At 36.8% G+C, this 72,089-nt stretch overlaps 3 protein-coding genes across 7 annotated transcripts; 2 read left to right on the top strand and 1 right to left on the bottom strand.

The window, feature by feature from the left end:
- The first annotated feature begins 806 nt into the window (after positions 1–806).
- Positions 807–4,001, top strand: LOC114317908 (transmembrane 9 superfamily member 12). The gene is made up of 2 exons (XM_028264714.2): positions 807–1,036; positions 1,638–4,001. Exon 2 carries the CDS (start codon positions 1,723–1,725, stop codon positions 3,697–3,699), a length of 1,977 nt encoding a protein of 658 aa, XP_028120515.2. The 5' UTR covers positions 807–1,036; positions 1,638–1,722; the 3' UTR covers positions 3,700–4,001.
- Positions 4,002–39,096: 35,095 nt separating this feature from the next.
- Positions 39,097–51,776, top strand: LOC114299328 (portal protein). 3 transcript variants are annotated; one of them, XM_082884052.1, is made up of 22 exons: positions 39,097–39,307; positions 39,505–40,083; positions 40,217–40,479; positions 40,584–40,673; positions 41,146–41,280; positions 41,406–41,527; positions 41,922–42,086; positions 42,482–42,584; positions 43,121–43,226; positions 43,315–43,425; positions 43,726–43,889; positions 43,990–44,107; positions 48,259–48,483; positions 48,671–48,861; positions 49,024–49,191; positions 49,276–49,381; positions 49,504–49,641; positions 49,742–49,900; positions 50,219–50,425; positions 50,975–51,169; positions 51,252–51,323; positions 51,449–51,776. In XM_082884052.1, exons 1-22 carry the CDS (start codon positions 39,260–39,262, stop codon positions 51,578–51,580), a joined length of 3,597 nt encoding a protein of 1,198 aa, XP_082740178.1. In that variant the 5' UTR covers positions 39,097–39,259; the 3' UTR covers positions 51,581–51,776. The 3 variants fall into 3 exon arrangements, with proteins under 3 accessions (XP_082740178.1, XP_028099851.2, XP_082740179.1); XM_028244050.2 differs by having other exon boundaries at positions 51,422–51,776; XM_082884053.1 differs by lacking the exons at positions 50,975–51,169; positions 51,252–51,323; positions 51,449–51,776 and adding an exon at positions 50,499–50,671.
- A 126-nt stretch (positions 51,777–51,902) lies between these two features.
- LOC114299402 (flowering time control protein FPA) lies at positions 51,903–65,659 on the bottom strand. Of its 3 annotated transcripts, none has more exons than XM_028244134.2 (4): positions 65,341–65,659; positions 64,446–64,752; positions 53,910–55,153; positions 51,903–53,408 (listed from the first exon to the last, which is right to left on the bottom strand). In XM_028244134.2, exons 2-4 carry the CDS (start codon positions 64,707–64,709, stop codon positions 52,253–52,255), a joined length of 2,664 nt encoding a protein of 887 aa, XP_028099935.2. In that variant the 5' UTR covers positions 64,710–64,752; positions 65,341–65,659; the 3' UTR covers positions 51,903–52,252. The 3 variants fall into 3 exon arrangements, with proteins under 3 accessions (XP_028099935.2, XP_028099928.2, XP_028099943.2); XM_028244127.2 differs by having other exon boundaries at positions 64,446–64,757; positions 65,341–65,617; XM_028244142.2 differs by lacking the exon at positions 64,446–64,752 and having other exon boundaries at positions 65,341–65,599.
- Between the last annotated feature and the right edge of the window lie 6,430 nt (positions 65,660–72,089).

The raw sequence follows: 72,089 nt of genomic DNA, 5'->3' as shown, positions 1-72,089 counted from the left end.
GTGATGGGTTGCATTAATGGTGATGTGCAGTGGCAATAACTTTGTAGATCTTTGTCTGCTGATGTGGCTCGCCCTTCACCTGCCATGTGTCTGAATGTCATTGGCTCTTTATGCCATGTTGGATTTCAGCTGTCTTGGACCTTACCAGCTGAGTTATGTATTGGGCTCCAAGTGATGGGCTGGGGTTATTCATAGTGATTCATGGCCTTTATGGGCTTATACACGTCAAAAGCTAATAATCAAAAAGCAGAAATCAAAAGTATCTTTTCCTTAGCTTTTAAATAATTAGTTTTTCTCAATTTATTTAAAATATTTCTGCCTAAAAAGCTGTAAGCAGAAACTACACCAAACAGTCTAATACAGATTCTCAAATTAAAATAAACTATAATCACTCCCTATAATCCACACCAAACACTCCCATTGTAATCAACTTGTTTGGTTTTAATTTCCAAAAAAACACTTTTTAGAAAATTTTATTTTTTATTTTCAATAATTTTTTTAATATTTTAAGATTTTTTTAATTTTTAGACAATTAACATAAATATACTTAAAAAATATAATATTTGTGAAAGAAATCTTTAAAAAATTTATTAAATAACAAAAATACAAAAATTTAAAAAATAAAAATTCAATATATTTTTTATATTTTTATATATTTATTAATTTTTTAAAATATTTTTTCACTAGTATTTTATTATTTAAACACATCTAAATATGCATCTAAAATAAAATTTTATTTAAAATTTTAAAAATATTTATTAAAAATAAAAAAATACAAAAAATAAAAAACTTTAAAAACTGAAACCATGAAATCTAAATCGAGTTATTGGAGCATAGATATTTAGGGCTAATATAGTAACACCAAGAAAGGTCAATTAAATCAATGAGATCTAAATCGAGTTATTGGAGCACACATATATAGGGCTAATATCAAACCCAGAAAATTGAATATCTGTATCGATTCTACAACTCTTGATCTTAGGCGAACAGAGTCGAATCGAACAAGACTGTTGCTGAGTTACGCAATCTGGCGCTGGTTCGTCTTCAATCTCTCTCTCGCTCTCTTGCCGTCTATAGATCTATGAGGAACACAGTGTTCACTTCACGTTTCTCTTCAACACTAACTTTATCACGTTTGTTCTTCGCTTTGTTTATAGAGTTTGTGGAATTGTGTTTAGTTCTCTGATCTGGCTTTCAATTTTCTCTGCCCTTGATTTGAAGTGCTGGCTGTTGAATTTTCCTAGTTTGAAGCTTGCTTTTTTATATTTTTGGGTTAGTTGATGGATCTGTAGATGAACAAATAATATTTTGTGTATTAAATCTTTATGTATATATTCCTATATACATCCTCAGTGATAAGTGTTTATATTTGTGCTTGTATATGTAATTACATAATAGTGTATTTTGGGGTAGGACTATTTGATACTTATTTATCTGAAATAGGCTGTAGCTATTTGTATTCTATTGGTCAAACAATCGATCTGTACTTTGCTAGTTGAAAATAGTGATTTTTCTTTTCTTACATGATTCCAATTTTACCTTCTCTCTGGGAAGGGATGGTTGGAGATCCTCTTAATTGTTATATCCATTAGGTGAGATCAATTTGAAAGACTGATACAAAAATTTCACTTCTGCAGATTTGATGTGGAATAAACCTGCTAGCGTAAGCTTAGATTAAGAATAGTTTTGAGGGATCTGCTTTGTGTTCCTTTTTCAAACTCAATGGCTTCTTTGTTGATCCCAAAAAGGGCATATTGGGTAGCTTTCATTTATGCCGTTCTTGTTTCACACGCCTGCAATGGTTTTTACCTCCCGGGAAGCTACATGCATACATATTCAACAGGTCATGAAATATTTGCCAAAGTTAATTCATTGACCTCTATTGAAACTGAGCTTCCCTTCGGTTATTACACTCTCCCGTACTGCAAACCCCCTGAGGGAATAAAGAAAAGTGCTGAGAATCTTGGAGAACTCCTTATGGGAGATCAGATTGACAGCTCTCCGTACCGTTTTCGAATGAACATCAATGAATCTGTATTCCTCTGCATTACAAGTCCATTAAGTGAGCACGAGGTAAAGTTATTGAAACAGAGGACTCGTGATCTGTATCAAGTAAATATGATTTTGGATAATTTGCCTGCCATGAGGTTTGCTCAACAAAACGGAAATAAGATTCAATGGACTGGGTTTCCTGTTGGGTATACACCGCCAGATAGTAATGAAGACTATGTGATCAATCACCTCAAGTTCAGGGTTTTGGTTCATGAGTATGAAGGGGCAGGGGTGCAGATAATTGGTACTGGGGAAGAGGGTATGGGTGTAATTTCGCAAGCTGATAAGAAGAAGGCTTCTGGATATGAGATAGTCGGTTTTGAGGTTGTCCCTTGCAGTGTTAAACATGACCCCGATGTGATGTCAAAACTCCATATGTATGACAATATCTCTGTAAACTGCCCGTTGGAACTTGACAAATCTCAGATAATAAGGGAGCGAGAGAGAGTATCATTCACTTATGAAGTTGAATTTGTTAGGAGTGATATTAGATGGCCATCTCGATGGGATGCTTACCTGAAAATGGAAGGTGCTCGAGTCCACTGGTTTTCCATCCTGAATTCACTAATGGTGATCCTTTTCTTAGCTGGTATTGTTTTTGTTATATTTTTACGAACAGTCAGAAGGGATTTGGCAAGGTACGAGGAATTGGACAAAGAAGCTCAAGCACAGATGAATGAGGAGCTTTCAGGCTGGAAGCTTGTCGTTGGCGATGTGTTCAGAGAACCAAATCACTCAAAGCTACTCTGTGTGATGATTGGAGATGGGGTTCAGATCAGCGGGATGGCTATTGTTACTATTGTATTTGCTGCCTTTGGTTTCATTTCACCAGCTTCTCGAGGAATGTTGTTGACAGGTATGATAATTCTTTATCTTTTCCTGGGGACTTTTGCTGGTTATGCTGGTGTACGTTTATGGAGAACGATCAAGGGGACTTCAGATGGTTGGAGGTCAGTTGCCTGGTTGGTTGCATGCTTCTTCCCAGGAATTTGTTTTGTTATCCTCACTCTGCTGAATTTTATTCTCTGGGGTAACAAAAGCACCGGTGCTATTCCCATTTCCCTGTATTTTATTCTCCTATCTCTCTGGTTCTGCATTTCAGTGCCGCTAACCCTTTTGGGAGGTTTCTTAGGAACACGAGCTGAGCCTATTCAATACCCTGTACGAACTAACCAAATCCCAAGAGAGATCCCTGCACGCAAATATCCATCATGGCTTCTTGTTCTTGGGGCTGGGACCCTTCCATTTGGAACCCTATTCATTGAACTTCTCTTCATCCTCACTAGCATCTGGCTCGGGAGGTTCTATTATGTCTTTGGATTCCTGCTTGTTGTCTTCTTTTTGTTGGTTGTCGTTTGTGCAGAAGTATCTGTGGTCCTTACCTACATGCATCTCTGTGTTGAGGATTGGCAGTGGTGGTGGAAAGCATTCTATGCTTCAGGTTCCGTTGCTCTTTATGTGTTCTTGTACTCGATCAATTACCTGGTTTTTTATCTCAAGAGCTTGAGTGGACCTGTGTCAGCTATACTTTATATTGGTTATTCACTGATCATGGCCATTGCGGTCATGATGTGTACGGGGACTATTGGCTTCCTCACATCGTTCTATTTTGTCCATTACCTTTTTTCATCGGTGAAGATTGATTGAAAAGGTATATTTGCTAATCCTCATGGGCTGGTTGAAGTCTCCTGGTGAGTGGGATCAATCCAACATTTTGCTTTTGCCAAATATGTCTTGATACACATCATGTCGCACCGCATTGAGAGGTTATTATATTTTCTCTGCTTCCTTAGGTTTACAGATTTTTATACTATTAAAGTTGTGTTTTAGCTGTCTCATTCTCATTGCGTTCTGTGATGCAGTGGAAACTAGATGTAATCAATTGAACTTTATATCCTTGTATACTCTTTTGATTTTATGGTGAAAAAAAAGGTAGGTTATATTGCTAATTGTGATTGTATGATGCAGCCCTGTGTCTCCCTTGACTGCTCCTGGCATGGATTCAGTAATGTGGTTTTTTATTTCAAAATAAAAATCCAACATTATAATTTTAAAATCATCACGGTTATATTATTTTGGGTGAGATTTATATGAATTATAGATTGTATACGCCTGGATAATTTTTTTTTTTTTTTTAATGTATCATTATTTTATATCTTATACTTGTTTGAATCTTATATTTTCGCAAGGAAAATGAAAAGGAACTGAAATTACTTGAACTGACTTATTTTTGGGTTTATTATACTTTCTACCCCTAAACTATTATGAAATTGTCTATTTAGTCCCTGAGCTATCAATTAAATCTATTTAGTACTTAAAGTATATAAATCAAAGTCGATTTAGTCCCTAAACTATCAATTGAATCTATTAAGTTTCTAAAATATTTAATTCAAATCTATTTAATCCCTAAAAAGATTACAAAAATAAAATATATGCCCATATGTATTATAAATTAGAAAAAAATCATCTCCAATTAAGATTTTATTACAGAAAAATCTTTTAAATTTTTATTTTGTTTTTAAAAAATATTTTATTTCATTGTGTGTTTAAATTAGATATATTCATATCACATGACCTTAATGCCCTAAAGTAACTCTCTCTCTCTCTCTCTCTCTCTCTCTCTAAAATCTCCACTCCAGGTCTCGCTTTGGCCAGCTAGCCAGTTGCTGCCATTGACTATGGCAGTCGGCTGGCCCAGTTTCCTCTTGTGTTTTTTGCTTGGTTTTTCCTTCATTCAAACTTGAAACCGTCATAGTTTTTCCCTACCCAGTTCCGTTTGTTTTGTTGCTATTGCTGTTGATTTTTTTTTTTTTTTTTGGGGGTGTTTTTGTGAACGTTATGGATGTTCACTGAGTCGGCAAAGAGGACGATTCAGATTTGGCTAGGATGTTCATTAAGGCGCTTCTTTGCGAGTGGAAGTTTGAGGGGTGTTCTCCGTTCAGATCTATGGAGGTGTTTCGGTGCTTTGTTCGGGGGGAAGCATAAGTGTCGAAGATGATCCAGATTTGTGTAGGATTTCATTCGAGCGCTCCTATGCGTATGGGAGTTTGAGGGGTGAACTCCGTCCAGATGTGTGGTAGTGTCTCAGCGGTTGTTTTGATTAAGAGGAGGTTGGCGTTGGGTCAACAATATAGGAGCGGTGGATTACTTTCAACGGTGGGTGTGTTTTCTGTGTTTGGGTTGAAAAAGAAGCCGTTTTGACCATAGAAGTGGAGGTGATAGTAGATTTTGTTCAGCTGTGGCAGTGGGTCTTATTTCCATGGGTGTCTGGCTTTGGCCAAGGTAGCTTTGGCCATGGGAGTTTTCGGATTGAGTTATTACAGGCACAACTACCAGCACAAGGATATGATGGATTTTACTTCAATAGCTTTCCTGACAAAGGCCAATGAAAGGAGGACCAACATTGAAGTCCGGCAGAGGGTGTGTTTCCACCTTGGGTGAGTCGATAGTGGGTGAAGTTCGGCGGAGGGGTCAAGCGTGGGTGAAGTCCGGCGGAGGGACTGGGCGTGGGAGACACAGAGTTGTGCCTTGGGAGTAGCGGGGCTGTGCCTTGGGAGTTCAGGAGTGTGCGTATGGGTGCTACAGTGCCTGTTAGTGTGTGTGCGCTTTTGACTTTGGGGGTTTAAGTTTTTTGGTTTTTTTTAGTTAAGTCCTTAACCTTTTATTTATTGTTTTGGTCTTATTTTGTTTTCTTTTGTTAAAAAATATAAATAAAAATAAAAAAATAAAATAAAATTCACGAGGCCAAGAGGTTGGTTGTATGTTTGTAAGTAGCAATAATAGGGGTATTTTGTACCGTCTGAATCTCTCTTGATGCATTGCATCTTCCTGTACTTGTAATTTTATGTTTTTAATGAAATTTTCACTTTGTTGATTAAAAAAAAATATATATTGGAGAGGTAGAATTAAATAGTTTAAATAATAACACTTCTACACAAATAATAATAGAACAAAATAATACATTAATTAAGTAATAAAAATAACTTAGCGAAAAACTTATAAATAATCAATTAGAAATTATAAACGAAATCCAAAATATAATACTAGATATTAAAGCAAGTATGTATCTGTTGTAAAAGATAAGTAAAAAAATACTATAGATAATTATCCTTATTCTTATGAAGAAAATTCAATATATGAATTGGCGCCTACTTTTTAAAGACAGAATAAAAAATTAATTTTTTTTTGAATATATATATTTTAATATTTTTTATAAGTAGGTGTTCAGGTCAGCTTACGCACACTTTGATAATGACCGAAAAATCTCCAGTAGCTCCAAAGTTTGGGATATTTGGCGTTCGTGGGTTTTGAACTTGAACACCTTGATAATAGAATGTTTTACTAATTTATAATATTTATGAGTTTATATATTTTATTTTTATAATCTTTTTAGGGACTAAATAAGTTTTAATTAAATATTTTAGGAACTTAATGGATTCAATCGATAGTTTAGAGACTAAATAGACAATTTAATGATAGTTTAAGGTACAAAATGTAATAAACCCTTTATTTTTTATGGATAGTTTAATAAAAAATGTTTATTAGAAAAATGTTTGTAAGCAACAAATAGTCTCCTCACATTGTATATTGTATATAGATATATATATAAACATTTTAATATTTTTTTTATAATCAAGTGTTCAGGTCAGTTTACGCACATCTTGACAAGGATAAAAAAATCTCCAATGGCTCCAAAGTTTGGAATGTTTGATTTTCGTGAGTTTTGAACCCGTAACTTTTTGGGTGGTAAGCCTTTTGATTATCCTTTTTTCATCTACTAATCCAAATCCCATGGAGTTTATTTTGTGTGAATATTTATATATATATATATATATATATTCGAACAAGTCATCCTGCAACCACTTTTTGAGTATGTTTGGTTTGTCTCTTAAAACATATGTTTTGGAGAAAAAATTTAAAAAAACATGTTTGGTTGAACTTTTTTAAAAAAAAGAAATATGATCATTTTTGTCTCTATTATATATCAATCAATTACTTTTCTTTCTTCTACTTAATTATTTTTTCTCTTACACCTATCTATTCAACTATAAAAAAAAATATTAAATCATCCAAAATTTCAAAATTATTTTTAAAATATATAACAAAACAAATTTTCTAATTTTCTAAACTTTCTCTAAAAAATTATTTAAAATAATATCTCAAAACACAAATTAAACAAATATTATTATTATTATTATTATTATTGGCAAATGCCACTTTGACAAAATTGATTTTACAAGAATATATACTACTTTAGTTCAAATATATATATATATATATATATATATATATACTACGCAAATTGCAAGGGCAACAATCAGTCTTTGAATTTATTACAAACCTCAACCTAAGGCTATGAATGAACTGAAAAATCATACTATATGTCATCTTTAGGGTTGGTTTGAAAAGTAGGTTGGCTTTGACTTTTTAATTATTTAGTTTGAGGTTAAAAAGTTTCGTTTGGGAATGATTTTTTGACTTTTTTTGAGAGAAAGAATGAAATGATTATGAATTAGATGTGATATTTTATCTTATTAGATTAAAAAACTTATTTTATTTTTTCGTGACTAAAATAGTCTCAAACCCATCCCAACTCATCTTCCCAAACAGAGGTTAAAGGAATAACATATCAATTAGGAAAAATCAACTATACACACCCCGTAAAAGAAGTATATTATATGTATTTTTAATTATATATATATATATATATATATATATTTTAAAATTATGACAATATTTTAGTTATGAATTAGATCTTTGATTATGTAATATTTGGTTATGATTTTTTATTTATTTATTTATTTTTTATAATTATAACTCAAAAAGTATAAAATTTTATCATTTTCTTCTTAAATTATAAAATATATATGATACACACCTTTTAAAAAGCGTCTATTTATTTGCGAGAGGAAATATTCTTCCATGATATTGATCAAAAGCTACAGAAGCTATTAGTCTAGGATAAAATCAAACAAACAGAGGAGCAATGTAATGAAAGTTTCAAAATACGAAAATTGAAGATATTATGTAATTGAGAGAGCATTAAATAAAGAATAAATATTAAATCCCAAGGGTGGTTTCAATTTAATTCAATCCGTTCAAATAACCTATATTCTCTCCCTAAACACAACACACAATGCACTTGATACCATATGTCTTAAGATAATAACAGTATTTGAAACATGAAATGAAAAGCAAACAACCGATAAATGCATTTTGTGAGTGATTGCAAGTATTTGGGGTTTATTATACAAGTATTTCGAAAACACACGGTCTTCGTCTTCATCAAACGAAGACACAAAAGTAACAGTAACAGACAAGAAGTTGATGCATATTTCATGGCTGGAAAACAAGTTCATCAATGCCATCCATGATGAAAGGGGTAGTAAAACATGTTTAAATACAAAGGAAGCAGCTAGTCATGATCTTGCCTTTTCCATGGAAACTCCCCAACAGTTCCATCGTGGTTGTCAGCGACATCCAAATTCAGATAGGTCGATGCAGGGTCCTCCTCTGAATCCATCAACCTTGGCCCGAGTTCAGGTGCTGAATAACGATATTCATCCAAAACAAAACTCGGCGTTTGCCCAAGCGAAACCAGGTAGTTGTCAATGGAAGAATAATCAGCAAACTTGTGTGGCTGAAAAGAACCTGGAATCACTCCTCCTCTTCTATGTCCAGCATACTCTTTGATCGCCTCGTTCCTGATAGGTGTGATGTATGAAACTGCATGGTGGTGGTGGTTGATGGTGGTGGTGGGTGGTGGTGGTGGCGGCGGATTGTTGAGGCCTTCATGATTGGCAAACAGCACAGATGCCCTATCTGATGCCATTTTAAGGTAACTGTCATGTGAAAGATGACAACACTCCACCCTGTCCTTCTCATGCTGTGAAAAGAATAATTTGTGAGAGATAAGACATTGGGGAATAGAGGATAAGAATGAATTTTCTTTTTGTGAGTTTTTTTTTGTTTCCTAGGCGTTACTGGTTTTTGTTGTTGTGAAACAAATTCAAGTGTCATCAACTAACTTTGGATCTTGTGTCTAAAAAAAAATCTATTTACGTTGTGTTTGGTTGGGGATTTGGGGAGGGATTTAAAAAGGAAAAGGAAAAAGGTGTGTGAAACTAGGTGAAATGGAAGTATATTTTATTCATATTTCACTTACCTTTTCCATTTCCCTTTCTAAATCCCTTCTCAAATCCTCCAACCAAACACAGCATTAATGTGACATATTTCTAATTAAAAATTAATTTAAAAAACTTTAGTCATGTTTGACAAAATATATATATATATATATATATTTTAGAAATAGAAGATCTCAATCATAATCTAGGTACATTAAATGGTGTTAAAAGCAGTGGGAATTCACTACCACTTCTCAAATAATTTACACACTGAAATTAAATCTAAAAATAGAGAATTTACCTCAATTCTGAAACTCGGTTGGTTTTGATGTCCTATATATGATCCTTGGGGATTTCTGTCAACAATTCGTTTGCCCCAAAAAATAAAAAATAAAATAATAATAATAATAATAATAATAATAATAATAATAATAAAAGAGAATGAAAAAGAGGTTGGAGCCTTTAGCATATTAATGTTATTATCATCACCATAGAGAAAATGAAATTAAAGAGTTGATAATCTCACTGGTTCACATGAGGAGATGGTGGCACAAAGCTTGAAGAACCAGATGGTCCTTCCAAAATGGGTGCAGATGACTTTGATCTTTTACGGTGACGGTCACTTGAGACAATATAAGTGTCTGAAATTATAAGTAGTTCTATTATTAAATGTTATGATTGAATTTTGAATTTAAGAAGAAAAAAAATATTTAAAAAAAAATGAATAAAAATAGAAGTCAAATTTTTTTTTTTTTCACTGATCCATTCACAAATTCAAAATACAAATACAATTGAAAGCTATAACCCAATACAGTTTATTCACATGAATGTAACACTCATGAAAAGATGGGATCCACTTCATGTGATCATTATATTTTATTCTGTGATCGATTTTTGTATTTTTACACTTTTTCCAACCCAAATATATAGAGATGAAAAGGAAATGAAGCTTCTTATGACATCATTTGGTGATGGATGTATTTATGTAGCTTATGCAATCATTGTGTTTGGATCTTTGAATGAATCTATCATTTTTTTTCTTATTGTCTCGTCAGTCCTTCCTAAACAATCTTATTTTTTCATTGCATTTACCCAATCTCTCTCTCTCTCCACACACACATATATATATATACACATATATAATAGCTGACCATACCAATACTTCTTTTTTCAGTTTAACTAATTGATTTTTCACTTAAAAAAAGAAAAATAAATATGTTGAGCAACTGAAACTATCATGAAGAAAAGAGGGTTTTAAGCCAAAATCCTACCTTCTTTGTGCAGCTTTGAGTTACGAAGTCTGTATTTCTGTGACAAAGCCAATAAAATTCATGAAACAAATCATTAAAACTCATCTTCACATATAACTTTGAACTCTTAATTAAATAAAATAAAAAACTGAATTTAAATAACACAGCCAAACAGCTCACTAACAAACCTGTAGGTGACTCTTCAACTGGTAAAGAGTCAGTTCATCTATGTCCATCACATTCATGATATTTTTTGGTGTTGCCTCTGCAATACATTGTAAAATGTGAGATATATATGCCTTTTTTTTCCCTTTTTTTTTTTTTTTGGGATCAGCAAAAAGTAATTTTATTAAGTTGAAATGTAGAAATACATTGTTGTATTGTATATATATAATCAAAACACTTTGAAAAAGTCATAAATCAAAATTGAATTGCAAAGCAAAAACCTAATGAATAAGTGGTTATACAAGACAAGAGTTGAAACAAACCCTAATGGATAACTAGTCTAATGAGAAAACACCATAGCATAAAAGATATGAAAATTGTGACCGTAGTCTGTTTTTTGAAAAAAAGAATTCAAAAATTAGTTGGTGAAAAAAAATAAAAAAACACTATTTTCAAATGATTTTTTCTTTTTTGGAGTGGAAATAATTTTTTTAAATAAAATAAAATAAAAAATTGAAAACTCAATCAACCCAAGCCTTGATTTTTGGAGACACCAAATACTAAAAAGAGAATGCAAGCCTTGCACGTGTAGAAACAAACACACGCAAAAGGTTTGGGAAGGAGAAAAGGTGCACACATAATCTGATATGTACAACATATAACATCCACATTCGTCAAAAAAAACAAATCTCCCTCAATATATTACTCAATTAAGTCCATGGTTACACGCCAAACGTCATAAAAGAACTAGTTCAAATCCAACAAGCGTCATAAAAGAATTAATTCAAACCCAATAAATTAAAAAAAGACAAGTGATAACGTTACATCCAAACTAAAAAAACTACAAATTATAAGCAATAGAAAAAGCAGGATCCAAGTTATGTAGCTAGACAAAGACCAATTGATCCAATAAAATTCATTCAAAATTATGAAAATAAGCCACACGTTTGAAAAGTGAGTAAAAAGCTAAAATTAGCAACCATAAAAAATAAGTTTTGAGATACCATCGACTTAGAAATACAAGAATATGCTAGACGTCAAAAGAAGAAGTGTGAGGAATGATACATTGATAATTTGTAGCCTCAAATTAATGAAAATAATAAAATACTAGCTCAAGATGCATTCTAACTACTACTAAGGTAAGGGCACGTGTCTATTGAGAAAGTCGCTCCCAATCGGACCCTTCCCTTTCATTTCTAATAGCCATTGACCATGTTCCCATAAAAAGATATACTTTCATCTTTCCTCCCCTATTGGGAGCATCTCTTTGTACTGTCAACATTCATCAAAAGAAACAAATATCCCACAATATTACACAATTAAGTCCATGGTTACACAAGCCAAACCTCATAAAAGAAGTTGTTTCAAACCTGACGAATTAGAGAATCGACAACTCACAAGTGATACAGGATCATGAACGTTACATCAAAAATAAAGAAACTATAAATTAAAAGCGACAAGCATAGCATACATAATTCAAGTTTTCCAGCTAAACAAAGATCAATTTGGCTATCAATGAAGTTCATTTAGGATTGTAAAATTAAACCACACTTTGAAAGTGAGTAAAAAGCTAATATAAGCAACCATAAAAATTAAAAATAAAAACAAGTTTTAAGATACCATAGACTCAAAACTACAAGAATATGCTAGATGTCAAAAAGATAAGCGTGATTAATGATACATCGATAATTTGTAAACCCCATATAAATGAAAATAATAAAATACCATCATCCACAGTAAAATTGAAGTAATGAAGAAAAAAACTTATATGATCCAATGGGAATTGAATATGTCAAACAAATAGATAACGAGCATATAAAATGATTTAGGAAAACAAGGAAAAATTACTTTTAATTAATAAAAATTGTTATAATGCTTGACAGCCTATACCTTATCCAACAATAATTCAGAGCACTAACTTTGGTGCTCTAATGGAGCACTAATAATATGACAAAAGAAAAAAAAAAAAAAAAAAAAACTAAGATCAAAATATCACATCACAGTGGGTGAGGCTCATTGCCAGCTCATTAGAACTGGTTATAGAGCTCAAAAATTAGAGTTCCAAAATACTTTTCATACCTTACCAATGGTTAATTTGAGATCATTAAATGAGATGTAAATAATACAATCGATACAACTCACTGTCACCGTTCACCCCATTCGAGCAAGATAGAATAAAAGGAAAATGAAAGAAGGGGATGAACTACCAAGTTAAAATACCTTTCAAAATAAACACTACTAATGGATCTGTTAGGGAACTTCAACATGTACCCAAAACTCTAAGAGGATGTGGGTTCAAGAATTCAATGAGTAAAAATTTTGTGGTAAGAAACCTAGAAATGCACTGCAATTCTTAGGCCGATGGATAATATTAAACAAAAAATTTGATCTAGCTTACCAAATTGTTCTGGAAAAATATGTTTCTGCAATTGCAAATCCTCTAAAAAAATAAAGAAAATTTACTCAAACTCAACTCATACAAATTCCCAAATATTAAAACGGAAGAGAAAACAAAAACTCTAGATAATTGAATTAAATACTCAAGTCATGCTCTTCTCTCTCTCTCTCTCTCTCTCTCTCTCTCTCTCTCTCTCTCTTATCATTTATATATATATATATATATATATGTGTATATTTACATATATATTGACACACACATTGAATTATATACCAAAGACAACAGCAGCAAGATCTCACAGACATATTGAAACATACCCTTAAAGACACATGATATATATAACCAAAGAACTAAGAGTAAAACCAACAAGAACATAAGAAAATACTAAAAATGATCAAGAAGATAAAAGGGTGACTGACCAAATGGCCCTCCCAGTTGATTCACAGCATCGACAAAACGTGCATGTAGCTCCGGTGTCCATCGAAGCCTGGGTTTAGGGTCATTAGTCATGCTTATGAGAGGATGACAAGGCTTCTGATCTTGAACCTGAACTTGAACTTGAGCTTGAGCTTGAGCGTGGTGATGATACAAAGGATAATTTGGCTGGTGATGATTCATGATCATCCCTTGCTGATCCATCACCGTCCTTTGAAGCAGCTGATGATGTGATGATTGATAAGGCATGAACACCCCTTCATCATGGTAATGGTAGGGATGGGAGGGAAGGGCTGCTGGTATTAGTCCTTCCGAATACATGTTTCTTCCTCTTCTTCTCATTTCTCTCACAATGGACCCAAAACAAACACAATGGCATATATACACCCCCTCACTCTATGTATACATAAAAACAAAATCTACAGATATATATATATATATATATATTTATCAACAAATCTACGTGTATATATATAATACATCTTTGATACATCTTTTCTCAAACTAAAAGTTAATAATTAAAAGTAAAATCTAAAATCATCACTTTCAATTTTTAAATAATCAATTTTTTTCAACTTACGTAAGTTAGTTTGCTTTGGAAGTTACGCTCAATAAAATCTACATATATACCGTGGCAGAGCTACATGGGGCTTAAGGGTCACGTGCCCCCTCAATTTTTTTTTTTCTTACATATGTATATAAATAAAATTTTAAATAAAAATAATATTTAGAATAAAATGTCAAGGATATTTTTATATTTATGAAACAATAGTGATTATTTTATTGAAAATGAAGTGACTACAACAAATTATATTTTTATGTATGAAAATTTTATGAAGAAATCTCAATATAAATGTAATATCCATAATTATTAATATGCAAATATAATTAATCTCACTATATATATAAAAATTTCTAAGAGTGTTAGTTATATTTGCATGTGGGGTTCACCTTTGCTTTATTATATTGGTTGTGATATCATATGTCAATAATAACATAATATCACTATTATATGAAATTTTTATTTAAATTTGATGAAACTTTGATTTATCTTACCATTATATAATTTATTTTAAGACTTAAATATATGACTGTTTTTACATTGTCCATGATACACTAGTTACACGCAATACTTTCTTTTTTATTTTATTCGAAATTAATTATAAAATTTTATGTAAAATACTTTTGTAATAATTTATTTCAGTTTTTGTACTTAATATTATTTCAAAAATTATTATTATCTTCTTATTATTGGTTATGGAAAAAAAAAAATTAAAGTTGTAATCAAAATATGCACCTTCTGATTTAGTTTTCTGATTCCGCCATTGCATATATATATATGACCTCTGTACTACATATTTTCTCAAACTAAAAATTATTTATTAAATAGTATAAGTCAAAATTATCTTTCATCTAATTTTTAAATAATCAATTTTTCAAAAGATGCACTAAACAAAGCATACAAGCATATCTATATAGTGTGTTTAGTGTGTCCTTTTTCCAGTTAAAAATTAATAATTAGAAAGTGAAAATCAAAATCATCCCTCACCCAACTTTCACTTAACCGATTTTTTCCCTAACTAATTTAACTTGTTTTGTTTGCTAAACAAAATTTACATTCAAACATATCTACATGGCCTATTTAGTGCATTTTCCCTAAGTAATTTAACTTGTTTTGTTTACTAAACAAAATTTACATTCAAACATATCTACATGGCCTATTGATGTGATCCGTTTATTGATAATCAACAAAGTTATTTCCTTTTGCTTATCAAAAAAAAAAAAAAAAAATTAACTTGTTTTGTTTCCTAAACAAAATTTACATTCAAACATACCTACATGGCCTATTTAGTGCATCTTTCTTCAAGCAGAAAATTAATAATACAGAGACATAAGCGAAAATCATTCTTCAGAGCATCTTCAACAGTGCATTAAACTTTTTTTTATCAAATTTGAGTAAAATTTAAGTAAAAGTTTCATTTAATATCAAATGCTCCAACGGAGGTTTTTGAAGCTTCGTCAGAACACCGGTTGACCGGGCAGACGACTAGGCGGATGTCTGTCTGGTTGACCTGTCACGACCCAAACCCGGCCCTATGGGTTTAGCACTGTAACCGGCCAGTAATCTGAGATTACCGAAGGCCTGCTTAACAGTAATACAGTGAAACAGAGTACAGGGCCTGGCGGAAGCCAATACAGTAAATAAATAGTGTCCATTGAGCTGTGACAGTCTGTATGCAAAAAGGCTTTTCATACATTATACAAAAACAGTACAGAACAGTATACACAATATTCACATCCACTTAACTAGGGACTCAACCCCACATAACAGTACAGAAAACATTCCGTCTGTACAACACAGTATACAAAATTAACAGTCACACAGTACAGGGACCTAATCCCTGTATAACAGTACAGTAAACAGTCAGTCTATACAAAACAGTGAAACAGTACAAAAAGGGGGAAATTCTAAAACACCCCTAAGCCTTAACAGTAGGCTCGGAACCTCGCAGTGAGGCACAAAGGCTGGCTTGACAAAACTGGAGTAACCCTGACGCCTCTAGCTGCGGTCTGGTGCCTGTACACCTACATATATATATGAGCAGTGAGCTAAAGCCCAGTGAATAACATAAAGCGTAAAGGGGTTTAGAATGAATGTCCTTACAGTATGAAAACAGTTCATTTCAATCAGTCATTCAGTTGTTCAGTACAGTAAACAGTCATATGTGGTACATCCATTAGCATAACAGTAACAGTAGGTCTTAAAAGACCGAACAGTAATGATGGCCATCAGTCAGTAAACAGTAGTGGTTCCACAAGGAAACCGACAGAGATCTCTGTGACAGTAACAGTAACAGTAAACCGTAGATACTAAGGATGCCACAGTACAGTTCAGAAATAAAGGACATACATTCATTCAGTAAATAATACCAGTTCAGTAAACAGTTCAGTTCAGTATTCAGAAGATAATCAGTTGAACATATCTTTACACAATTGTTACTCACAGAGTTCTGGGCTACAGTATGCTAGAGCGTGTCTCCCCAGTTGCCAACCCTACACAGTTCACAGGTTGAACACACTAAGCTACACAGTTGGGAAAACTCATAACTTAATCCCTAATTTGCCTTGGTGTGTTCTACAATGATATCCTCATCAAGGTGCCTTAAACTAGGCCTAAGAATGCCTAGGATGGGATGAGGATGCAAAAATACACTTAGAAAACATTTCGCAAAGTTTGCTGAAAATAGTAGCCTCGCTCGAGCGAGACTTTCTACGCTCGAGCGTAAGTCCAAAATCAAAGGCTTCGCTCGAGCGAGGAATCCTTCGCTCGAGCGGTCTGCAAAACAGTAAAAGTACTGAATGCTGAAATTTTACGCGCGATGGTCGCTCGATGGTCGCTCGAGCGGAGCCCTGGACAAAGGTGCTCGCTCGAGCGGGGAATCCTTCGCTCGAGCGAGGAAGCCAAATCTGGAATTTCCAGATTTGCCTCCCAAGCTCAAACCAAGCATTCAACCACTCCAAACTCGACCTCTTGGGCCCAAATTCTGGAAAACATCATTAAATTCAATGTATAACAAGTTTCAAAGCTCAATTTATGAATTCAAGCCCCAAAGGTGAGTCAATTAGAACCATATTCAAACCCATTTTCAAGAATATGAAGAACATGCAAACATGCAAGGATTTAAACCAAATCAAAGCTTCAAAGCTTGTTCAAATGAGCTCATTCTTTTCAAAACAAGATGAAAACATGGTCTACTCTTACAACATGGACATGCATGTAACCATTTACCATGAATTCAACTCAAAACTCATTAATTCAACCATGCATGCAAGAAATGAGCTTCAATTCACCATTAATGACCCAAATCATGACTTAGTTCTACAATGAAGCATGAACCATGCAAGAACTAGTTCAATAGCATCAATAAGAAGATAAGATCCTTACCTAGAGCTTGAATTAGAAGACTAGGAGCTCAAATATGCAATCTATACTTCAATTCCTTCAATCCTCCAAGCAAAACCCAAGGTAGAATCCAATTCCTCTCACTCTCTCTCCTCTCTTCCCTCTTGGTCGGCAATGAGAAGGAAAATGGCTGAGGAAATGTTGTTCTTGGCTCAAGTATGTGTGTGAGATAGTGGCCCACTCAATGGCAAAACGGTAATTAAGTCCAACTCTTCAATTGGCTTATTTTAATCTAATTTAATCATACCTAATCAATTTTCAGATACTTATACCATAAAATCACATTAAATATGAGGGTCACGTAACATCAATCGGTTTCTAGTTCGGCCGCCGATAAGGCCTTCAAATAGCAGTTTAAACATATAAACATGAACAGATAATCAGACAATCGAACAGATAGAATGCAATTAACTAACATATACTCGGTCAATTCAGTTTCAACTTCAGTCAGTCGGTTCAGTATTTCATTCAGTTCGATTATCAGTTAGTTATCAGTCATTATCAGCTTCGTTTAACAGTAATCGGTGATTAACGGTAATCAATCGGTCATAAATCAGTAAACAGTACGAGGGTTGTTACAGTCTCCCCTCCTTATAAAGAGTTTAGTCCTCTAAACTCGAGTTACCTTCATTCTGGAAGAAAACAGGATTCAGTGGAAACAGTTCAGGATATCGTTTAGCCATGTCATCTTCTCTTTCCCAAGTGGCATACACGCCACCATGGTTCTGCCAGTCAACTTTCACTAACGGGATCTCTTTGTTCCTCAGTTTCTTGATCCGTCGGTTTACAATCTGTATAGGCCGTTCCTCGTAAGTGTAGTCATCATTCAACACTACGTGGGTAGGCTCTATTACATGGAAGGGATCCCGGAGATAGTCTCTCAACATAGAAATGTGGAAGACGTTATGCATGTGTTCCATTTCAGGAGGGAGCGCAACTTGATACGCCACCGGATTAATTTTCTCAATAATCTCATAAGGTCCGACGTATCTCGGTGCTAACTTGCCTTTGACTCCAAAACGAGTCTGGCCTTTCATTGGTGTCACTTTCACAAAAACGTGATCACCCACTTCATACTCTCTGTCCCGTCTTCTGACATCTGCATAACTTTTCTGTCTACTCTGTGCAGTTTTCAATCTTTGCTGTATCAGTTTCACTTTTTCAGTTGTTTCATATACAATCTCGGGCCCAAGCAAAGGCCCATCTCCAACTTCTGCCCAGCAAATTGGAGATCTACATTTTCTGCCATACAATGCCTCAAAAGGCGCCATACCAATACTCGAATGGTAGCTGTTGTTGCAGGCGAATTCAGCTAAGGGCAAATGGCTTTCCCAGTCTCCCTGAAAATCAAGGACACACATTCTCAGTAGATCCTCCAGAGTTTGGATGGTCCTTTCAGATTGGCCATCTGTCTGAGGATGATAGGCACTACTCAGCCTCAATTCAGTGCCCAATGCAGTCTGTAGGCTTTGCCAAAACCTCGATGTAAACTTCGAATCCCTGTCAGAAACAATAGACACAGGCATTCCATGTAGTCTAACGATTTCATCAATATAGATAACAGCCAATTTGTCCGCATTATAAATCGTCTTGACAGGTAAGAAGTGAGCAGATTTGGTTAGTCTATCAACAATAACCCAAATTGAATCCATACCTTTTCTGGAGCGAGGTAACCCAACGATAAAATCCATCGTGATGTGCTCCCATTTCCATTCCGGTATGGGTAAGGGTTGCAGTAATCCGACAGGTCGTTGATGTTCAGCTTTGACCTGTTGGCAATGAAGACATTTGGATACAAAATCAGCAATTTCTTTCTTCATTCCCGGCCACCAGAAATTCTGTTTCAGATCTTGGTACATTTTCGTATTCCCCGGATGGATAGACAATTTCGAATTGTGGCCTTCTTGCAGAACTTTTCTTTTCAGTTCAGTATCATTTGGTACACACAGTCTTTCTTGAAATTTCAGTACGTTGTTCTCAAATTTGAATCCCGGTCTCGGTTTAGATTCTCTTTCCTCGATGATCTTCTTCAAGAAATCATCCAGTTGCTGTTTTTCTTTAACCTCTTCAATCAGTGCCGGTTGAGCAGAAATAGCAGCTAAGGTTCCACCTTGTTCTCTCAAAACAATTTCAATTTCAGATTTTTCAAGGTCACAAAGCAACTCTTTCTGTCCTGTAAGCAAACAGGCTAAGTTTCCAATCGATTTCCGGCTCAATGCATCGGCAACGGTATTGGCTTTTCCCGGATGGTACAATATCTGTAGGTCATAATCCTTAATCAGTTCCAGCCATCTCCGCTGTCTCATGTTCAGTTCTTTCTGTGTGAAGAAATACTTTAAACTCTTGTGGTCGGTGTATACTTCACATGTCACCCCGTACAGATAGTGACGCCAGATTTTCAGTGCAAATACTACTGCAGCAAGTTCCAGATCATGGGTCGGGTAATTCTTTTCATGTGGTCTCAGTTGTCGGGAAGCATAAGCTATAACCTTCCCATTCTGCATTAAAACACATCCCAAACCCTTATGAGAAGCATCACTAAATACAGTATAACCATCCGTACCTGAGGGTAAAGTCAAAACTGGTGCAGTCACAAGTCGAGTTTTCAACTCCTGGAAAGCAGATTCTCTTTGGTCGGTCCAGTCAAATGATGTCCCCTTTTGAGTTAACTGAGTCAACGGTAGGGCAATTTTGGAGAAATCTTTGACAAATCTTCTGTAATATCCAGCCAATCCCAAAAAGCTTCGGACTTCAGTCACATTTGTTGGTCTAGGCCAGTTCACCACAGCTTCAATTTTCTGCGGATCAACAGAAATTCCATCTTTGCTAACAACATGCCCCAAAAACATAACATGGTCAAGCCAAAATTCACATTTAGACAGTTTAGCATACAGTTTCTGTTCCCTTAAGGTTTGTAGGGCAAGTCTCAGATGATGTTCATGCTGTTCTATACTTTTGGAGTAAATCAATATGTCATCGATAAATACAATAATAAAGTCATCAAGGTACGGTTTAAAAACTCTGTTCATGAGGTCCATAAAAGCAGCTGGTGCGTTCGTGACTCCAAAAGGCATAACTAGAAATTCATAATGTCCATACCTTGTTCTAAAAGCAGTTTTATCAATGTCTTCCGGTTTAACCTTCAGTTGATGATACCCCGATCTGAGATCAATCTTAGAAAACACTTGTGCACCCTGTAACTGATCAAATAAATCATCAATGCGTGGCAAAAGGTATTTGTTCTTTACAGTTACCTTATTCAGTTCACGGTAGTCAATGCACAGTCTCAGTGAGCCATCTTTCTTCTTGACAAACAAAACAGGAGCACCCCATGGCGAAGTGCTAGGTCTGATGAACTTTTTATCTAACAGTTCTTGCAATTGCACTTTCAGTTCCTTCAGTTCAGTTGGAGCCATTCTGTAAGGAGCTTTAGAAACTGGTTGTGTTCCGGGAATCACATCAACGGTAAATTCAATCTCCCTATCAGTCAAATCTCCTGGAAGATTATCTGGAAAAACATCTGGAAATTCCCTGACTATAGGAATACAATTCACATCAGTTTTAACACTATCATCAGTAGACACAGTCAGTACAGAACACAGATATCCTTTACACCCCTTTCTAATTAATTTAACAGCTTTCACTGACGAAATCAAATACGGAGGAGGTACTACTCCACTCCCATTAAACACAAATTCAGGCAAACCAGGTGGACGGAAAACAACTTGCTTGGTCACACAGTCAATAGTGGCATGATATTTTTGTAACCAATCCATCCCCAATATTACGTCAAAATGATCAATGTTCAATGGCAGTAAATCAATAAACAGACGCATATCCCCAACAATAATTTCACATGCGGGGTACATATAAGCACATGTCATGGATCCCCCTACGGGTGATGATACGGCTAGCAGATAGTTCATGGGTTCTAAGGGTCTATCCAATTTCCGTGAAAAAGCATATGATACATAAGAATGCGTAGACCCCGAATCAATCAGTACATATGCATTTTGAGTACAGATAGAGAGAATACCTGACACAACGGTCTCGGTATTCTGCACATCTCCCGGTACTAGTGTGAACACTCGGCCTTGCCTCATAGGCTCTTTCCCGGTAGCTTTAGGGTTAGGCTTTGGTGGAGCATTTGATACTGCTGCGCTTGGTGCAGCTTTACCACTGGCTTGTGGAGCAGAGGGGCAGTCTTTAACCATGTGGCCCACCTTGCCACACCTGTAACAGGCTCCAGATATTCTGTAGCAAACCCCTTTGTGCTTCTTGCCACATTCAGAACAGGGTGGTATGAAACCACTCCCTTGGCTGGGGCTAGTTGTCAACCCCGTATTCTGTTTCTTGTTGGCTGGGTTGTGCTTGCCTTTCTTAAATTTGAAACTCTGCCTTTTTCCATGCCATTCAGTTGTTGGTGTTTCAGATTGTTTCACTGCTGCAATGTTCGACTTGGCCATCAACGCCCGGTCGAGAACACCCACAAAAGTCGGTAGTTTCAAAACATTTATCCGGTCAAGTATTGCCACATTAAGGCCACCTTCAAATTTTCTGGCCTTCTTATATTCAGTATCCACCATGTGCGGTGCATAACGGGCAAGTTCAGTAAATTTGGTTTCATATTCTGCAACGGACATTGTGCCCTGCTTCAGCTGTTCAAATTCGGTCACTTTTCTATCCCTGACACACTGAGGGAAGTACTTTTCAAAGAAGGACTCCTTGAACTGAGCCCAAGTCATAACAGTGTTTGTTTCACGGATTAACATCCACCACCTTCTAGCTTCTTCTTGTAAGGTGAAGGTAGCTAACAGTACTTTATTCGCTTCAGAGCACGGGAACACCTCAAATAATTTCTCTGTCTCAAGCACCCACGCTTCAGCTTTTAACGGTTCAAGGCCTCCCTGGAAGGATGGCGGTTTCATCTTACTGAATTTATGGGTGAGAGCAATAATATCCCCATCATCCGCATTCGCATTGGGTTCCGGCTGTACCGGAGGAGGAGGAGGAGGCTGTTGGTTCTGTTGTTGTTCCAGTCTAGCAGTTATCAGTTCTATCATTCTTTCCATTCTTTCCATTCTTGCCTCAGTAGATGAGGACTCAGGTTCATTTGCATTGTCCATTTCACTATAAGCAGTTATAACAGTTTTAAACATAAGCAATCATTTGTTTCATAGTTTAACACATTAACAGATATTCAGTCATAACATAGCCACACACTTTTCAAGTTCATGAGATGTCCTAATTACTTTTTCTAGGACCCCCTATAGCTCATTTGGACACGTGTGTGCGGTATAACTCGTGGTAAGTATCGCTCTGATACCACTCTGTCACGACCCAAACCCGGCCCTATGGGTTTAGCACCGTAACCGGCCAGTAATCTGAGATTACCGAAGGCCTGCTTAACAGTAATACAGTGAAACAGAGTACAGGGCCTGGCGGAAGCCAATACAGTAAATAAATAGTGTCCATTGAGCTGTGACAGTCTGTATGCAAAAAGGCTTTTCATACATTATACAAAAACAGTACAGAACAGTATACACAATATTCACATCCACTTAACTAGGGACTCAACCCCACATAACAGTACAGAAAACATTCCGTCTGTACAACACAGTATACAAAATTAACAGTCACACAGTACAGGGACCTAATCCCTGTATAACAGTACAGTAAACAGTCAGTCTATACAAAACAGTGAAACAGTACAAAAAGGGGGAAATTCTAAAACACCCCTAAGCCTTAACAGTAGGCTCGGAACCTCGCAGTGAGGCACAAAGGCTGGCTTGACAAAACTGGAGTAACCCTGACGCCTCTAGCTGCGGTCTGGTGCCTGTACACCTACATATATATATGAGCAGTGAGCTAAAGCCCAGTGAATAACATAAAGCGTAAAGGGGTTTAGAATGAATGTCCTTACAGTATGAAAACAGTTCATTTCAATCAGTCATTCAGTTGTTCAGTACAGTAAACAGTCATATGTGGTACATCCATTAGCATAACAGTAACAGTAGGTCTTAAAAGACCGAACAGTAATGATGGCCATCAGTCAGTAAACAGTAGTGGTTCCACAAGGAAACCGACAGAGATCTCTGTGACAGTAACAGTAACAGTAAACCGTAGATACTAAGGATGCCACAGTACAGTTCAGAAATAAAGGACATACATTCATTCAGTAAATAATACCAGTTCAGTAAACAGTTCAGTTCAGTATTCAGAAGATAATCAGTTGAACATATCTTTACACAATTGTTACTCACAGAGTTCTGGGCTACAGTATGCTAGAGCGTGTCTCCCCAGTTGCCAACCCTACACAGTTCACAGGTTGAACACACTAAGCTACACAGTTGGGAAAACTCATAACTTAATCCCTAATTTGCCTTGGTGTGTTCTACAATGATATCCTCATCAAGGTGCCTTAAACTAGGCCTAAGAATGCCTAGGATGGGATGAGGATGCAAAAATACACTTAGAAAACATTTCGCAAAGTTTGCTGAAAATAGTAGCCTCGCTCGAGCGAGACTTTCTACGCTCGAGCGTAAGTCCAAAATCAAAGGCTTCGCTCGAGCGAGGAATCCTTCGCTCGAGCGGTCTGCAAAACAGTAAAAGTACTGAATGCTGAAATTTTACGCGCGATGGTCGCTCGATGGTCGCTCGAGCGGAGCCCTGGACAAAGGTGCTCGCTCGAGCGGGGAATCCTTCGCTCGAGCGAGGAAGCCAAATCTGGAATTTCCAGATTTGCCTCCCAAGCTCAAACCAAGCATTCAACCACTCCAAACTCGACCTCTTGGGCCCAAATTCTGGAAAACATCATTAAATTCAATGTATAACAAGTTTCAAAGCTCAATTTATGAATTCAAGCCCCAAAGGTGAGTCAATTAGAACCATATTCAAACCCATTTTCAAGAATATGAAGAACATGCAAACATGCAAGGATTTAAACCAAATCAAAGCTTCAAAGCTTGTTCAAATGAGCTCATTCTTTTCAAAACAAGATGAAAACATGGTCTACTCTTACAACATGGACATGCATGTAACCATTTACCATGAATTCAACTCAAAACTCATTAATTCAACCATGCATGCAAGAAATGAGCTTCAATTCACCATTAATGACCCAAATCATGACTTAGTTCTACAATGAAGCATGAACCATGCAAGAACTAGTTCAATAGCATCAATAAGAAGATAAGATCCTTACCTAGAGCTTGAATTAGAAGACTAGGAGCTCAAATATGCAATCTATACTTCAATTCCTTCAATCCTCCAAGCAAAACCCAAGGTAGAATCCAATTCCTCTCACTCTCTCTCCTCTCTTCCCTCTTGGTCGGCAATGAGAAGGAAAATGGCTGAGGAAATGTTGTTCTTGGCTCAAGTATGTGTGTGAGATAGTGGCCCACTCAATGGCAAAACGGTAATTAAGTCCAACTCTTCAATTGGCTTATTTTAATCTAATTTAATCATACCTAATCAATTTTCAGATACTTATACCATAAAATCACATTAAATATGAGGGTCACGTAACATCAATCGGTTTCTAGTTCGGCCGCCGATAAGGCCTTCAAATAGCAGTTTAAACATATAAACATGAACAGATAATCAGACAATCGAACAGATAGAATGCAATTAACTAACATATACTCGGTCAATTCAGTTTCAACTTCAGTCAGTCGGTTCAGTATTTCATTCAGTTCGATTATCAGTTAGTTATCAGTCATTATCAGCTTCGTTTAACAGTAATCGGTGATTAACGGTAATCAATCGGTCATAAATCAGTAAACAGTACGAGGGTTGTTACAGTCTCCCCTCCTTATAAAGAGTTTAGTCCTCTAAACTCGAGTTACCTTCATTCTGGAAGAAAACAGGATTCAGTGGAAACAGTTCAGGATATCGTTTAGCCATGTCATCTTCTCTTTCCCAAGTGGCATACACGCCACCATGGTTCTGCCAGTCAACTTTCACTAACGGGATCTCTTTGTTCCTCAGTTTCTTGATCCGTCGGTTTACAATCTGTATAGGCCGTTCCTCGTAAGTGTAGTCATCACTCAACACTACGTGGGTAGGCTCTATTACATGGAAGGGATCCCGGAGATAGTCTCTCAACATAGAAATGTGGAAGACGTTATGCATGTGTTCCATTTCAGGAGGGAGCGCAACTTGATACGCCACCGGATTAATTTTCTCAATAATCTCATAAGGTCCGACGTATCTCGGTGCTAACTTGCCTTTGACTCCAAAACGAGTCTGGCCTTTCATTGGTGTCACTTTCACAAAAACGTGATCACCCACTTCATACTCTCTGTCCCGTCTTCTGACATCTGCATAACTTTTCTGTCTACTCTGTGCAGTTTTCAATCTTTGCTGTATCAGTTTCACTTTTTCAGTTGTTTCATATACAATCTCGGGCCCAAGCAAAGGCCCATCTCCAACTTCTGCCCAGCAAATTGGAGATCTACATTTTCTGCCATACAATGCCTCAAAAGGCGCCATACCAATACTCGAATGGTAGCTGTTGTTGCAGGCGAATTCAGCTAAGGGCAAATGGCTTTCCCAGTCTCCCTGAAAATCAAGGACACACATTCTCAGTAGATCCTCCAGAGTTTGGATGGTCCTTTCAGATTGGCCATCTGTCTGAGGATGATAGGCACTACTCAGCCTCAATTCAGTGCCCAATGCAGTCTGTAGGCTTTGCCAAAACCTCGATGTAAACTTCGAATCCCTGTCAGAAACAATAGACACAGGCATTCCATGCAGTCTAACGATTTCATCAATATAGATAACAGCCAATTTGTCCGCATTATAAATCGTCTTGACAGGTAAGAAGTGAGCAGATTTGGTTAGTCTATCAACAATAACCCAAATTGAATCCATACCTTTTCTGGAGCGAGGTAACCCAACGATAAAATCCATCGTGATGTGCTCCCATTTCCATTCCGGTATGGGTAAGGGTTGCAGTAATCCGACAGGTCGTTGATGTTCAGCTTTGACCTGTTGGCAATGAAGACATTTGGATACAAAATCAGCAATTTCTTTCTTCATTCCCGGCCACCAGAAATTCTGTTTCAGATCTTGGTACATTTTCGTATTCCCCGGATGGATAGACAATTTCGAATTGTGGCCTTCTTGCAGAACTTTTCTTTTCAGTTCAGTATCATTTGGTACACACAGTCTTTCTTGAAATTTCAGTACGTTGTTCTCAAATTTGAATCCCGGTCTCGGTTTAGATTCTCTTTCCTCGATGATCTTCTTCAAGAAATCATCCAGTTGCTGTTTTTCTTTAACCTCTTCAATCAGTGCCGGTTGAGCAGAAATAGCAGCTAAGGTTCCACCTTGTTCTCTCAAAACAATTTCAATTTCAGATTTTTCAAGGTCACAAAGCAACTCTTTCTGTCCTGTAAGCAAACAGGCTAAGTTTCCAATCGATTTCCGGCTCAATGCATCGGCAACGGTATTGGCTTTTCCCGGATGGTACAATATCTGTAGGTCATAATCCTTAATCAGTTCCAGCCATCTCCGCTGTCTCATGTTCAGTTCTTTCTGTGTGAAGAAATACTTTAAACTCTTGTGGTCGGTGTATACTTCACATGTCACCCCGTACAGATAGTGACGCCAGATTTTCAGTGCAAATACTACTGCAGCAAGTTCCAGATCATGGGTCGGGTAATTCTTTTCATGTGGTCTCAGTTGTCGGGAAGCATAAGCTATAACCTTCCCATTCTGCATTAAAACACATCCCAAACCCTTATGAGAAGCATCACTAAATACAGTATAACCATCCGTACCTGAGGGTAAAGTCAAAACTGGTGCAGTCACAAGTCGAGTTTTCAACTCCTGGAAAGCAGATTCTCTTTGGTCGGTCCAGTCAAATGATGTCCCCTTTTGAGTTAACTGAGTCAACGGTAGGGCAATTTTGGAGAAATCTTTGACAAATCTTCTGTAATATCCAGCCAATCCCAAAAAGCTTCGGACTTCAGTCACATTTGTTGGTCTAGGCCAGTTCACCACAGCTTCAATTTTCTGCGGATCAACAGAAATTCCATCTTTGCTAACAACATGCCCCAAAAACATAACATGGTCAAGCCAAAATTCACATTTAGACAGTTTAGCATACAGTTTCTGTTCCCTTAAGGTTTGTAGGGCAAGTCTCAGATGATGTTCATGCTGTTCTATACTTTTGGAGTAAATCAATATGTCATCGATAAATACAATAATAAAGTCATCAAGGTACGGTTTAAAAACTCTGTTCATGAGGTCCATAAAAGCAGCTGGTGCGTTCGTGACTCCAAAAGGCATAACTAGAAATTCATAATGTCCATACCTTGTTCTAAAAGCAGTTTTATCAATGTCTTCCGGTTTAACCTTCAGTTGATGATACCCCGATCTGAGATCAATCTTAGAAAACACTTGTGCACCCTGTAACTGATCAAATAAATCATCAATGCGTGGCAAAGGGTATTTGTTCTTTACAGTTACCTTATTCAGTTCACGGTAGTCAATGCACAGTCTCAGTGAGCCATCTTTCTTCTTGACAAACAAAACAGGAGCACCCCATGGCGAAGTGCTAGGTCTGATGAACTTTTTATCTAACAGTTCTTGCAATTGCACTTTCAGTTCCTTCAGTTCAGTTGGAGCCATTCTGTAAGGAGCTTTAGAAACTGGTTGTGTTCCGGGAATCACATCAACGGTAAATTCAATCTCCCTATCAGTCAAATCTCCTGGAAGATTATCTGGAAAAACATCTGGAAATTCCCTGACTATAGGAATACAATTCACATCAGTTTTAACACTATCATCAGTAGACACAGTCAGTACAGAACACAGATATCCTTTACACCCCTTTCTAATTAATTTAACAGCTTTCACTGACGAAATCAAATACGGAGGAGGTACTACTCCACTCCCATTAAACACAAATTCAGGCAAACCAGGTGGACGGAAAACAACTTGCTTGGTCACACAGTCAATAGTGGCATGATATTTTTGTAACCAATCCATCCCCAATATTACGTCAAAATGATCAATGTTCAATGGCAGTAAATCAATAAACAGACGCATATCCCCAACAAAAATTTCACATGCGGGGTACATATAAGCACATGTCATGGATCCCCCTACGGGTGATGATACGGCTAGCAGATAGTTCATGGGTTCTAAGGGTCTATCCAATTTCCGTGAAAAAGCATATGATACATAAGAATGCGTAGACCCCGAATCAATCAGTACATATGCATTTTGAGTACAGATAGAGAGAATACCTGACACAACGGTCTCGGTATTCTGCACATCTCCCGGTACTAGTGTGAACACTCGGCCTTGCCTCATAGGCTCTTTCCCGGTAGCTTTAGGGTTAGGCTTTGGTGGAGCATTTGATACTGCTGCGCTTGGTGCAGCTTTACCACTGGCTTGTGGAGCAGAGGGGCAGTCTTTAACCATGTGGCCCACCTTGCCACACCTGTAACAGGCTCCAGATATTCTGTAGCAAACCCCTTTGTGCTTCTTGCCACATTCAGAACAGGGTGGTATGAAACCACTCCCTTGGCTGGGGCTAGTTGTTAACCCCGTATTCTGTTTCTTGTTGGCTGGGTTGTGCTTGCCTTTCTTAAATTTGAAACTCTGCCTTTTTCCATGCCATTCAGTTGTTGGTGTTTCAGATTGTTTCACTGCTGCAATGTTCGACTCGGCCATCAACGCCCGGTCGAGAACACCCACAAAAGTCGGTAGTTTCAAAACATTTATCCGGTCAAGTATTGCCACATTAAGGCCACCTTCAAATTTTCTGGCCTTCTTATATTCAGTATCCACCATGTGCGGTGCATAACGGGCAAGTTCAGTAAATTTGGTTTCATATTCTGCAACGGACATTGTGCCCTGCTTCAGCTGTTCAAATTCGGTCACTTTTCTATCCCTGACACACTGAGGGAAGTACTTTTCAAAGAAGGACTCCTTGAACTGAGCCCAAGTCATAACAGTGTTTGTTTCACGGATTAACATCCACCACCTTCTAGCTTCTTCTTGTAAGGTGAAGGTAGCTAACAGTACTTTATTCGCTTCAGAGCACGGGAACACCTCAAATAATTTCTCTGTCTCAAGCACCCACGCTTCAGCTTTTAACGGTTCAAGGCCTCCCTGGAAGGATGGCGGTTTCATCTTACTGAATTTATGGGTGAGAGCAATAATATCCCCATCATCCGCATTCGCATTGGGTTCCGGCTGTACCGGAGGAGGAGGAGGAGGCTGTTGGTTCTGTTGTTGTTCCAGTCTAGCAGTTATCAGTTCTATCATTCTTTCCATTCTTTCCATTCTTGCCTCAGTAGATGAGGACTCAGGTTCATTTGCATTGTCCATTTCACTATAAGCAGTTATAACAGTTTTAAACATAAGCAATCATTTGTTTCATAGTTTAACACATTAACAGATATTCAGTCATAACATAGCCACACACTTTTCAAGTTCATGAGATGTCCTAATTACTTTTTCTAGGACCCCCTATAGCTCATTTGGACACGTGTGTGCGGTATAACTCGTGGTAAGTATCGCTCTGATACCACTCTGTCACGACCCAAACCCGGCCCTATGGGTTTAGCACCGTAACCGGCCAGTAATCTGAGATTACCGAAGGCCTGCTTAACAGTAATACAGTGAAACAGAGTACAGGGCCTGGCGGAAGCCAATACAGTAAATAAATAGTGTCCATTGAGCTGTGACAGTCTGTATGCAAAAAGGCTTTTCATACATTATACAAAAACAGTACAGAACAGTATACACAATATTCACATCCACTTAACTAGGGACTCAACCCCACATAACAGTACAGAAAACATTCCGTCTGTACAACACAGTATACAAAATTAACAGTCACACAGTACAGGGACCTAATCCCTGTATAACAGTACAGTAAACAGTCAGTCTATACAAAACAGTGAAACAGTACAAAAAGGGGGAAATTCTAAAACACCCCTAAGCCTTAACAGTAGGCTCGGAACCTCGCAGTGAGGCACAAAGGCTGGCTTGACAAAACTGGAGTAACCCTGACGCCTCTAGCTGCGGTCTGGTGCCTGTACACCTACATATATATATGAGCAGTGAGCTAAAGCCCAGTGAATAACATAAAGCGTAAAGGGGTTTAGAATGAATGTCCTTACAGTATGAAAACAGTTCATTTCAATCAGTCATTCAGTTGTTCAGTACAGTAAACAGTCATATGTGGTACATCCATTAGCATAACAGTAACAGTAGGTCTTAAAAGACCGAACAGTAATGATGGCCATCAGTCAGTAAACAGTAGTGGTTCCACAAGGAAACCGACAGAGATCTCTGTGACAGTAACAGTAACAGTAAACCGTAGATACTAAGGATGCCACAGTACAGTTCAGAAATAAAGGACATACATTCATTCAGTAAATAATACCAGTTCAGTAAACAGTTCAGTTCAGTATTCAGAAGATAATCAGTTGAACATATCTTTACACAATTGTTACTCACAGAGTTCTGGGCTACAGTATGCTAGAGCGTGTCTCCCCAGTTGCCAACCCTACACAGTTCACAGGTTGAACACACTAAGCTACACAGTTGGGAAAACTCATAACTTAATCCCTAATTTGCCTTGGTGTGTTCTACAATGATATCCTCATCAAGGTGCCTTAAACTAGGCCTAAGAATGCCTAGGATGGGATGAGGATGCAAAAATACACTTAGAAAACATTTCGCAAAGTTTGCTGAAAATAGTAGCCTCGCTCGAGCGAGACTTTCTACGCTCGAGCGTAAGTCCAAAATCAAAGGCTTCGCTCGAGCGAGGAATCCTTCGCTCGAGCGGTCTGCAAAACAGTAAAAGTACTGAATGCTGAAATTTTACGCGCGATGGTCGCTCGATGGTCGCTCGAGCGGAGCCCTGGACAAAGGTGCTCGCTCGAGCGGGGAATCCTTCGCTCGAGCGAGGAAGCCAAATCTGGAATTTCCAGATTTGCCTCCCAAGCTCAAACCAAGCATTCAACCACTCCAAACTCGACCTCTTGGGCCCAAATTCTGGAAAACATCATTAAATTCAATGTATAACAAGTTTCAAAGCTCAATTTATGAATTCAAGCCCCAAAGGTGAGTCAATTAGAACCATATTCAAACCCATTTTCAAGAATATGAAGAACATGCAAACATGCAAGGATTTAAACCAAATCAAAGCTTCAAAGCTTGTTCAAATGAGCTCATTCTTTTCAAAACAAGATGAAAACATGGTCTACTCTTACAACATGGACATGCATGTAACCATTTACCATGAATTCAACTCAAAACTCATTAATTCAACCATGCATGCAAGAAATGAGCTTCAATTCACCATTAATGACCCAAATCATGACTTAGTTCTACAATGAAGCATGAACCATGCAAGAACTAGTTCAATAGCATCAATAAGAAGATAAGATCCTTACCTAGAGCTTGAATTAGAAGACTAGGAGCTCAAATATGCAATCTATACTTCAATTCCTTCAATCCTCCAAGCAAAACCCAAGGTAGAATCCAATTCCTCTCACTCTCTCTCCTCTCTTCCCTCTTGGTCGGCAATGAGAAGGAAAATGGCTGAGGAAATGTTGTTCTTGGCTCAAGTATGTGTGTGAGATAGTGGCCCACTCAATGGCAAAACGGTAATTAAGTCCAACTCTTCAATTGGCTTATTTTAATCTAATTTAATCATACCTAATCAATTTTCAGATACTTATACCATAAAATCACATTAAATATGAGGGTCACGTAACATCAATCGGTTTCTAGTTCGGCCGCCGATAAGGCCTTCAAATAGCAGTTTAAACATATAAACATGAACAGATAATCAGACAATCGAACAGATAGAATGCAATTAACTAACATATACTCGGTCAATTCAGTTTCAACTTCAGTCAGTCGGTTCAGTATTTCATTCAGTTCGATTATCAGTTAGTTATCAGTCATTATCAGCTTCGTTTAACAGTAATCGGTGATTAACGGTAATCAATCGGTCATAAATCAGTAAACAGTACGAGGGTTGTTACATGACCGGTCAGTGTAAATTTTTCACAAATTTTTGACTTAAGGTGGTCATCCGAAGGGACATTCGGTGGTGAAAATCAAACGGCTATGAGCAGTGATTTGATGAAAGGCACATTGATCCTCAGTTTGATGAAAGAAAATTGCAATTCTGGATTTGATACCTATTTGGTGAAACCAATGGAGTAGGAAAATGAGTGATTTTTCACCAAATTTAAATTTGATGATAGATTTAAATAACTATTAGAGATGGTTTCACCAAGTTTTTAGAAACTTAAAATTTATTTAAATTATTATTATTATTATTATTTGTGTGAGTGATTTTCTAACCACACTGCCCGCTTAGTAACCAGCTAGAGAGCACCGGCAGAATAGATGGCACCTGGCTGACCTGCAACAGAAAGAGAAGATTCCGACGGTGGTTCGTCCACCCGGGGCACTCCGACGATCAAGTCAGTATATCTCTTAAAGATAAATCAAGTGCTAAACTCACAAGCTTGAGTATCAAAAGCATACCTTCGACCCATGTGGGTGCCTCTCTTTTATAGCCAACATAAACCTAGTCCCAATAGAAGCCTAACTTCTATGGACTCAGGATTACTACTAATCTTGGACTCCCAGTAAGATTAGGATAAACTCTCTAAGAGTCTTATCTTAATACAAACTGAAGTCTCCTCTCATTCTAGGACTCTTGCCCCTCATCCGCTTATCTCAGATTCCGATATCTTAGGAGGTAACCTCGGCCTATCCGAGATAACCTCGACATAACAACCAGAACACGTGGCACCTCGGCTGACACGTCGGCGTCACCTTGGCCACGTGTTGGTACTCAGAAAATATATCCCCACAACTGCCCCTAGGTTCTATTACCTCGGCATTCTGAGTTGATAGAACCTACACTGTTCGTTCATCTGTGCCCCTTTGTCCAAGATCAAACTCGCCGACCTCAAAGTTCCCTGGACTTTACTATCCACTTCTGTCAAGTATCAAGCTTCATGTTTTCCAAGCTTCTCGAGATCACACCTCCTAGCCGAAGTTCTTGTTCCATTAATTCGTAAACTCCAAGAGTTTTACAACTGCTCCACTCACATTCTTCGGTGGGTTCCCGACTTCTAGTCATCTATTTGACTCTGGCGATCTTCATATCGGCGTTTATTTCTCTTGGTAGGTTCATAAACTCTTTTATTAAGCTCAATCTTTCATAACTCTTCTCAATCCGTTTATTTGCCCTCTGTTGTTTTCTATTTTCGTCTGTTTTCAAGTTTTGAATTGTTTGAACGCCTGACACTGTTCTTGCTATATTTGCTTTCTGTTGCTAGCATCGTGTCTGGGTCATTACTTTCTTGTTCTTCACATACTTACTTAGTGCCTGTACACTTGGCTTTATTCTTGAACTTTGTCATCTTCTTGACTTTGATTTTTCTCTTTTTTCATTCAATCCTCTGGCTTTTTCTCTTTCTAGCTCTTTTGCTTAAATCCGTAATTGTTCCAAGCTTTCAAGCTCTGCAACTGTTTTCGTTCCTCTCCTCTGGTGAAGCTTATGTCATTCTGTCATTTTCGCATCCGTCGTAAGACTTCGGCAATTCTCATTCCGGCATCCCTCTTTCTGATAAGCCACTATTCCTCCTAGTTTTATTTCTTATTGCTTTTCAAGAAGCTCTGCTTCATTGTTAATCACCATTGTTGTTTTACCCGTTGTTTCCAAATCATCTTCTTGAATACACACTGTTCACACATCTGTTGATTTCTGCCACTGTTCTTGGCTTGACACACCTGTGCAATCTTTTTGTCTTGATTTCCTGATAGCTTTATCAGCATTCTTGATTACGAATTGTTTCTGGTTTTTGTTCTTGTATGATTCTACACTTTGAATAATTTGCATATCTTCAAAGTATACCTTGACTGTGCAATCTCTTCGGGTAAAATACCTCTGTCATAACTTCTAATCTTGCTCATCTCGGCCTTGTCCTAAAACTTGAAAATATTGCAACAAATATTTTCACAAGTGTTGCTTAGGACTTGTCACTTTCTCAATATCTTCTATCAAGACTTCAGTTTTCCATATTTCAAGTTTTGACAACCTGGTAGTCTCGGCAAGTACGCAGATATTGCTTGAGCTTGACTTTAACTTGTAAATTTTTCTCAAAAATTTCGACAAGTGTTTTAACCACCATCCTTTATCATAACCTCGGCTTAATTTCAACTTGTAGATTTTTCTCAAAATTTCAACAAGTGTTAAACCATCTTCCTTTCGATACGACCTCAGTTTAACTATAACTTGTAAATTCACACAGAATTTCAACAAGTGTTTAAACCAATCTTCTTCCGATACGACCTCGGTTTAACTTTAACTTGCAAATTCACACAGAATTTTAACAAGTGTTAAATATCACATCGGTTTAACTTCAACTTGTAAATTAACACAGAATTTTAACAAGTGTTAAATATCATCTCGGTTTAACCAACTTGTAAATTCACACAGAATTTCAACAATTGTTAAATATCATCTCGGTTTAGCTTCGACTTGTAAATTCACACAGAATTTCAACAAGTGTTAAATATCATCTCGGTTTAGCTTCAACTTGTAAATTCACACAGAATTTCAACAAGTATTAAATATCATCTCAGTTTAACCAACTTGTATATTGCTACAAATTTCAACAAGTGGTAAACATCATATCGGTTTAACCAACTTGTAAATTGCTATAAATTTCAACAAGTAGCAAACATCTTATCAGTTTAACCAACTTGTAAATTGCTACAAATTTCAACAAGTGGTGAACATCATATCGGTTTAACCAACTTGTAAATTGCGGCAAATTTTAACAAGTGGTAAATATCATATCGGTTTAACCAACTTGTAAATTGCTACAAATTTTAACAAGTGGTAAACATATTCTTCTTCTTTCTGCCCCCTGCATGGCTTCCACATACTCCTTTGTGAACCTTATAAAAGGTCTTCAACCTGGTTAACTGCAGTCCAACCTCGTGCGTTTTCTTTTTTTATCTTCTGGGATCTGAGATCTGCTCACTGAGCTCTTCTCTTCTCGGACTTAAATGCCGAGATCTTGTCTGCTAGAGTCTTGGATCTGCTCACTCAGGTTGAGCTCTTCTCTTCTCTTCTCGGACCTACTCATCTAGGCCGAGATCATGTCTTCTAGGATCCGGGATCCGGGATCCAGGTTCTGGAATCCGGGATCTGCTCACTTAGGATGAGTTCTTCTATACTTGAATGTTATCTCCTTGGGAGCACTCATGTCCCCTGTCTTTGCATCCCTTCTGGAAGTGTCTTCGTTCCTCCGCAGGAATCTATCCTTCTATACCTGGAGGTCATCTTCGTTGTAGTATCCTCTTCGATCTGTTGTCTTTGGTGCGTCACCTTCCTGGCCGGCGTCTTTCACTCCATGACTCTGGTCACGAGTTTCTGTGTTGCGGTTGTCCCCTTCAACGTCGAGGTTGATAGATCTCCCATTTCCAGCAGGAGCGTTGTCTCTAGTCTGATCCTTCTGTCCGTCTTTGTATGCTTTTAATCCGGCCGATGTGCCATTTTTGTAGTCTGAATAATTTATTTTTCAGTATTCAAGCTGAAGTGCATTCTTTCTTCTTTAAATGCATTTCTCTAATTTCTTCTTTGAATGAATGTCTTCTTTTTTTCATTGGCCATCTATTCTTCTTTCTTTCCCACAGACGGCGCCGAATTATGTGAGTGATTTCCTGACCACACTGCCCGCTTAGTAACCAGTTGGAGAGCACCAGCAGAATAGATGGCACCTGGCTGACCTGCAATAGAAAGAGAAGATTCCAGCGGTGGTTCGTCCACCCGGGGACACTCCGACGATCAAGTCAGTATATCTCTCAAAGATAAATCAAGTGCTAAACTCACAAGCTTGAGTATCAAAAGCATATCTTAGACCCATGGGGGTGCCTCTCTTTTATAGCCAACATAAACCTAGTCCCAATAGAAGCCTAACTTCTATGGACTTAGGATTACTGTTAATCTTGGACTCCCAGTAAGATTAAGATAAACTCTCTAAGAGTCTTATCTTAATACAAACTGAAGTCTCCCCTCATTCTAGGACTTTTGCACCTCATCCGCTTATCTCGGATTCCGATATCTTCGGAGGTAACCTCGGCCTATCCGAGATGACCTCGGCATAACAACCAGGACACGTGGCACCTCGACTGACACGTCGGCGTCACTTTGGCCACGTGTTGATACTCAAAAAATATATCCCCACATTATTATTATTATTATTATTATTATTTTTGTGTCGTAAACTATTACTAGAGATTATCCCAAAAAATCTACTACACATTTCTAAAAAATAAATGACTTATTTACAACAGCTCTTTTTATTTCTTACTTTTATTTTTTGTTTGTTGTCAAGGGAGGGAGGAGGGAGGGAGGTGGTTGGGATAAGGATTAGGAAGCGACAAATTGGAGATAAAACCAAGAAGAGATGGCTTTTAATGGAGACAGTTAAGCTGAGTGAGAGAGTGATTAACCGAGACAACTCAGAGATACACATCATTTGTGTTGCGGTGGCCCTTACGTTACACGTACTCATGCAGTGGTGTTGCTCTTGCTTTTAATTTCATTTTCCATCACTTTGTTTTTTTGTTTTCTGATAATAGTAGTAATAATAATATAAACCCACAAAAATAAAAATAAAGAAGCTAAAAACTTTTGAAATCCCAAGCTAAGTGAGGTTTGGTGGTGGAGATGGTGGTGGTGTTGTGCCATTGTGCATGTAGCAGTACGTGGTGAAGCCTTGTGAGAGACCATTTTGTTTTGAGGTGGAGGAGGGAGGGGGTTAGTTTTGATGAGTGATGAGGTTGTTTTTGTTTTTATGTTCTTTAGGTGATGACATAAGGTCAATGGTACATGTAGGACGAGATCTCCACCACAAGTTTTGTCAACAAACATTATTGTCGACTTGGGGAGAGCTTCAATTTCCTTGCTACCATTTTCTTTCAATTCACTTTATTTTTATATAAAAAATAATAATTATTAGCAGGTGGTGAAGATGCTAGAAGTAGGGTGACAAATGCAGTTGGAGGTGGTGGCTGCGGCTAGTGTTGGAAACAGAACGGAGTGAATAGAGGAAGGTGGTGGCGATGGTGAAAAGAGAATGGAGTCAAGGAGTCAACAAATTTATTTTTTTTTTGGCCGATAATAAAAATAAATAAATAAATAAAAAGAAGATAGTGACAAATGGTGTAATATTCGTCGCAATTTTAAAATGCATTGTTATTAGTTTCGTATATATTCTAAAAGTGTCTCTTATTAAGTATAACTTATATAATTAAAGATAAAAGTGACTTTCATATTATCCGGTGTAACTCACATAGTTAAAATATAAAAATGATTCTCTCATATTATTAGGTATGATTCACATATAATTAAAAATAAAAATAACTCTCAGAGTCGTAATCCACGTAGTTAAAGATAGATATCACTCTAAGTAAAAATTATATATATTATCTCCATTCCAAGTAACTTTCACTAGGTGTGACCCACATAGTTGAAGGTAAGCCCCACTCCGGTAAAAATTGTAACGTCTTCATTCTGAATTATATATTGTTTTCTTTAGGCTATGTTTTCGTGACTTGAGAACGTGTTGTTACTTAAAAAAAAAAACAGGATGTAGAGTCACTCATATAGTCTATAAACTTTTCTTGCCTAAGTGATATGGGTTGAGATTTTACATTTACCTCTTCTCAAAACCAGACATCATCCTGCCACGCATATTTTTCATAATCCTTTCTAAACTTATAAATTCCATTATCTCATAACTCACTTTGATCTTTCTCTTATCTTGTCTAACAATAAAAAAATATATCCACATAGAAATAATAGGCTTGCCCGTATTTAACTAGTAATGTTTTATTTGTTTTAACGATTTTTTTTTTCTTTTGCATTTAATATGGCAAACGATGAAAAATCAAGAAAAATACTTTATATGGTCAGTCAAAAAATCAATTAATGTGGGCATTTTTAAATTTTTTAAAAGACTATCTTTTAGACTTGACAAGACCAATCATATTATTTTATCAAAATTATAATCATCATTATCTTTTCATCATTCCCGCCATTACTATTGTTACTAACACCATCGTACCACTAACATCACTCTTATCACTACCATCACCACACTTAAGGGGTTAGGGGCATTCATTCTTATTGCCATCACTTAAATAAATAAATAGTAGTGTTATATGTATCAATTAGTATACTAGATAGTATATCAACACTAGTTATAATTTTATTATTAACCCCACCCATTATATAAATTACAAATACTATAAATTTTTTAAATTAAGTCATATCATCAATTAATATACTAATTAATATACTAATTAATGCATATAACATTATTCATAAATAAATAAATAAAAGTTTGTCTTAAATGCCCTTAAAATTAAGGTCAAAGGCAGCCATTTGTCTAGATTTTTAGAACCCGGGTCCATATGGACCATACTGAATTTTGAATTCGGGTTTTCCAATTGTTTATTGAGCAATGGTAGAGGGCCCAAATTCTGTGGCTCAAATGTGGCTCAAATGGCCAAAACGACGTCGTTTTGAGTACAAAACAACATCAAAATGGCCAAAACGACGTCGTTTTGACCATTTGAGCCACATTTGAGCCACAGAATTAGGGCCCCAAACATTTTTCTTGTTTATTAAAGTGCCTTTTGAACAATTTTCAAAACTAGCCGTTAGCATAAGGTGTCTCCCACCGCCTTCAACGCGCTCTTTATTGTCTCTCCTCTGAACAAAGCTCAACACAAGCTCTCTCTCTCCTCTCTCTCTCTCTCTCTCTCTCTCTCCCCTCCGCAAAACCCTGTAAAGATGTTCACGGAGGGTCTAGACCAAAGCGCAATCAATTGGATCAAACAGGTATTAGAACCCTTACAGCATTCAATTTCGAAATTCTTGATCATATATACACATTTAGCATGTCTTTCACAGTTCTTGAACACACCCACACACCTATATATATGTAGATAGATAGATAGATAGATAGATAGATAGATAGATGTTCTGTTTCAGAAGGGTTTTCAATCTTGAATTCAATTGGGAAATTTTACCTGTAGGGATCGGAGATTGAACAACACCATGCTCGATCGCCATTAACAGAAAATTTTGATCATGAATTCATCGCACCCAGATCTCCTTTGTCTTTCAATAGCAGTACTTACATGTCTCCCCATGTTTTGCCTCCCCTGAAATTCCATTCTGGCTTGCTTGGACCGCATAACACAGTCACTCTTAGTCTGGATAGCAATGATGCAGACGATGATGATGGTGATGATGATGAAAGTGTGGCCTCAGTTCCAAATGATCCGGGTGGGCATTACTCCGAGGAAGAGGGTTTGAGATATAGTGATGTTGAATCTCTGGAAAAGTCTGTTGAGAAGTCTTATGACAATGACATGTTTGGTTCAAAATTGAACAGAAATTTGTATCAAAGTACAGTTTCTGGATTGGAGGGTGGACAAGGGTCTACTCTGAATAAAGGGTTGTTGATGGAGGATCTTCGGATTGAAGTGCCGGAAAATTATAGAAGATTTACGGATGGTGTATTAGGTTTTGGAATGCGTGGTGCACACCTAAACACTGAATCAGGTGGAAGCTGTCGATTGCATGAAAGAGTTCAATTACACAATGCATATGTAAGATTTGATTTCATTCCCCAATAAACTATATATTCAGAAGGGTTTTTGGATTAGATTCTAATTGATTTGGTTGGACTTTGTAGAAAGGGTTTTTTGGATTGGAGTCTAATTGATTTGGTTGTAATTGCAGGGTACTCCCATTAGTAATGATATGCGAAATGATGTGACAGACTTGGGGACTCCTAGTGCACCTCCAATTATAGATATTGGAAGAGAAGGAAACAAATCTGGAGCTGAAAATGAACGAAGAGAAGATTCTGAAGGTTTGACTGAAATGGAGAGGAGTTTTGATGCGATACACTTGTCTAAAGAATCAGAAGATGGTTTTCAAGGTGATAAAGAGGCATGTTCTGATTGGAGAGTACAATCTCAAAAAAATGAACATGTTGAAAGGTATAGTAAATCTTCAGTCCATGTGCCATTGTGCATTAAAACTTTGCCTTGAGTTGTTTTCCACATAAAAATTGCAGTATGTTTTCAAAGTTTCTCTTGTACAGGGAAAACAAAACAGTAGCTGGAGAAAAGGAAGCACCGGCCCCTTATTGGCAAACAAATTCATTTGATAATTCACCCTATTATGACGCCAGGTATGATCCATTTTTTTGGCCTTTTTGTTTATCCTTGGTGTTCACTTTAGTTGGAGTTTTTATTGTTTAACTGCAACAGTCAGACTTGTCTTAGTCACTGCCAAAGTAATCACATTTTTTTTTGTACCAAATTGTGCATCAACGTTACTGTAAATAACTATGATCATATGACTCTTGAGGATATGTAAATAGACTAGAAAGCAATTTGTATTATGGCTTTGATACAATTGTTGAACTCAGGGTTGTTTCACTCTATATGGTTTTTAGTACTTGCCCCTCTAAGTAGTAAGTCTTCACTGAATTTCGAGGATCAATTTAGCAGAGGGCTGCTTGCTAATTGTTGAGTTAAGCTGTGCTGAATCGCTTCCTTTACACACAGTCATTTACCATTCTGATATCTAAACAGCTCGCTTGATATACACATGTGATCATTTTCCCATTCTGAAATCTGAAATTGCTCTTCTTCTGGCAGTGGTCAAAATGCATGGCAAACTCTAATTGCCTATGATGCCTGCATTCGCCTTTGCCTAAATGCCTGGGCAAGAGGCTGCACGGAGGCACCTGAATTCCTACGCGATGAGTGCCTGGTTCTCCGAAGTGCATTTGGGTAAGCTGCCTTCTGCTAGTGTGTGCAGTCAATTATCAGCATTTGTTATTGGTGGTCGTCTTTTCAGTTTGAATGCTAGTTCTCAAATCTAATTAGTGATCTCTCCTTGTTATCTTGTTAAATAGGCTACATAAACTTTTATTGCAACCTCGAGGTGTTCAATCAATGCAAAGGAAGGGTACTTCAAGTACAGAACAAGCAGGCTCTTTGAAAGTAAAGAAAGTAGTTGGAAAGATTAGAGTGGAAGGTATGCTTGTAACTAGATGGGGGTTCTAAAGTTCAGTTTACTCTTTACACATATACTTCAGGTCATATGGAATGGGGTCTTTGACATGTCCATTCAAATGGGCTTCTGGCCATTGTCTATTGTGTTGTATTTGTATCTAGATTGCAAGCACCAGATTTCTTTGTATTATTTAGTTGCATTTGTTTGCAGCTGCAAGGTAATTTTGATGATTTCAAATTTTCATCTGTCAAATATTAAGGTTTGTGGAGACAAGTGGTTGTGTTGTGATAATAATGCAGATCTATTAGTTCTCATACTTCTATTGACATTGATAATAAAAAACAATCTGATCTTCTTTTGGACCTTCCTGTTAACTGGATTTGTAACCTAAAATTATGAAATAATTGCTTGGCAGTGAGAAAGCTTCGCATAATACCGAGACGGAAACTTAAGAGCACATACTCACTGAGAAGTGCGATGTATATGCAAGTGGGAGCAGAATATGTCCGACATGTTTCATCACTTGTGAAAACCAGCATCAATTCTCTTAAAATTGCCTCATTGTCGGTGACATCTGAAGGTTTGCTGTTCTTGACACATTGATCTATTTTTAATCTTTGCTTTACTTTCTTTATCTATCTAGTTTTTATCGATCACACATAGAAAATCAAGATTACTTTAAAAAGGATTAAATAATCATGACTAGTTTAGGAACCTAGATACCAAGAAAGATAGTATAATCAGTAAAATTTTCAAAGTAGGCCTCCATTTAAATTCCTACACACAAACCTTTGGACATCTGAGGACAATAGGAGAAGAGAAATGTCTGTAGGCAGTATTTGAAGGCTATTCCCACTTCACATGCATTCTTCTCTTCTCATTTACACATTTGATTTTTAACTGTGTGTATTGAGTATTGGTTTCCCATCTGTATTGATTCAGTTAGATGATTAGAAATTCCTGTCATGTTTGCAGAGCGGCTGTCATGCCTATTTCACCTGAAGAGTTCTACAGAAGATCAAGATGAACAAGGTTCTGCTATTTGCTTGCGGCCTGGAACTGGCGATTATCATGTGTTGTAAGTATCTTATTTATGGATGGTGGTTCTTCTGTTTCAAAGCACTGATTTCTAAGTCAAAAAAAATCTGTGAATTCTTATTCCTAATATTATAAAGTGACTCTTTATAGTCAAAATAAAGTGAATTGTATTTTGATTTGTTTTATTATTGTAAAAGCTCCTAATTTAGTAGAAAAAATTGTCTGAATGATGGACTAAAAGGAAGATGGAATCCACATTGTAGTAGTAGAAACTAGTTATGAGTACGATCTTTTGTATTCGGTTGTATTTTATGAAAGGATTACAGGTTGGTCAGTGTCATGTTTACCAAAGAGTTAGAAGGCACTCAAGTTGAACCATGTTGGCTAGTTGAACCATGTTGGCTAGTTGTTAGCAGCTTGAATTGTGGTGATTTTGATGGTCTTTGACCTTAAGATGTACTAGGCATACTCGTATAAGGTTTGCTAGTGAACCCTTGACATTGCATTTGTTCAATGATACTCGGTTATGTTTACCATTAACATTAAAAAAAATCTCACTATGTGCATGAATTTCAGTTTTCCAGAGAACCAAGGTGATGCTCTTTTACTCGAAGTCCAGGATACCAAGAAAACTATCCATGGTCGAGCAATAATTCCAATTGCATCATTGACTGAAAATCCTGTATGTACCATCTATTTATATTCTGATAATGGAGCTTTTTTTAATTTGATTTGGCAAGTTACATGATCTGGTAATCCACACCATGCAGAATGATAGAATTCGGTGGTGGCAAATTTACCATGATGATCACGAATGTGTTGGAAAGGTCCAGCTCTCCATTGGTAGCACAATTACATCCAACGAGACTGCCCACATCAAGGTATAATTTTATCTCAATACAGCAAAGCCATATATATAGCCCAACTAGTTGGGTGCCAAAATTTTCCTTTTGCTGAAAAAATAACTCCCTCAGTGAGGAATAACTCACTTGACTTAAAGATACTGGCTAATGTTTAGAATGTTAAATCGTTTCATTTTGCAAAAATCACATAGTTATATAGTTGTTTTAGTAATAAAAAAAATTGTATGTGATATCACATATAATGATGTATATAAATCTCCTGTACTCATGGACTGGAGTGAGTCATTTATTTCTTGTTTGATTCTAAACATACGACAGAGTGGACCTATTGTGGAAACGCTTGCATATGATCTGTTGCTGGAAGCTGCCATGCGTTCACAGCACTTTCATGAGCGAAATTTAAGGCTAGATGGACCTTGGAAATGGCTGCTTAGCGAGTTTGCCGACTACTATGGAGTATCAGATTCATACACTAAGCTAAGGTACTTAAAGATCAACACTAAGTTAAATAATATTTGGCTCATACATTCCTGGTTCAGGCGTCCCTTGCAAAATTTTCACTCAACTTTTAAACTTCTACAGATATCTTTCATATGTCATGAATGTGGCAACTCCTACAAAAGATTGCTTAGAGCTTGTGTATGAGTTGCTTGTGCCTGTTATAAAGGCCAGGACTGAGAAAAGCTTAACTAGACAAGAGGTAAGCCTTTCCAAACCATGTCCATTATGTTTGTAATCACTTGAATGATACTTTGCACTTGTCACTAAGTTTCCTAGGAGCAAAAAAATATATGACGGAAAAGTTAAGTCTCTCAAAATGACCAGTTGCATGTGTTGCTCATACCTGGGGCTCTTTGGAAGTAGCCAAATAAAAAGAGGAAATTGTGTAGTTTTAATTAAAACAGGAAAAATGTGCAAACAGATACGGGAGTACCTGAGGATTGTCCTCACCAAGTTGTGCTCCAATAGTGTCATCAAATAAGTATCAGTCTGGATATGACAGTTCTCTACTGTGTTTATTGATTTATTTTTGTGTGCATGCGTGTGTTCATTCCTGAGCTGATTACCTGAGTAGGGCCTTTCAATTTCAAGGATTTAGACCTAGCAGGCTAGTTACAAACATTTTGATAATTGTGCCTAAAATCCTTTAAATGCATACTAGTTTGGTATTCTTTGTACACTATCCCATGTCAGCCCTTGTTATTGGAAGACGCATATTGATGCTGTTCAGGGCAACAAAGACATGGTTTTGACACATCCAACATGTGTGGTTGGTGTTAAAATCCACCTACTCTCCACCTACTTCACCCACTTAAACCTACTCCACTAAACCTAACCCACTACACCACTACCACCTCCACTTCACCTACTCCTTACCTACTACACACTCACCCTCTTCTATATATAGGAATCATGAATCATTGTAATTGATATAACATTACATCAATCAATAATAATACATACAATTTATTCTCTCTCTTTCTCTATACATTATTTCTTACATGGTATCAGAGCGATAAGATTTAAGCCTGTATTTCTTTCTCACCGGCGGGCAGCCGGCCGACACCTTTGCCTTTGCTGCCCGCTGGAATTTTCTACACATACCTTCCACTCTCCACAGCCGTAACTCTGCAAGAAGAGAAACTTCGCTCCATCATTTTCTTCCACGAATCTTCTTCGTGGCTTTCGAGCTCGTCTCTCACTATCTCGTGCAATCGATCTTTGCACTTCATCGCCACATGTGAGCAACCGTGGCCGTCGTAAACGCCGAAAAAGTGCAAATCCGCCGGATTCTGACTACTCCGGCGGCAAAGCAAGGGGTGAATGGCCACAGCGTCTTCCATATCTCTCCTCCTTCCACGCACAGAAGTCATGCCTAACTTAGGGCATTTCTGAGCCACCTCAGGCTCGTTTGTCACATTTGAAGTCGGAGATGCACACTGTTTCGCAGACGTTGTCTCTGATTCACCGTTCTCCACCAAACGACCTTCACTAATCACGCAATTCTCAACTGCTTTTCCGCACTCAGACAGCTTCGAATCTGCCACCAAAACATCCAATTTCTGACGTTTTCTACCGTGCTCTTCCAGATTCTTCTCAGCTTGGTGATAGATTTTTCATAATGGTTGCTACCGCCGCTACTTCTGCATTTTTTCCAGTTGCATCTCCTCCACCCGATTCTGGTGCCAAGACATCCAGCAAGCTTGGAGGACCTCCAGCAAATGTGGATGCACGAGGGATTAAATCAAAATCTGCTGCCACTGGGGGTTTGCAGGTTAAGGCCAATGCACAAGCCCCTTCCAAGGTAAACGGTACCAAAGTTGGTGTAATGGAGGGGCTCAAGAGTGGTGAGGATGATTCGCCATCACTTCACCAAAGGACTTTTATCAACCAACTGTTCACCCACGTTGGGCAGTGTTACAGCTGCAAATTTGTCTTCTTATCACGTGAGGTGATGATGAGATTTGTGAATTATTTGAAGTGGTTTGAGCTGGAATGCATATCTTCAGAAAAGGAATGTGCCGGTAAACCTAAGATAAACTATGTTAATATGTTACAGTGTGTCTCTCTCTCACTTTACTTTTTCCACCACCCACAACACATTATCATCGCCATTCCCTAACCCACATGGACTTGTTCCCATCGTTTCATACAACTCATCATTCATCCCACTAGAATATATAGAATATATATATATATATATATTTATATATAAAAAAAAAAAAAACAAAAAAAAAAAACAATACAAATTTGCACACCAAACCTTCCCTTATTTTATTCATGTTGGGGCTCACCCCGATCACCATTTTACACCAAAAAAAAAAAAAAAAAAAAAAAAAAAAACAACCACAAGATTTGTTTTCTTTTCTGCAGACGGCCACCCACCGATCTCACTTTTTCGCCTATTCCGCCGGTCTTTTCTTCTTGCCTCCGTCCTGGGCGGCCCTTGACGGTGTTGCCTCCGTGTTTCCCACTCCACTGGGCACGATCACTCCACCCTGCTCCTCCACTACAGCATATGGCGGACCTCCAAATCGGAACATAACGGTGGCCTTCCGCTTCAGCTCCTTATTTTCCGCCTTTAGCACACTTATCTCTGCTCGCGCATCCTTATACATGCGTTGGAGCAGAGCCAGCTGGGAGTTTAACTGCTGCACCTCATTTGCCCTACTCTGCAGCCGGTTCGACAAGTTTGTCACCGCAGTCATAGTTTCAACACAGGACTTCAATGTATACTGATTAGCTTCAATATCCGTTTGCACTGCCATTTTTTGCTCCACCGACCGCATCGGAAAGTTCAACGGAGCAAAACCAGAGGTGTTTGGTTGAGGTTCACAGGCCACCGCACCAGTTATCTCTCTTGTTGACTCGTTGAGGTCGGGAAAGAGAGTGAGCAGACCACGGGAAGAAGAGGCTATGTTCTGGGTAGCTGAACGGGAAGAAGAAGCCATGTTTTTGGGTTGCTGAGTGTTTCAGAGAAGGGTTGGTTACAGAATGTTACAGAGAACGAAGAGGTTTCAACTGGTTTGTTATGCTTCCAAGCCTCAGACTTCGCTTTGGTTTATAAAGACAGAGACGACGAGGCCGACACGCGCTCTGTCAATCACGTGCATCGCCGCGTGTCAGGCGCCCCTTTTGATGGCTCGGCGCTTCCTGTCGGGCACGTCTTTTGATGAAGTGGGCGCGCCTTTTGATGGCACGCCTTTTGATGGCACATCTTTTTATGAATTGGGCACGCTTTTTGATGGCACGCCTTTTTATGGATTGGGCACACCTTTTGAGGGTGCGACTTTTTAAGGGTCCGACAAGACTCTGTAAACTGTCCCGACATTGATTCCGGTTAGCTCCTTCATGGGTCCGACAAGACTCTGTAAACTGTCCCGACATTGATTCCGGTTAGCTCCTTTATGGGTCCGACAAGACTCTGTAAACTGTCCCGACATTGATTCCGGTTAGCTCCTTTATGGGTCCGACAAGACTCTGTAAACTGTCCCGACATTGATTCCGGTTAGTTTCTACAAGGGTCCAGCAAGACTCCGTAAACTGTCACAACAACTGTCACAGCATTATCTGCTACAACGGTCCGACATAACCCCATAAACTGTCTTCTACATCGGTCTGACACCGCCATCCAGTGTCCTCTACACCGTTATGACACCACCATACAGTGTCCTCTACAACGTTATGACACCCCCATACAGTGTCCTCTACAACGTTATGACACCACCATCCAGTGTCTTCACCAATGGTCTGACACGACCATACAGTGTCACCTATCCTCTTTTATTTTTTATGTATTTTCTTATTTTGTTACTCTCTCCAAACTCAAGTTGGTTAGTTCCTATCCCCCTTGAGTTTGCGGGGGGCTGTTAAAATCCACCTACTCTCCACCTACTTCACCCACTTAAACCTACTCCACTAAACCTAACCCACTACACCACTACCACCTCCACTTCACCTACTCCTTACCTACTACACACTCACCCTCTTCTATATATAGGAATCATGAATCATTGTAATTGATATAACATTACATCAATCAATAATAATACATACAATTTATTCTCTCTCTTTCTCTATACATTATTTCTTACAGTTGGTTGTGTAAGGAGTGCTGGAGAAGTGTCAATGTCCAATGAGGATAGTTGTCTCTTGAGAATACCACAAGATTATTTAATAATTCTCCTAATATAAGCTAGAGGAACCATAGTACTACTACAATTTTGGTTAGTGACTTTGCTGTGATGTTTTATGGTGTTTCCTTCTTGGAAGGTTTTTCTGCACAACATTTTGTATGACTTGTTTCTTACTCATGAACATAACATAGTTGTTTAACTACTTGTCCTGCAGAAAAGCATATTGTTGGACTGTGAAACCCAAGTTGAGAGTCTCTTGGCAACTGTCTTTGAGAACTACAAATCGTTGGATGAAAACTCTCCATCAGGTTTAACAGACATATTTGGTTCAATACCAGAGGTCGCCGCACCGGCTTTAGCACCTTCAGTGCAAGTATACACTCTTCTTCATGATATACTTATTCAAGATGCACAGACAGTGTTGAGAAACTATCTACAGGTGAGCTACATTTACCAAACCAACAAACATGCAGCATGAACATGAGGTCCACATACTCTACCTTCCGCTGAAGAACATGCAGACTCAAATCATGCTATCTTTTTTCACTTGTCTGTGCAACTAGATTGTCTTCTTTTTTGCAATACGTTCAATGTTTCAGTTTAAACCAAATAGCATTTGTTTGCAGACAGCAGCAGCAAAGAGGTGCCGCAAGCACATGTTGGAGACTGATGAGTTTGTGTCAAGTAACTCCGAGGGCATTCTTATGGATTCCATTACAATCTCCACAGCATATTTGAAAATGAAGAACCTTTGTATAAATATAAGCAGTGAAATTCAGGCAGATATTAAGATCCACAATCAGCATATACTTCCTAGGTAGGAAACTCTCATTCGCAATGAACTTATTGCGAAATTGGATAATATTTTTTATAGAAACTGATTTAGACAGTTTGATTGTAGATAGGCACTGATAAGAGTTGAAGTTTGTTAACTTCTCAAGCTGACAACAACAACAATTTTATGACTTATATTTTTCAGTTCAATTGACCTATCAAGCATCACAGCCGCGGTTTACAGCATCGAGTTGTGCAAGAGGCTTAGATGTTTTCTTGCTGCATGGCCTCCATCTAGCCCCCTGTCACATGTAAATGAACTTCTGATAGCAACTGCTGATTTTGAAAGGAGTCTCGAATTGTGGAATATCAGGTTTGAAAATTTTTAGCAGCCTACCTATTTCCAATGTAGAAGTTGAAGCTTTCTTTCTCATACTATAACTTTTGTATCCTACAGTGCAGTGCAAGGCGGTGTGGACTCGAGAAATTTGTATCACAATTACATAATGGTTTGGGTACAGGATATGCAACTTACGTTACTCGAGCTTTGCAAGGCAGAGAAGGTACCTTCCTTTTAAGCTTTTCACATCCAAGCATCATATTCAATCGAATGACTAGCATTTCTTTCAAGAATCAATCAGACACTATTTACTGAATAACTATGACGAGGAACTGCTTCTTGCAGGTGCCATGGTCTGGAGTACTTACAAATCATTCTACCTCACCATTTGCTGAGGAAATGTATGAGAAGATCAAAGAAATGCTTATCGAGTATGAAGTTGTCATGAATAGATGGCCTCAATATTCATTGGTTTTGGAGAATGTGAGTTCTAAATTTTACCCAACAGTTACCACGAGCCACAAGTACTGTTATTTACTAACTCTAATAATTTTCCTAAATGTGAATTGCTGATTTTCTTAAGGCTGTCGCAAATGTGGAAAGAGCAATCATAAAAGCAATGGAAAAGCAATACAGTGATATCTTGACTCCATTGAAAGATAGCATTCCAAAAAGGCTTGGTATGCAAGTTCATAAACTAACAGGAAGACAATCAACTGCTCTTTACTCTGTTCCTAGTCAAGTAAGTTCCGAAACTGTATACTATATCCGATCAAGGTTATATCAGTAAACCGAATTAGGCAGCAGAAACGACTGTTATTACGTTTATCATGAATTCAGTCTGAAAATTTTGTCAAATTAGTACTATCAATTAAAAAGAATAGAAAATTTGGGACATTATGTGTCATAAATATTCAAGCTGAGCAAAAAAATTCTTTCAAAAAAAAAAAAAAAAAAAAAAAAAGTTCAGCAAAGAAGTCTTCAACCAAAGAATTCTCCTCCTAGCACACTTACAAAAGGTGCATCTGTCTTACTGGATTTTCTTGTCCGTCCTTGGCAGTTGGGAACTTTTTTGAACACCATCAAGAGGATTCTTGATGTTTTACACTGCAAGGTTGAGGACATTTTGAAGTCTTGGGCATCCTATCTACCTGTCGTTGAAGATAAGAAGTCGCTTTTTGGAGAGCAGATGAACGGAATAACTGTCCTGTTGAGAACAAAATACAAAAATTACATGCAGGCAACAGTAGTGAAGCTCGTCAACAATGTAAGCACTACCATCCCTCTGAGACTTTTTCTCTGGTTTAACAGCATGTGGCAACCATGATGTTCAACTTCAGGTCATAATCCTGCAAGCCACCACTTAAAAAGGAAAAGATAAAATTAACTTGGATGAGGGGAAATTATTTTTTGGAAACTTTATACTAAAATTCAACTTGCTTCATAAATTCAAGGTAAAGAATTGGAAAGTATATGAATATTAACTTAAAATGAAAAGATAAAATTAACTTTGATGAGGGTAGATTAGTTTTTGGAAACTTCATACTAAAATTCTATTTGCTTCATAAATTCAAGGTAAATAATTGGGAAGTATATGAATTATATGAATACGAGCTGAAGTATCTGATAGGTATACTCTATAATAGTGAAAAAATTGAAAGTTCAAGGAATAATTGGAATCAACTGAATCTAGCAATAAAAGTCTAAACCTATAATCGAACAGCATAAATTTTAACCTGAATAAAAACCTAGAAACAAATACAAACACTGAGTCCCATATATGTATCTATCATTGTGTGTATGGTACTTGTTTCAGATGCAAGATAATAGGAACACACGGCTCAAAAGGATTCTAGAGGAAACAAAGGAAGCAGATGGAGAGGCTGAGGTCCGTGAAAGAATGCAAATGCTAAGTTCACAACTCATCGATTCCATATCTAACTTGCACGAGGTCTTTACAAGTCGGATATTCATTGCAACCTGTCGTGGGTTTTGGGATAGAATGGGGCAGGTAAAGAAAATATACTACTACTACATATTTTCCATTTGTATATGGTTGTGCTTACTTCTGATGCATTGTTCATTTTTACCAGATCGTGTTGAAATTTCTGGAGGGCAGAAAAGAAAATCGAGTCTGGTACAATGGCTCTTATTATGCTCTTGGGGTAAGTAGGATCTTTTAACAGCCAAGTCATTTGATTATACATCTTAAATTTATGGGGGGAAAATAATAAATTTATTCCCTTTCCCTTTTGCCTTGTAGATTTTGGATGACACTTTTGCTTCCCAGATGCAGCGATTGCAAGGAAATGCCCTCCAGGAGAAAGATCTTGAGCCCCCTCGATCAATTATAGAAGCTCGATCCATACTTAGTAGAGATGCAACAAATGCAACAGATACATCTACTTACTTATATTTCTAGGATTAATCATTCTTGCTTTTCTGTTGTAATAGCTAAATTAGTATCCATACTTACTGTATATTTGCAGCACAGATGTGCCAAATAAGTTCAGTGTAGTTTTGTTTGTAATCTTTTATATATCATTCTTTATGTAATCTACCGATTCTTTCTGTTTTGTATTCTTCAATATCAATAAAAGCTATCAAATTTCCAGTAAGGGGTTTTTCATTCATGAGTTATATGTCAAACCATCCCTTAATTCCTACTTGTCTGCAACAAGAAAGCATTTCAATAGCCAGCAAGTCTGTAGGAGTTTACCACTAGTGTTGTAAAACAGTACCAATAAGAGCAATAATCAAAACTGTGACATTTCCACCACATAATATTTCCAAACAAGTTGAGACCTATCATCACTGAGAAACTACAAAATGTCTAGATACACCCTAAGCGCATACAACAGAGCAGAGCAGAGTGAACGAAAGAAAGACCAAGTCATTGCATTGAAAGTGGCCATCAAAACTGGCGGGTCCACTTTCCATGTGTCTGTATACTAACCCTTGGTGATTCTGATTAAGATAAACATATGTTATTTAAACAAAGAAAACCACAAAAAATAACACTCTGGATGGATGTAGCCATCTCTAGAATCGCCAAGCATCAGACTTCATATTTGGTGTCCACCCTTCGTACTTCTCAAGTTCCTTTCCCTTGTTGGATTTGCTGAAGAAGACTTGCTGCCAGCTGTAACGTTGCTTGCAGGCGTTTCTGGGGATCTGCATCTTCTGCTTGCACTCCAGAACTGTGCAGTTGTTGATTCCCTTGAGCACCTGTCTGAAACTCCCTTTGAGTCACCGCAGGCGCATTTGATCCCTGCTGCTGAGGCTGCAGTTGACCAAACTGAGATGCCAAAAGCTCAGAATGTACCTGGTTCTGTAAACCATATTGCGCTGGTGTCCTGTACAAGTTTTCAGAATGATTCACGGTGCTCGGCTCCCTAAAATCTTCCCCTATAGATGAAGCGGTACCACTCCCCGGATGCCTTGGTTGCCCAAGAAGGAATGATGCCAGTTGCGCGAGTTTTTCAGGTTGAAGCACTGCAATGGGCATGGATGAAGAAACTTGAGGCTTCGCTTCTATTGGGATACCTGAAATTCCAGTGGTGTAACTAGGTTCTTGCGCAACCCTTGGCATGACCGCATTACGTCCCTGAAAAGCAGGATCAACAGTGGTATTTGATGCTTGTGATGCTACATTACCAGCACCAGAATTTGAGTTCTGCAGATTTTGAGGTGACCAGTTTGGTACAAATGTTGGGATTTGCTGATGAAGCATATAATCATGCCTGTTCTCATTAGCATGAGCAGAGCCTGACAAAGATGCAGGTGAAGCTTCTGTAGACAAATTCCCCAGAAAAGATAAATTACTGACCCCAGATTTTCCCATATTTGGAAAAGGCGGTAATGGGGTAAAAGGTCCTGACGGTGTATCCCCATGGTAAGGCATGAAATTAGTATCTATTTTTTCATTTGGATGTTGAAGAGAAGACCTCAAATTGGAACCAGAAGGTTCTAACCTTAAAATAACACCAGAAATACTCAATTTCCCCGGGACCTTGAGTACTTTCTCCGAGAATTCTGAAGGGGGTACAAGAAACAAGGTGGTCCTTTCATCCAATTTAACCACTGCTGCTCGCTGTTTCTCCTCCAGATAATGCATGAATTCATTGTAGAATCCAATATCACCATCACTCCCTGGAACAAAGAACACCACCCAGGCACTAGCTGCTTGATGGTAATGCTTTGCAAGCATGTCTAAGCCTGTCCTTGCTGTGTAATCTAAGAATTCAGGCCTGCAGCATTAGAATGTATTTAAAAATTTCACTATCCAAGTTCTCATGTGCACGTGAATTCAGGTGTCAAAAGATACTGAATTTATTGTCTCCTGTTTCACAGACATGAAAAAGGTCTGATTTGTTTCTCATGGTAATTGAAAATAGCCAATTTTAGTTTACATAAAGTGAGTTCACAGACTAAAAGGATCTGTCATGATCGCAGGGTTCCATTCTCATAGGACGACTAACAGTAGGTACTCTAAAAATCAGAGAGAAGACATCTAAAAGACTGAAACAAATGATAAAAAAAACACTTTCATGAGAAGATTTAAAGGTTTAACTAATATCTTAGGTTTCATGTATGGTTAAAAGCAGGCAAGAGGGAATCAAATAATTAGTGTACCTCAAATCTGAAAGAGAAAATCCAATAACCGTCAGTAAATTATATAATCTATTTGGCACTAATCATGTCAACTACTCCAGAAATCTCACATTACCAAAGACGAGTTTATCACTTACAACATCATGTCCAGTACTTTTCCCACAGGAAAGCAGCGAGCCCGACAGATGGGAGTTCCTCCCTTTGCTATAGTCCCTTCCCATTTCCACTCTTCAGTCAAAGAAGACTGATGTGATTCGGGAGTTAATCTTTTCCACTCAACAGGGTTTGGGGGAGGCAAACCATAACCATCTGGGAAGCTATCATAAGATGCATTCCAGTGTTCACTCCTTTCTCCGTACGGTTGGGTTAAATTCATAGGGCGGTCATCAATTTGATTATACCCAAAAGGTTTAGACTCAAAATTTTTATCAGGGGCCTCGGGTTGAGGAAGATCATGGAACATCCTAGGGAAACCATGTTTTGCTTGGTCCGAACTGGAGAAATGATATTCTGGAAGCTCGTTCTCTGAAGGAAAAGAGCCAATTTTTAGTTTCTTAGCTCCATGAAAGAGCAAGGGCTCTTCTGGCAAGTCCCAAGAATCATCATAGAATGGACCTTTTTGAGGAAATTGCTGAGAAGAAAAATCCTGGAAATGATCACCTTGATCTCTTGTAGGACTACCACGGCGTTCATACATATTTTCTGGTAATCCTAGTTCACGCCCCGGTTCTTGGAACCTCCTCTGTTCAAATGCACCACCCATACCTTCCCATAAATTACCCTTCTGGCTTAAACTCATGACATCAAGATCCCGAGACTCCAGATTTGGCACAAAACGAGATCTCATGTCTGGATCTTCGGTGAAGCTCCCAAAATTTCTATCCTGTCGAAAGTTCTCAGATGATCCCATGCGTCCATATGACTTGAAATGTGGGGAAGGAGGGGAATTCATTGAGTTCCTTCCACTGTTGGATGAGCTAGATTCACTCTTTGCAAAGCATATGTGCACACGAGGATTACCAAATAATTTCCCCTGGAGAGTTTGTTTTGCCCTGCAGGCTGCCACTACATTTTTGAAGCGAACAAAGGCATAACTACGACCTGGAAATGCAGTAACCTTCACAATCTCACCAAATGGTGAAAAAGCCTTCCTTAAAGTCACTTCATCTACCTTCAGCAAAGATGGAAACCCTATCCATAAGACCTCACTTGGCGGTTCTGCATTTCTATCACTTATCTTGGATTTGTTGGGACAAAGTGGATCAGGACTAGAATGACGTTTTCTAGAATCCCTGTGTGAGAATGAAGATCCTCTTACTTCAGACCTTTCATCTCGGCGTTGCAAGTAACCTCCATCACGTGATGGTGTTGATGACTTATCCTGTGATGTAAAATCATATCAAGCATACAACAAATTATTTACTTTCATTGATGAAAAAAAAAAATTTTAAAATTTTTTCTCTCAATGTGATATAAGGTTTTGATTCACCAAGATTAAGGGGAGTCAAAGAAGATGAGCTTACTTGTAAATTAAAGGAAGAAGAGGTACAATGTTTTGATTACATGCACAATGGAGAAAGAATAGAAACACAATGTGTTATTGAACATTGTATTCTCAATTTTTTTTCTCTTTTTTTGAACAGATTGTATTCTCATTAAAAACTTTATGAATTGTCATTAAAGCAATCTTTCAAACATCTCAAAGATAACCAATTATATTGTTTACAGACACAAAAGGAGTTATCAGATCATTAGAAGAGGATGGAACAGAACCAAAGGACATACAGGTTAAAATTCTACAGTGAACTTACCTCACAAGAAGAAAACATTCTACTAAATTTTTTCTAATTTTGGGTCATTTTTTGTTGTTAGGAGAGGGTTGGGGCGGAAATCTGTGCAGTGAATGTAATAGGATATGACACAATTTCAATGGAAAGAAACCACGTCAAAACAGAAATCTAATATAAATCATGATAGATCTAGAAAGTTTATGCCAAATAATTGGAATGATTGGTAGTCCAAAACTCAAACACAAGGCATGTAGCATGACAAGCAAAGCTCAGTCTCAAACATTGCTGACAGTTGTATTAACAAACAGCATCCAGTAATAGGCACACAACTGGTCTTCAATCATAGCTCGCTTTCAGAGAGAAGGTGAATACTGCCTACACTTCAAAATTTTGGCATAGATGAGATACAATATAGCAAAGAGTGTTACAGGATTATCATGAATACAGCAGTAACACATGCATCTATGAGCAAGGAAGACAACTATTACCAATCAACTAACATGTTCAGATATAGTCCACTACACCCGAGGGAAAAGGCAAACAGGGACAAAATAGACAATATGGAATGAAATCACAAAAAATGATTTCATCACTTCCACAAGGAATTCAAGGCAATGATCTGCCATTCATCCTCCTTCCAAAGACCACAACCAAATTGCATTTGTTAAACATATTCCCCAAGCATTAAGGTTGAAAATTGAAATCACTCTTGTGCAACTGCTGGATTGATGATCCCATAACCATTCAAGAAAGACCAAAGGAAAAAGACAAAAAGAAAAAAGAGAGCATGTAGTACAGTTGCAGTTTTGCTTATTCTTACCATCAACAAAAAGTAAAACGAATTTCTTAAGGACAAGAAAATAAATCCTAGGTAAGTGTGACAGTGCATCTGCTTCTGTTTGAACCAGTGATTATGCAACCATGATACAAATTTGGTTAAATGTTTAATGGCAAGGTAAAAGCAAATGATTAAATACAAAAAGCATAAAGCAAAGTTGGAAGATGTAATACCTTGATAGACAAAAATGATGGAAACAAATAAGATTTCTTCTATAATAATAAGGCTTTAATAAATTGGGATGAGCAGAGTGTATTGGAACCTTTTTTGCTGAATAAACTTTGTCATCTCACAAAACAAACCTTTAAATAAAAAACTTTCGCTGTAAAATTACTCCCACAGGCTACAGCCACAATGACAGCACTAGAAAATTAATTATCCACATTAAACCATTCATTGAAGCAAATTCCCATGTACCCTGACTATGCTTCTATTATATCAGCCCCATCCACCACAAAAGTACCAATTCTGGTGCATGAATCCTAACAAGATCTAGATCTGATGCCCACAACTAGGGGTGCTTGCGATTCGGTTTTGAATGGTTTGGTTTACGGTTTGGAACCGCCTGCATATGCGCAGTTTGGGAAAAATTAAACCTGCAACCGCCTGCAGTGCGGGTTGCGGTTTGTGCGGATAGGGTTCGCAGATATGTTGGTGGTTTGCAGATTGGACCTTTTTTCTTTAAAAATTTATTTTTGGGCCTTTTTTTTTTCCATTTTGTAAATATTTATTTTGGGCCATTTTCTTTCCATTTTCTAAAATGCTCAACATTAATAATTAATGAATTAAAACTTATAAAATTAAAAATACAACTAAATCAATTTCTAATATAAGCAAATCATTCAAAATCTTAAACTTTTAAATAAAATCATAAACTAACACAAACACGGCTTTCAAAATCCTAAACTAAATCATCAAAATTATTCACTACCCAACAATATAATTAAAGCAAAATCATTCAAAATGATAAACTTACCCAAAAATAATTCTTCAATAACTTTTACATTCATCCGAAATGCAATAATAAAATAACAATAAATTGTTGTCAAACTTCATCCAATTCAAACCCATTAAATAAAATAAAAACATTTGCAAACTCGCAAACTCCATCTAAGATAGGATGAATGAAATCAACGGGCTAGGTTCTTTTTAAAAAAAAAAAAAAAAAGTCTAAGTGCGGGCGGGTTCTTGCGGGTGCGAGTAAAACCTATAATCCGCAATAATGTCATATTTCAAACCGCATCCGCCTGCATTGTGTCTGCGAAACCATTCATTTGTGTGCAGATCGGTTCGGATTGGGCAGGCTGGGCAGTTCAGATAACCCTATACCCAGCCCTACCCACAACCATCATAGGAGGTATATCTTCTTAGTTTTCATAGAAGAAAAAATCGCAAGCCCTTAATGATCAAAACACCAAGCCTTTAAAGAATACCAATATGATGCAGATTACAAAGACATTGCAACACATGGACTCAGAACTAGAATCAATGTCAATGTAGTTTATGAAAACCTTTGGACAGATTTAACAGACTCAACAAAACTCCAATGACGGTTGTAATGACAGATCTGGCATGCTTGAACTTCAACAATGTTGATGGGCTCAAAGAAATGACACTCATTAATCATCTCAGGGCATAGTTCTTGAATTATCTAAAAGCTGAATGTCTCTCTATCAACACAAACCTGTTATAATATGAACCTTAGTTCAGTACATAATATGTGTGATATCCCACATTGATAGAATATGAACCCTTAGCTCAGTATATAATGAAACAAGTAAATGTTTATACTTGATAGACCCACCTAATTTGAGTTGTTCGCCTTGTGGCTAGTATTTTGCTTGGGACATTACAGGAGTTCTAAGTTTATCAAACCATGTATCTTGTATTTCATTATTTTACACAAGATCTGATTCCAGAGTCCTTCAGTAGTGTGTGGGCGAGTCATTTTGATTATGACCAGTTGAAATATTTTCAAAATATTTAAATGTTGTTTTGAGTTTACGGGTTTTTTTCACTTTTTTGCTTCTTTTTGTTATTGCTTTTACGAAGTCTTGTTTCACATAGGAAAGATAGGACAAAGTTTTCATATCTTGATTGGATGGTTAAAATGCTACAAAATGAGATCAAAGGGTCAGATTTCAAACGGTCACTATGACAGTCGTAGAAGTAACTGTTTAGTGGCAGTTTATGACTGTTATTAATAGTTATTTTAATTCAAATTCAAAAGGTGAGACATGACTGTCATATGTAGATGATCAGGAATTCAAGAATGGGTAGAAAAAAATATTCAGGTTTCTCTTCCTGTTTTCACAAGGTTTTCTAAAGGCAATCTACTACTCTTTCTCTTCTTCTTCTGGGTTCTGTTTTCTGCAGAAACAGAATTCCAGAACCTGTTCTATTTTGTGCATCACCAAAGGTATTTTGGGTCAATTTTCGCCAAGTGCAAAGGGCAGATTGATAATCACTTTTGGCTGGGCTTCATTGTATCCTAGAGACGATTTGTGATTACCCGTTGCACTATTTGTGAGGGCAAATAACGTCTCAAGGACAGCGACATTTGTAACGCACCTGGAAGGGATATTTTCTATTATTCCTAATATTATCACCATACTTATTTCTCTAAGACCAGCATTTACCTTCTCTTCTTTCATTTTGAAGGTTATAAGATGCCACCTAAGAGAAGCAAAAGGAGTACTCATGAAACTAGCCACAAGGTCACACTAGCCAAGGGGATACCCCTGCCCCTATTCTTGCTCCAGTTGCACCAACTAGTACTCCAGCTGCACCAACTACGTCAGTGATGCCTAATGATCCAACTAACAGGCATAAACATAAGGCCAAGTATATTAACTGAAGAACTGATGGTCTCAACATGCAAGAGTCAAACACTAGTAGGTCACAAAAAACCCATAATCCAGGCCTTTCTGAGGTTGAAGTGTAGCAGGAAATTGCAGTTAACAAACTTTTCCTGGAATATTGCACATCTAAAATTCAACAATTGCTGAAACTGCCCAATAAATTGTACCGGTTTTGCTTGAACTGAGCTCACAATTAAAACTTGCACTGAGAATGGCTATAATTGCTTGACAGTTTAACAAGTATTCAAATAAGATAGCTGATACAAACAAACTACAAGAAATTTCACCATAATGGGATTGAATGATTAAGTTCTTTTTAATGTGGCATCAGACTTCAGTAATTATCTTCTGAAGTATGTTATTGTATTTATTTATTTATTTTGCACATCACAAATTATTACTCTGTAGCTGACAATTTGAAGAAACCCGTTACAGTACAAAGGCATTTTGGTTTGCCCAAGGTACTCTACTGCAGTGGGGATTTGTCTGTGCTGAATGCTTGATATGTGTTTTGGTGACTTGAGCATAGTTCACTGTTAAAATTTTATTAGAATGGATGTAGGAAATTAATAACGGAATTAACCATGAATAATGTCAAACTTGTTGAGTTGCTTGTCCTTAGAAGGTGTTTTAAGAAGTGCCATATTCAATTATTCTCATGTGAAGGTGGAAGATGATGCTTGAAGGACAAAATATCCTGCTTTCGAGCTGCCCTAGATAAGAACATTCTTTTTATCATTAAAGTGGTGCTGCAGAACAGATTTTTTTGTTTACAAATGGTATTACAGAAGATATTATATGTCAAGTGATATTTGACTCTGTTACTGCAGGTAGTTTTTTGGCAATTCATGAACGAAACAATTTAAATTGTGATCTCATGTTTAGGTCTCAAAACTGTGTTTCGGAGGCTATTTTTGCCTTAGGAGGCATTGCAGTGAAGGTACAAGCATTCAACAGAGTGGCCTATAAGTTATGTCTTGTAACCGTTGGAGATTATATGCTTGATTGGACCTGCGGTGGTCCCGAACTGATCCCATTGTTTTTATCTGTTGGGGTTTCGACATTAAAAGTTGCTGAGTATTATTGTTGCTTGCTAATTTAGATTTCTTAGATATATTATTGTGAGGTTGGTTATTTAAACTTGATTAACCGGAAAATAGACATCCAAACCATGCCTACATTCGAAAATTATTTCAAACTCAATTCATTTCCCTAGTGCTCATGAAGCTAATCCTTATTCTAGCTGAGTACATGTTTCAATTGATGATCCAAATACATTCATCAAATGAAGAATCCCAAGCTACCCAACTTCAAAAACAGAATTCAACACCTTGCTTTAGCAGCTCACACACACACATTAAAAGGCTGAGGATTTTATATGCACTGAAATTTTAGTGCTAGTGACCAAATTTTCATATGTAATACACGGTGCACCTAGGGCTGTGGCTATTCCATAACTAATGAAGCAATCTAACCCTAGCACATAAGTCAATATGATGTATTTGCTACACAAACCAGTATATAGGATTTGTTTTGCAGCTTTCACCCAAACACTCAAAAATATTGAATAATCACAGAATTCCACTTATCATCCAATGTAAGAATATATATTTGATCAGGCAGTTATATCACTTACCAAAAGACTATTCTGTAATTCTTGCTTCATATGAAGTCTGTAAATTCAGTAAATCATCTTCCAGTGAGAAGTTTTGAACACCCTAGATGATTAGATTTTACATGAAAACATGATAGTTCAATCCCTTACCCTAAGTTAACTGAATACTATGCTCTTGGGCCTCATCACCTAATGCCTGCCTGGTGTTTTGCATGTTTCAAATCGGTTATTTAAGGTGATTAACAGCACCCCCATGGAAAGACCAATAGCTTAAAATATCATTCCATTTTCCACAACTTAAAAATCAAATTAAATAGTAGTGGAAATATTATGCCCATTACTGAAAAAAGCTAACTTTTGACAAGATAAAAAACTGACTAAAACAGTCAACAACGAGGATAAATTTTTCATCACTAAACACAAGCATTTGCTCTAGGGAAGTGCATTTACAAACTACAAAATCTTACTAACATACCAAAAAATTGTAAATATAAAAGCCAAACTTATTACAATTAGTTTCTAGTTCTAAGATAAAAGGATTCAAATCGATACATGTACTTCAGACTGGATGTAGATCAAACAAATCATGTTAGTGTGAATTAAATTGGACATGGAAACCATCTAGTGATGGTCCTTTATGTCAGTCTCTGCAAATTGCTTACCCTTGGTGTACTCCATGAAGAACCACTTCTTAAGAGTTTATTTTGGGAAAGCATGATCAAATTCTAAAATTTGTTAAGTGATTATCCAAAGTAACTAAATTTCAGATATTTCAGAGGACAAATTACGTGTGGTGAGCTCCAAAACTTACTGGCAGAATCAATTTGCAATTATGTGTAAACTGGCAAGTGGGTGTTATTCACTGGTCCCAATATCTGTGATAATGCACACGCAGCAATTTTACCCATTCTCTTTATAGATTTTTAATTATTAGTTTTAAAAAGCATGTACCTTCTGATCTTAACATGTTCATCACACAATATCAAGCAATAAATTATTCAGCTTTGGCAGTTTGCGGCATGTCCTAATGCACATATTTGCTTTCAGAGACGAAAAAATTTCATTGTCTTGAGAATTGGCTTCATCACATTGAGCCCGTTTGAATGGATTGTTGCTTTGAAAAAATTAATTTGAATTGATGCGAGTGTGAGATTCCAGAATCCCTATACTTCAACATTACATGTCAAGTTTGATCAAATGTGGGTGAGAGTGCTGCAGAGCATACCAACAAGAGAAATGGCAAATCCAGAACTTCCCGTCACGATGGAGTAAAGTTTTTGGAAGCATTTTAAGCGTTTGTTTGGTTCAGTATGCTGCTGGGCAGATTTTATAGCATTACATAAGGTTTTTGTAATTAGGGAATAAAGATATTTTGATAATTTCAATAATTACTACAAAATACTCTGTTTTTAAATTTGAATCTTGCTCCTTACAGGAAGTAGGAGTCTTTTTTAAGCCTCTAAATACAGGTGCATTCTTATTGAATATGAGTTGATATTATGAAAAATTGATAATGTGTTTTGTATGAGTTTTGTTTAACCATTGAGAGGACATCTTATTCTCGGGTTATTAGCCCCCTTTTTCCGCCCCTAAACCCTAGTCTATCAAGTTCAACTCATCTCCAACCTTTTTTCCCAACTCTTCGGCTGATAAATTCACACTAAAACACCACAAATAGTTGCCTCCCAGAATAATCTTGCAACTAATTCTAAAAAAATTGTAACTAGAAACCTATGAATACTACACCCAAATTAGCCTTTCGAAAATCTTAGAAACCTTCTTCTCCCTCATAAAACCTAACTCTAGAAGCTTTCCATAAGAAAAACTCATTTCAATTGTAAGCGCCTTGGACAAAGTTTCTTAAATTAATCCTATACCACAAAATTGAGGTCCTAATTTATAATTTAATATAAAGATCCTTTTAAACATTAAACCTTGCTCAAGTTCCTATTCTCAAATTACTATTCACAGTCATAGAACAGACCCCTTCTTTCAGCCCCTCAACCCTAATCTATCAAGTTCAACTCATCTCCAATCCTCTGGCTGATAAATCCACACTAAAACACCACAAAATAGTTGCATCCCAGAAAAATCTTACAACTAATTCTGGAAAATTTGTAACCAGAAACTTCTGAAAACTAAACCCAAATTAGCCTCTTAGAAACCTTCTTATCCCTCATAAAACCTAACTCTAGAAGCTTTCCATACGCAAAACTCACCACAATTCCGATCGTAAGCAGCCTTGGACCAAGTTTATTAAATTTGTCCTGCACCACAAAATTGAGGTCCTAATTTACAATTTAATATAGTGATCCTTTGAAACATGAAACCTTGATCAACAGCTCCTTGAACTTTATGAAGAACAGAAAGGATTCAAGCTGAAAACATGTTCCTCTCTTAAATTTCTAGGACCAAGATAGATGACTTAAAATTTCCCTTCTATTAATGGGCGCAGTAAGCCTGACAGTTGAACCCCCAAGATGCAAATTCAATTTGAGTACTAAATATTGGAAATCGTCGTTTTAGTTGACTAAGAATCATCAAACGTAAAAGAAAGAGATGTTTATCCCTCAATTACAATGTCAATGCCATAGCTTATGCAAACAATCATCTCCTTATTTTATCGCTGGTGAACAAGATGATGGATGGCCCATTGCAATCACACATGATTTAAGGGTAACATTGTTAGTGCCATTAATTTTTATATTTAGCTTCAAAGACAAAAGAGGCCTCCTTTTTGTCGGCTGAGTACTCAATATAAAATGAAAGAACAACCTCTTCCATGGAATTGAATGTCTGCTCTTTACATATCTGATTACTTACAGGCTCCCTTCGGTTAATGGTGGTGGTGAGCATGAGAAAGCCCATTCTAAGGGAGGAACAGATTACAGATGACACTTTATTTGTCGGATCGTTAATTTCTTTAAACTGCAACTTTTTGTCCAAGATAGAAGAGACATCCTTTATACTAGCTGAATAAAAGGCGGTACATGCAATGGAAAGGGAAAGAAAGACCTATACTCCAAGTACAGTGCCTGCATCTCATTTGATTACTTATATTTTCCCTTCTTTTGATTGTGTTGGTAAGCATAACTGTGTTGTTGTTATGCTTATTTACGTACGTAAGACTTGATTCTCAAGTGTACAGTTGCTAATCATAGAATTTTGTGCGACATGGAAGTGACCCTCCAGCTGACTGAGTAAATGTAAGCCTGCAATGGAAATGGAAGAATGATGGACCTATTCACTAGATTAGGCTGTCAACTGCTTTAAATCTGATAGTTAATTTTATTTGTGAGTAGCTCATCTGTTGATTAAACAGCCATACTCAACAGCATGAAATGAGAGGTGGATTTTTTATTTAACGGTCTATGAATCTTCTCTCATAATAATTCGTTGTTGGACTTGGATTATATGTTTCTTTTCTCTGTTCTTCTTCATCATGTGTTAATTTGATCGGTTATTGCTTTCAAATAATGAATTAAATAACCGATGGAAAATATACACATACAAGAAATGACAGCTACATTGCATAGTAAAAAAAACAGCCAAAAGTGGGCAAAACTAACCGCCTTTGCAAACTCAATTTTAAGTGGATTCCCCGCGACAACAAAACCATTAAGTGCACTCACAGCTGCAAAAGCATCTTCTTCATTTTTAAAATTAATGAAGGCATAGCTACGACCTGGTTGGAAAGAGACACTCTCAAGTTCCCCAAATTTTAAGAAGTGACGGGTTACATTTTTTTCCTCTATGCTGTGAGACAGATTCCCAACCCAAAGGTGTCTTGACGGAGGAGCATTACTTCGCCCATGATGGCTCTTCTCTTCCATTCTTGGAGGGAAATCTCTACGAATTCTGTCCCTTCCTCCTCTGCTACTCTATCAAAGGTATCACAGAAACCAGTCATGATCAAACAAACAGTGTCATTAAATTCTCAGTATCACACACAAATAAACATAATACTCTACGATTAACAGATAAATGAGGGGAAAGGGTGCTTCAAACACAGGTCCCCACTGAAAAACGAATTTGGTATTCAGAACTAAAGGAAGCCTCCTCTATCTAGTCACTTTCAAGATCAAACAGAGATATGTATATAAAATTATCATTATACATGTTGTGCACATGTGTTTATACACCCAAATATTAAAAATAAATAAATAATGGGACATTGAAGCCCAAAGAAACCATTTTTATTTTGCAAATATTCAAGGCAATTAAATAACTGGCCCTATATGATTCTTTGAGACATGGAAAAGTTGAATAAAGATTTTTTAAAGTGTGTCGAGTTCAATCCAGCAATGATTCTCTATATGATTAATTATAGATTCGACGATGCCCCTAAAACCCTATCAGAAGATGAAATATGAACAGTTAACAGCATACAATTGGTAAAATTGCAAATTTGTAAAAAAAAAAAAAAAAAAGAAGAAGAACGAGTGAAGTGGAAAGAGAACTAACCATTGCCGTCTATAATTCAGCAGATCACCAAAATTCACACTTTTCAGAGAGAATCAAGATGAAGCTAACTATGATATATATAGAAAGATGAATGCAGAGAGCAGAATCGAAGAATCCCACAACTGGTTTCGGAAGAGCTAGAAGTGGATTGGATTAGGGTTGCGAGTTTGAGGGTTTGAGCAGCGAATTCGATTTAGGGTTAGGAATCGGGGTTTCGCTTTGTGAGGCGAGTGACCCAATATACTTATTCTTCAAATTTCTCTGTTGTATTAAATTTTTATTGAATAAAAAATAATCTATATATATAAAGGAATAAGTTGCGAAAGTTCTAAACTCTCAAATTAATTTGGTTAATTTATTAATTTTTAAAGAATTAAAAAAATTTATTGGTCAGTTCTTCAAATCAAAAATCTAAAAACAAAAAAAAAAATAATTATTTATAATTTTGAATTTTAAAAATTCAAAACAATATGATAAGTCACCCTCACTCTTTTTAAAAATAATGTTAATCAAAAAAATTAAAATAAAAAAAATAAAGTCTGTAATTTTGAATTTCAAAATTCAAAATAATACGGTAAGCCACCTTCATTCTACTCTTACCTTTTTCGAAAATAATATAAATCTAAAATTTTAAAAATTCAAATACAATTCTCTCTATAAAAATATTCAATATTTGATCCTTTTTTCAGTCCGGCCAACTCCTCCCCAAATATAATGATTCAATGGTTATTCTCTCTCTTTACCAATAATGCAAACTTATTTCAAGTTTATTTGTTTGTGAATTTTTTATTTTTATTTTTGTAAATTTATATTTGCATGTGAGTATTTTTTTTCCAACTAAATTGATAATATATATATATATATATATATATCCGTTAATTATCTTTGTTTTGGGAGTTGATGTGAAGTTTTTTTTTTTTTTTTTTTTGGATGTTTGTGTATTTTTTATATTGTTGTTATTATTTCTTTTGTTATAATAAATATAATATAGTTATGAGGTTTTTTTTTTTTAAAAAAAAAGAATAAGGCGCCTTATATTGTTCTTTATGATTTGGCCATTTTTTAAATTTCTTAAACAAAATTTTCAAATCTTTTATTTGTTAAAAATTTAAAACATTTAATTGGCTTACCCATTAATAAATAAAATTTTAAATAATGAATACTATTCCATAATTTGTGGATTTAAAAAAAAAAATTAACACCCATATATGGAATAAAAAAAAACCTAAAATCACGTATTTTTTTATTTTTCATTTTTAACTCTTTAAAACTTTAACGGTACCTTTTTATTTTTACAACATTGCCTTTTTATATTTACAAAGATAAAAAAAGTAAGCTGGAATTGCATAATGATTAGTGGAGATAGTGAGCATGGCAACAACAAGGGTGATGATGAGCTCAGTCAGAGCATTGCTTGAATGGATTTTAAAAATGTGAATGTTAAAAGAATAGTAGATAGTTTGGGTGATGAATTGATTTAGAAAATTAATATGTGGTTAAGATTAAGTGTGAATTTTACCATATAAAAATTAAATATGGATCATATATTATTTTTATATATAATTTTGGATATTTTGTATAACTATAAAAAATTATTGTGATCATATGTTACTTATCATTTGATATATTATTATTGTATTATCGTAATGAATTTTATTATTAATGTCTGTTATCAATGCAGTAGTGAGACGTCACATGATAAATAAAAATATGTTTTGTTATTATTATTATTGATAATATATTTCTTTATTTACCTTTTTACAATGTTCAAAAAATTAATTTATGTTTATTGTTAATTTTTGTAGATGAGAAGTCAAAAATAAATTTTAATCAAATTCAAGTTATAACTAATTTGAGATTGAAAAGGAAATTTCAAAAGAAATTATAATTATATATAATTTAAAAATATTTTTAAAAAAATACAAGGAAAAATTGAAACTATAAATTCAAATTATTAAACAACCTAATTCTATGAAAAAATTTAAATGAAAAATTGATCAAATTTGAATTTATAATTATTAAATATTTTGAATAAGTCATTAATTTTTTATTCAGATTTTAACCTGATCTGGTCTTAAATAGTTTTTCAGATATAAATATATCTTATATTTTAAGAAGGGTAAATTATATCAATAGTCCCCGCATTTTGTCTCTTGTGTCAATTTGGTCTCTGTAATTTCAATTAATTTTGTTTTTACTCCTAATTTTAGATTTTGCATTAATTTGGTCCAATTGATAATACCAGTTAAGATTTTTAAAAGAAAATAGTTATTGAGTTGGTTGAGATTAACATATTAAGTTGAACAAGTTTATAGTTTTGTATACAAAAGTATAACAGATGCTACTCATGTATGTATTTTCAATAACAAAAAAAAAAAAAAAAACTAGTAATTATAACAATTGGACCAAATTAAGACAAAATTATAAACTTAGGGTCAAAATTGAGCAAATTAAAATTGCAAGAACAAAAATAACACAAGAGTTAAAATATAGGGATTTCCAATATAATTTATCCTTTTAAAAATAAGTACATAATTTCTTAATTAATTTTGAAATTGTTAATAAATATACGAAACAAATATGTACATATTTCCTATTTTTGTTATATTTTTTTAAAATATATTTACTAATTAAAAATTAAATAAATAGGTAGGTTTACTAACTCATGTGTTAGGTCCCTAAGTCTTGTCAATTCCACGAACAAACTTGTGTAATCGAGTTGTAATTTCTGTGCTGTTTTGTGTTGCTCGCTCGAGCGAAGAAGGTCTCGCTCGAGCGAAGGACTACGTCTGGCTGCAAACCTGAAAGAGGTCATTGTGCGCTCGAGCGAAGCATTGGAGGCTCGAGCGAAGAACTGCATCTGCGACAAACCTGAAAGAGTTTATTCCTCGCTCGAGCGAAGACTTTATGGCTCGAGCGAAGGTACTTATGGAAGTCACGCGAGATAAGCTTCTCGCTCGAGCGAGATAAGCTTCGCTCGAGCGAGCTTCCGAATCCGGAAATCTATAAGTAGTTGGTTTCTCCAAACTTTAGGATTACTTTTTGAGATCTACTTTGAGATTTTCTGAGGTCTTCTTGTAGAGAGATTTTGGTGAGTTTTCCTTGATGTCTTGAGAAGAGTTCTTCACTCATGATCTAAAATACATACATCAAGGAGTTGGTTTCTTTAAATTCAAGAGAGAGTTCTCTTCGGTGGATTCCGAAGATTCTAGCATATAGTTTCAAAAGGTGTTTGATTCTATATGTGAGTGAGGTTGTGGAATCAACTTCAAGATTGATCAATTCCGAGACGAAGTCGTGAAAAAGAGTTACAGAAGATTCGAAGACAGATTGACTAAGTTGGGTAATTTGTAAGATATCTTTGTAATCTTTTTACTTCAGTAGTGGATTGATTTATGGCGTTTCGCCCGTGGTTTTTTAATCACAGTTGGAGGTGTCCAATTGTGGTTTTTTCCACGTAAAAATCGTTTGTGTCGATTTATTATTTAATCTGACAAAACAAACAATCTAAATCACTTTCGTAAGTGCTTGTTGATTTAGATTGTGTGTTTTGGATTTTTGGGATTTGGGATATTTTAATCTTGATCTAATCACGAATCACTTAGATTTTCAATTGGTATCAGAGCGGGTCACTCTTTGTTTTTTCAAAACTATAGGAGTGTGATTTTGTGTGATTAGTATCATGGATTCTATTCGTGAAGGTAACTCGACTCATAGACCTCCATTACTTGACGGTACAAACTATTCTTATTGGAAAGCTCGTATGAGAGCATTTTTAAAATCCATCGATGAGAAAGTTTGGCACTCCGTAATCTTTGGGTGGAGTGAACCTACAATCACCATGGATGGGATTGATATTCCTAAACCCCTTGATAAATGGGACACAACCGATTACCAGAATTCGAGTTGGAACAGCAAAGCTCTCAACTCCCTCTTCTGCTCTGTCACACCTGAAGAATTCCGTCGAATTTGCACGTGTGAAATAGCAAAAGAGGCGTGGGATATTCTTGAAACGATTCACGAAGGTACTACCTGTTAAAAGGGCAAAACTTCAACGTCTCACGTCCGCCTTTGAAACCCTTTTTATGCGCGACGATGAAACGTTCGATGAATTTTATGCAAAACTCAGTAATATCGTGAATTCCTGTTTCACTCTCGGTGAAAAAATCCCGGAAGCAAAAGTTGTTGGAAAAATTTTGAGGTCCCTTCCCGAGAGGTTCCAACCAAAGGTGACAGCCATTGAGGAGGCTCAGAATGTTGATACCCTCAAGCTCGATCAATTGGTTGGAAACTTGCAGACTTATGAAGCCCACCAAATTTCCAAGAAAAAGCAAAAAGAAAATATGGCTTTCACTAGTGCTCATGAGACTGCAAAACCTCCGGAGACTGAATTTGATTTAGAGTCTGAGATGACGGCTATGCTTACAAAACAGTTTAAAAAAATTTTGAAAAAGAAGCCGAATTTCAGAGCCCCTATTTCAAAAGATAAGAGTAATGACAAACCCAAAACTTTTCCACCAAAACTTGCTTCAAAAACTGAAAAGAAGATTGTAAAGGGGCAAGGGGTCAAGTGCTATGAATGTCAAGGTTTTGGTCACATTGCCCTTGAATGCCCTTCGAAAAAGAATCGAAAGAAAGTCTACACTGTAACTTGGGATGATGAAAGCGGGTCGGAGCAAGAACCCGAAGAACCTGAATCTGGAGAAGACGGGGATAGTGCTTTCATGGCTTTTTGGTCTACTTTGACACCACCTCCTCCAGAGCCAGCAGAGTTAGCTCGTGGTCAGAATTTGCATCTTCCTCCCACCTTTGACGGGAGTAACTACCTGTTTTGGAAAATCAGAATGAGAGCTTTTCTGAGAGCTTTTGATCCAGAAGGCTGGCAGGCCATTGAAGAAGATACAGACAGGGCTGACAATCCGAGCAATCAGAGAGCCCTGATCACTATTCGTGGAGCAATTTCTACTGAAGAACAGCAACGGGTTGTTCGTTGCACAAAGGCTAAAGAGGCATGGGAAATTTTGAGCCAATTTCATGAAGGAGGAAATTCACATTCACCACCATCCAGCAACTTTTCAGTCTTAGTTGCTAGATTGGAAGAGGCAAAGGAGAATGAAGAGCAAAAAGAGGATGATGAAACATCTGATGACAATGATGAGATCAATGGCGATGAACTACAACAAGCTTACGAAAAGCTATACGAGGAATCTCTAAATTTGTCCAAAACCAACGACAAACTCTTTCTCAAGATCAAAACATGTGAGAGTGAGAATGTCAGGCTGAAAGGAGAACTTGTAGCAGCAAAACAGAATATCGTCAAGATCTCGAGTGACAGGCAAGACTTAGGTGGAAAACTACTATCCTGTGAAACTGAAAGGAATGAACTTCTGAAGGTGTATTCCACATATGAAGAAAAGCTTGCAAGTCTTGAGTTGTCACAAGCCAGATTGGAAGAGATAGTCTGTCAAAAGGATGAAGAGCTTCGTCTTGCTAGAGCCACTATTGCCATGTGGAACAAAGGTTCCAAATCTTTAGAAGACATCCTCGGGTCTCAACAAATGGGTTGCGACAAAAGCGGGTTAGGCTATGGTGCAACAGCTCACAAGGGACAGGCCTCTACTTCACATGACAAGAAGACTCAAGCAAAGGGAAAATTGAAGGTAGACCAGGCTGATCTCTCTCTTCGTCCACCAAAAGCTGGTAAGATCAACAAAAAGGAGGTAAAACCGGTTTTTATTTGTCATCACTGTGGTAGGTATGGCCACATTCGTCCTTATTGCTATGAATTGTTTGGTAAGGTGTCTCAAAAGAGTAGAAATTCTAATACTTTTTGGGCTAGGAGACAACCTTACATGTCTAGGCGGAATACCAAGACTAAAAAGATTTGGGTGAGAAAAGATGATTTGACTTGTTTAGTTGTTCACACTGCTCTAAAAGCACGTGATTCACACATGTGGTATCTTGATAGTGGGTGTTCTCGTCATATGTCTGGTAACAAATCCTACTTCACCTCCCTTGAAAAATATGAAGGAGGAATTGTTACCTTTGGAGATGGCGGCACTTCGAGAGTCATTGGTAAGGGCTCTATAAGTGTTGCTGGTCTTCCCAAGCTAAATAATGTTCTACTAGTTGATGGTCTTAAAGCAAATCTTTTAAGCATTAGTCAAATGTATGATTCCCATCATGAAGTATTGTTTTCAAAAAATAAATGTGAAATTTTGGATAAAAGGGAAATACTGTCTTACATGGGGTTCGCACATCTGATAACTGCTATGGGATTGTTACTACTAATGATCTCACTTGTCACTCTGCCATCATTAGTAACATTGACCTGTGGCATCAAAGATTAGGTCACATGAACTTCAATGACCTAACTAAGATAGCCAACAAAGAGCTTGTGAGGGGAATACCTAAACTGGGTAAGAATTTGAGCCATGTGTGTGGACCATGTCAACTTGGAAAGCAAACCCGTGCCCCGCATCAAAAGGTGAACAGCTTTACAACCAAACGTCCTCTCGAATTGGTTCACATGGATTTAATGGGTCCTACTCGCACTGAAAGTATCGGAGGTAAAAGATACATTTTTTTAACTGTTGATGATTTTACTCGCTTTTCATGGGTAAATTTTTTAAAGGAAAAATCTGATACGTTTGATGCTTTCCAGGTTCGAAACAAATATGTACATATTTCCTATTTTTGTTATATTTTTTTAAAATATATTTACTAATTAAAAATTAAATAAATAGGTA

The sequence above is a fragment of the Camellia sinensis genome, chromosome 8 (genome assembly GCF_055761805.1).
Source record: "Camellia sinensis isolate YWXY chromosome 8, ASM5576180v1, whole genome shotgun sequence".
NCBI classification, from domain to species: Eukaryota; Viridiplantae; Streptophyta; class Magnoliopsida; order Ericales; family Theaceae; genus Camellia; species Camellia sinensis.
The sequence above is the reverse complement of the archived record's forward strand: the minus strand, read 5'-3'. Positions and strand labels throughout refer to the sequence as shown.

What these genes read in the sequence shown, in the direction of transcription:
- LOC114299402 (XM_028244127.2), bottom strand. An exon ending in AAATTGAGTTTGCAAAGGCG is followed by an intron (nt 55,154 to 64,445) that starts GTTAGTTTTGCC and finishes TTTACATCACAG; the next exon opens with GATAAGTCATCAACACCATC. An exon ending in AAAGTACTGGACATGATGTT is followed by an intron (nt 53,409 to 53,909) that starts GTAAGTGATAAA and finishes CTAATGCTGCAG; the next exon opens with GCCTGAATTCTTAGATTACA.
- LOC114299328 (XM_028244050.2), top strand. Translation starts at nt 39,260, where the DNA reads ATGTTCACGGAGGGTCTAGACCAAAGCGCAATCAATTGGATCAAACAG. An exon ending in AAAAATGAACATGTTGAAAG is followed by an intron (nt 40,480 to 40,583) that starts GTATAGTAAATC and finishes TCTCTTGTACAG; the next exon opens with GGAAAACAAAACAGTAGCTG. An exon ending in TTTACTCTGTTCCTAGTCAA is followed by an intron (nt 49,901 to 50,218) that starts GTAAGTTCCGAA and finishes CGTCCTTGGCAG; the next exon opens with TTGGGAACTTTTTTGAACAC.
- LOC114317908 (XM_028264714.2), top strand. Translation starts at nt 1,723, where the DNA reads ATGGCTTCTTTGTTGATCCCAAAAAGGGCATATTGGGTAGCTTTCATT.